The 59,254-nt window shown below is 36.2% G+C and overlaps 2 protein-coding genes across 2 annotated transcripts; both read right to left on the reverse strand.

Moving 5' to 3' along the window:
* Positions 1-8,082: 8,082 nt before the first annotated feature.
* On the reverse strand, positions 8,083-25,171 carry LOC149797125 (vitelline membrane outer layer protein 1-like). The gene is made up of 3 exons (XM_089960344.1): positions 24,937-25,171; positions 14,901-15,110; positions 8,083-8,370 (listed from the first exon to the last, which is right to left on the reverse strand). Exons 1-3 carry the CDS (start codon positions 25,117-25,119, stop codon positions 8,122-8,124), a joined length of 642 nt encoding a protein of 213 aa, XP_089816470.1. The 5' UTR covers positions 25,120-25,171; the 3' UTR covers positions 8,083-8,121.
* Positions 25,172-35,841: 10,670 nt separating this feature from the next.
* Positions 35,842-51,640, reverse strand: LOC149797126 (vitelline membrane outer layer protein 1-like). Its single transcript, XM_089960345.1, has 3 exons — positions 51,411-51,640; positions 50,129-50,332; positions 35,842-37,343 (listed from the first exon to the last, which is right to left on the reverse strand). The coding sequence occupies exons 1-3, from the start codon at positions 51,624-51,626 to the stop codon at positions 37,092-37,094; spliced, it is 672 nt and encodes a 223-aa protein (XP_089816471.1). The 5' UTR covers positions 51,627-51,640; the 3' UTR covers positions 35,842-37,091.
* Between the last annotated feature and the right edge of the window lie 7,614 nt (positions 51,641-59,254).

Below are 59,254 nucleotides of genomic sequence, written 5' to 3' on the forward strand. Positions count from 1 at the left end.
CTTGTGTGACCTTACCCCCTACTATAGAACTGGTTAGAACTTTACCCAAAACATGTTGTACAGACACTTGTGTTTATTCCAGGTTAATGGTTATCATGTGCCTTTTATCCTTATACTTAAGCCTTTGGCTTTTATGTATTTTTGTCTTTCGTATTCATGTTTGAAACATTCAATAAACGTGTTCTGAAAAAAACTATATAAACTCTTGTCTTGTTTGTTTTCGTGTCACAAGTGACAGTTCTCACACTATGGCTACCTCTGCTGTCTCTTCTCCCTCTTCCTCCACTGTCAAAGTCATCGACGAACACTTAGATCGTGCCAGTTGGGAGGCTTTGTATCTTCGCCATCCCTTTAACATGCTTATTGCTGGACCTAGCGGTTCAGGCAAAACCGAATTCGTCAAACGTTTGATCGAACATAAACATCATTTGATCGATCGACCACCTCAGTGGATCGTGTGGTGTTACAAAGAGTGGCAATCGGCGTACAGCCTCTTGCGAGAAAGTCAAGGCGATTCCATCGTGTTTGTGGAAGGCATTCCTAAAGAAGACGACGGCATCGTCTCTGACTCCCGTCAAACCCATTTGGTCATTTTTGACGACATGTTAGGAGAAGACGAAGAAGAAATTAAACTGTGGTTCACGCGCAAAGGGCATCACCGTAATGCCAGTGTCGTTTACATCACCCAAAATTTGTTTCAACAAAGTAAAGCCCATCGCACCATCAGTCTCAATGCGCATTACGTGGTCTTGTTTAAAAGCCCTCGAGATAAATCGCAAGTGCAAGTCTTAGCCAAACAGTTAGGAACGCCTTGGCTGACTCAGGCGTACGACGATGCCACTCAAACGCCTCACGCCTATTTACTCGTCGATTTGAAACCTACGACCCCGAGGATTTGCGATTTCGTACCCACTTGTTTCACCACTGGTGCCAAGACGGAGGGCCTGTCCTGTACACGTCTCCGTCCTCGACTTCATTTCACTCCACATAAAAAATCTATAAAAACCTCAGACCCTTTTTTGTCTGTCTCACTAACAGTGTGAACATGACGTCCCTTCAGTCGCATCTTCCCGTCAAATTGATTCGTGCCTCGTGTCTTAGAAGCTAGTCTCAAAGAAGTCTTACGATGGTTCACGGTGACGGCACGTCAAATACTCCAAGGAATCATTCAGATTCCTCATCAAACCAAATGCTTTTTCGATCGAAACAAAGTCGCTTTGGTCCAACTGGCCGATCCCCGCATCGACACTCAGACCAAAAAAACAAATCATTTTGAAACCTGGAGGGAGTGGTACTCTAGGAGGGGTCATCATTCGCTCACTCTTAAGATGGGATCCTAATGCCCCCAAAGTTATCCCCAAGAAAAAAGTCCAACGACGCCCCAAGAAGAAAAAGAAAAAGACCAGGTCCCCAAGAAGAACTTCTCCAGTGGCAGGACCCTCCTCTGACCAGAGACCACCCCGGAAAAAGAAAAGAAGCCCCCAGAAAAAGAAAAGTCCACAGAAGAAAACTAGTCGCAAGAGAGGCACTTCGGCCAGGACGCAACCTTACACTCGCAAACCACGACCTGCCACGGCGGTGACCGCATCTCCGGCAGCCTCACGTTCATCCACTTCTCCGTTGATGACACCAAGAACTGAAGAGTACTTGGAGACGTTGATCACACCAAGAACTTCTCCGTTGATGACCCCAAAAAGAACTTCCCCAGTGGCAGGACCCTCCAATTTAGTGGCAGTGGCTGCTGCTCACAAAGTACCTTCTCCCAAAATCAAAGTCCATGAAAGATCGGGTATGTTACAAAGTTTACTGGATTTGTCCAAGCAAGAACTGGCTCGATTTAGTCCGTTGCGTACCCCTCCACGACGTGTCATGCCTGTCCTCAAACTGATACGCCGTAAAGACAATCAGTGGCGACGCGTTCCAGTATAAAAAAGACCTGTGACCAAGTCGGGGGTATCAGTGTTTTTTGGTGCTCCTGAAGACTCAAAGATGTCACCCTCCAGAAAACCCCAAGGAAAGAAAAGAAAAGGACTACCACCACGTTTAGTCAAACATGGGGACATGTTATCTGTCCTGTCCAAAGCTTCTCCACCTCTACAAAAAAAAACTCATTCAATCGGCCTCCAAAGAGGTCATCGATACCGTGTGCGAATGTTGTTTGAACGTTTTGAAAGGCACGATCCCTTTGTCTAAACACCAGAAACAATGCTTAAGCAAACATCGTCACGTTCTTCGCCAAATGGTTCAAAAGAAAATTCCCATTCGTCAAAAGAAGAAGATGTTGGTCCAACGTGGAGGCATTTTGCCTCTCTTGTTAGGCCCCATACTGAAAGGAGTCTTGGGAACCATGTTGGGAGGACTGGTGGGAGCAAGATAAAAAGGCCCTCTGAAGTCCCAAGATCTCAGAATCGACCCCTGACAACCCTATGGAAGGACGAAAACAAGCTTTAGTGCCCTACAAACGATGGATGGAATACCATCGGTGGCAAGAATAACGCACCCCGCATTTACCTCCCAATTGCAATTTGAGCGAGATGTCCCAGTTACAACACGATTTGCAGTCCTTAATGGATCGCCAAGATTTGTCCGAAACAGAAAAATCGCAAAAGTACGGTCACCTCTTCCAACGACTGCAACTCTTTCACCAGAAAGCTTTAGACGAAACAGCTCTACCCACTCTGAAAGATTTTAAGACCTTGATGAAAAGTCCAGCACCATCACCAGTACCAGTACCAGTACCACCACTACCAGTGACCAAGACAGAAAAAGGAAAAGAAGAAGAAGAAGGGTTTCAAACTCCACCAGAAAAAGTACGCAAGTTAGCAACACCACCTACCTCCAGAATTGGATGGATTAAAAAGATGATGGCCACCCCTTCTTCATCACAAGTGAAAAAGAAAGTGAAGACAGAAGTGAAACAAGAACCGATATCCCCCGCTCAGATATCCTCCTCTTCAACACCTATTGCTGGTCGCACACGCAAAGCATTGCAATCCAAGAAAGTACCTCAAGAGAAAAAGAGTAGCATCTTCCAAGAGTGGGTGCCTTATTAACACACAAACACAAAAAAATGGAAAAAGTCTTAGCCAGCATTTGCTACGATCCCTCGCATCCTGTAGGTTACGCAGGAGTTCAAAAATTGTATCGTGCTGCCAAACCTCGATTGAAAAGTCTCCGTTTACCTCAAGTGCAACGATGGTTACAAGAACAAGCTACCTACACTTTACACAAACCCATTCGACGCAAGTTTGCCAGAAGTCGCACCCGAGTGGAAGGCATCGATCATCAATGGCAAGCCGATTTAGCCGATGTCTCTCATTTGGCCAGCTACAATCGTGGCTACAAATATTTGTTTTGTGTCATCGACGTCTTTTCCAAATTTGCCTGGGTCGTGCCCTTGACTTCCAAATCGAGCAGCGAGTTAGTGCGAGCCCTGCAACGAGTGTTGAAACAAAGTGGCCATCACCCTCTTCGATGGCAAACGGACAAAGGTACCGAATTTATGAACCAAACTTTCCAAAAAGAATTAAAGAAACGTGACATTCATTTTTTTACCACCGAGAATCCCGAAACCAAAGCCAGCATCGTGGAACGTTTTCATCGCACTTTGAAAGAACGCATGTGGAAATATTTTACGCATCACCACACTCTGAAGTACATCGACATCTTTCCGCACCTGGTGCAAGCGTACAACCAATCTTACCATCGAAGCATCGGACGTGCCCCGCAAGAAGTGACTCCCGAGAACGAAGTGTTGGTGTTTGAGCGCCTGTTTGGTACGTCCCCGACGAGGGCTGTCCCCAAGAAAAGTGGAGAGTTGGCCGTAGGAGATTGGGTGCGCATTGGCAAGACCAAACGCACTTTCGACAAAGGTTACTTACCTAACTGGACGACCGAATTGTTTCGTGTCACTGGACGAGTGCATGGCCGTCATCCTACCGTCTATAAATTGGAAGACATGAACGGAGAAGCCCTTTTCAGGGCTACCCAATACTCTAGAAAAGAAATAACCATCAATTTGCCAATGTGTGTGTGTGTGTGTGTGTGTGTGTGTGTGTGTGTGTGTGTGTGTGTGTGTGTGTGTGCGTGTGTGTGTGTGTGTAGGTAGAGTAGTGTGAATATAAACACTAACTCTTTTTTCATAGTGCGAGTGTATGTGTTTGTGTGTTTGTGTTTGTAACTGCTCACGTAAGTTTGTGTGAATGGTAGATTATGGGTTTCTTTATTGTTTCTTAGCGTATGAGGAGAGTATAGTTTGGGTTTTATTATATGAAATGAGAAAAGTGGGGATGTTTTCCTTCACGTCCGCGCGTTGTTTGGTCATGATCTAGGTAAGATAAATTTTATGTTTTAGGGGGATGTTTTCCTTCACGTCCGCGCTTTTCGTATAAGAACCCACAGTATTCGTCGTTCAAACCATTCTACAAAGAAGATGGCTTCGAACCACCTTGACAAAATGCAAAAATTACAAGACGTTTTAGACAATTTAGGAATAATGGAGCAGATGTTAGTGAGACTCAATGAAGACCACTATTCCTATAGTCCCCATCGACTAAAGATGGAAATTAATAACTTAAGAAAAGTAAAGGACATAATAAGTGGTGTCATGAAAGAGATAAAGGAGGAGAAGGAGGATGAAGAGGAAAGGATAAGAATACGAAAATGGAATGAAAAAATTGAAAAAGAAGAAGAAAATGAGAAGAGGAAGAAAGAAGAGGAGGAAGAGAAGAAGAAAGAAGAGGAGGAGAAAAAAAAAGAAGAAAAAGAGTGTAGGAGAGAAAATAAGAAGTTGGTGGAGTAAAAGAAGAAATTAGAAGCAGAAGAAAAACCAAAGGCCCTTTTCAGGGCCACCCATATTTCTCGAAAAGAGAATGACTTTTCAATTGCCTACCCCTTTTTTAAATTTAAATTTAAATTTAAATTTTAAAAAAATTTTTAAAAAAAATCCCATGTTCAATTCCCCTTGTCCCTAAAGTAGTTTTTTTTTTTCTAACATGTTCAATTCCCCTTTGTCCCTAGACAAACCCAAACTCTATTCCCATGTTCAATTCCCCTTGTCCCTAGGCAGACAGACAGTCCCTAGAATCGATATTTTTTTTTCCATTGTTCGAATGCCTTTGTCGCTAATCTCAATATTTCCTTTTTTTTCCTTTCTCCAATGTTAAATTCCATTGTCGCTAATCTTACCCAGGATTTTTTGCCCATGTTAAATTTCCATTGTCGCTAATCTTACCCAGGGGGTGTTTTTAATGCTAATTCCCATTGTCGCTAATCTCACCCCTTTCACTACTTGTGTGCGTGTGTGTAATTGTTCTACGTCTTGTCCTTGTCATTCTCATGTTTGTACCAATGAGAAAATAAAAATGGAAATTTAAGGACATGATATTTGATCCAACACGTGATACTTGATTTCTCGATGTACGACATCAAACTTTCAACTGCAACTTTCTTATTTAACCAATTTTTGTCCGCTACGGTGCCTCATAACAATAATAATAGCGTGTGAACTGTGCCAGCAAATGTTGAGGCCGCTGGGAGATATAAACCAATGTTCAAGAAATTGTATCTGAGGAGAACTTAAAAGCTATTGAAATAAATCAATATTCGGAGGCTACTAAACGAAACACAAAATAATGCATTGGCATTTTCAATGGTAATTGCTTTTATTATTTTAATTTTGTTTGCTTATATTAAAAACGTGTGTGGGTGTTGGTGTCATGATGTAAATATGACCACTTACACAAAAAACATATTTATGAGACCATTATTCAAAAGCTGAATACAAATTTTAAATGGTAAAACTACCATCTCCACCAATGTGACTTAACACCATTGGAAATATATATATACGTGTGTGTGTGTGTGTGTGTGTGTGTGTGTGTGTATAAAATCATGAGGGTGATTGTTTTGCTCATGTAAATTATTTTGGATCTGTAGTCATTAATTCCTTCCAGCACTCAACCAAACAAAACATGTGGCTGGTTTTGCAAGCAACTCTACATTTAACAAATGCACATTTAATTTCACATTAGATAACTGAAAGGGTCTTGTTAAGTATTAACGCTGATGAAAAAGATATAAATATTCCTGTATAGGACATACTATAATAAAAAAATAATGTTATTTTTTTATATGAAAAGAAATGTGCTGACACCACGGGTAGCCATTGCCTAAGATGTAAAGTATGAAGTTGCCGAATAAACGTAACTGTGACAGTAGTTACATTTCATTTGACATTAGATCACTGAACGAGTCTTCACAAGTATTAACGCTTTTGAGAATGATATAGAATGTTATTCCTGTATACAATTTATTTAATTGTTACCTTTATGTTAGTAAGGGATAGCATCATCTTGCTTATATTTCCAAGTTGTTCATTGATAAAATATATTATGATACAATGTTTGATTGGAAACTTAATCTAGCACACTTGTTCGTTCATTTTCAGCTCTTATTATATACGGTCATGGTCATGTGATGTAGCAGATGGGACTGACTAAAATTGAACAAGACTGTTGTAAAGAAACTGTATGTGTTGAAACCATTGCCTAAGATGTAAAGTAAGAAGTTTCTGAATAAACGTAACTGTGACAGCAGTAAATATGTTCATGTGATTCTGTACAGGCTATGTATTGTAATAAATATGGAGTATGCGCATTTCGTTATAGCGCCTCGTTTTAAATAATTCTTAGATTTGTGTGATTACTTGTGTGATTATTGGAATTCGACGCAATGGAAATATTCCTAGCCCGAAATTATTAGGCGCAAACGTCACGGAGTTAAGTGTTAGTGAGTTTCTATGATGCCATGGTTCACTAGTAGTGAATGCAGGCCAAAACCGAATGAATGTCCCTGTCGTAAGATAGTCCATATTAAACTATAACGGTGTATATTGGTGGTTTGGCTGCAGTGGCAGTATTTACGGTAGGAAACTGGTAAATTGCACTAGTGAATAAATAAGAAGGGACTTGGCAGATACCGTTTATGTCGCCGTGGGGGAAAAGGTGGTGCAGTTTTTATTGACGAAATGTGCCTGGAAAGCATACATTGACTGGCCTAAGATGGCGGAGTTAAAAAAGTTCCCAGTGTTAGGGGATACTCCTATATTTTCTAAGGCGTGAACGGTTGGCGGTACGGAAACATGATGAAGATAAACCATGCAGATGTGCGGTTGACAGATATTTGGCAGGTTGTTTTATATGTGGTCTTACATTAATTAGAATAAAATTTAGGTATAGAATGGACACGTCGGCTTTCTAATTTACAACGGAAGTTGTATGGAAGTCATTGGAAAGTTGGGGTAAACATATGACTTCTAGGGAGAATCGCGCCAGGGTTTGACAACCGCTCGGTCGAGTAAATACCCCTGTGCGTGTAACAGTCATACGGGGCGATGTGAAGCTACGAATGAAATGAAAGTACGCGCTACTTAAAGTGGAATGCATTTTTAATGGAATAAGTTGATTTGAGGAAAGAAAGGACGAAATGGGAATTATAAGGATTAAATGATCATGGTTGGGTATTTATCGATGTGTAAATTTTACCTAATTACTCGCAAAGTTAACATTAAGTCCTTCAGACTTTATTTACACTGTGAGTGATTACGTAAATTTTACACATCGATAAATACCCAACCATGATCGTTTAATCCTATAATATAATTAAATAGTTTACGGATATAATATTAAGTCACATGAAGAAATTTACAGATAAATATCATAAAAATAAGAAGGAGTTTTAAATATATTCTGAAAATGAAGGAGATCTCTGTTATTCAGGATATAAACACAGACCCTTCAATACATAAACTACATACCTAATATATAGCTAGACAGAACATTACCTCGTATCCGTGCCCATCAGATCAAATTATTATAAGTACATTTTTTTATTATTCAGACTCGAGAGCAATAGTAAATAATTTCCTTTTACATTTTAAATTTTTTTGGGGATTAGAATTACTTATATCATATTGGCTTCTTTGCAATTTCAAATTTATATTTTCAGTTACATTTTAAGTTTGGGAATTTTGTTCCGTATCTTAGATTTGCTGAATGACACTTTCTCTTTCCTGGCGCGTTATAGACCTTGTATTCAACTTTATTTCAAAAATCGAAGTCGTTAGTCACAACAATAAAATTGAACATCATTGAGCGCTGTGTCATCTCTGCCATGTTGGTCACCTTCGATCTTCACTCGCAATCCGCATATTGCGGTTTTCGATGGACAACTTTCACTCCAGTGTCCGTAGGTGCCGAACAGGCCTTGACCATTCCCCAAAGCCAGTTCATACTCAGAGGAACCGTTATCGTCTGTTAAGTTTCTGCACTTGAACTTCACATAATTAGCAGCCGTGTCATCACCGTCTTCCTATAATAATAATAATAATAATAATAATAATAATGCAACAAACGTAAGGTATGTGCTATTTGCATTTACGTTTCCTTTTAAGTTCTTCATTATAATTCGTGTGATTATCTGGAGTCAATGTTGGGAAGAGAGTTCTCAAAACAAGATGCATGCCAATTGCAAGGAGCAGACGTAATAATGTATCGAACTCAGGAAACTTTATGGTAGCATGGATTATTATCAAAATATGGATTCTACCTAGCTCCTTAAGGTAAGGAATTCTATGGATATTCTCGCGTATAATTGTTCGGTCATTCCAGATAGGTGTAACTCTGTGTATTTGGTTCTAGGGTTATGTTTTGTTGTATGTGACATGAATTTCCTATCTATGGCTTAGAAAAGCATACTGACAAGTCATACGAATACGAAGCAAGAAACACCATGCAAGTGTAAAATTACGGTCTTTTTGTTATGTAGGTCTTAGTTGATTAAGAGCAAATGTGTTGTGGTGTTAATGCGCTTAAGAAATCTTCAGCTGACAATGACTGTTGTTCTGAAGTCCTTGGAAACTGGACTAACATGGATCGCAATGCAGGCTGATGCAGGTGCTGTTTGATTGTTCGGTAGTAAGCTTGTTGTTTAAACATCTTGTGTTCTACCATAATAATGTCAACCCTAAAAAATATCAACAACAAACGGCATAATTCTTTCCCAAGATCAGCAGTAAAGGTAAGACCCCTGTTTATGTTCGTGCCGGCGGTACCTCCCGCCACCTGTACCCCCTCAATGCTGCTACTTGCAGGTGGAGGGGTAAAAAAGCTCGGAATATACACAATCTTATGTGTGTATACAAACATTACTACATCCTAGAGACCAATAGACATTTTTAAAACAAAGTGGATTTAGAGGTAAAACTAGTGAAGTCTACACAACACTCTCATTAGATCAAAGTGGCAATGATGATCTGATCAAAGAATGTGTTTGGAAGGCTTATGATATGGTACATGATGACTATAGTCAGAGGTTTAGAAATAGTATTAAAAAAATATATCACTCAGACTCGTCCTGAATTTGCACGGGGAAAAGAACGATTGTTTAATAGGTGGTGTACAGCCAAGAAGGTTGATGAAGATTATAATAACCTTAAACAGTAGCGATGTCAGAACAGACTTTTATGAGAAAGGGGCTGAACCCTTTACAGAAAGCAGATGTTACAGCTGATGATTCCTTAGCTCACAAGGTAGCATTCGTTAATAATTCTTCCTCTCATCAGTTCCCCTTATATAAAAAAAAAAACATTTCAGTCTCACGCGAGTACTTGCAAGTCTCAAACTGGCATGACTGTCAGGAATCAAATTTCTTATAAGGCGGATCAGAAATCCTTATCTCTTTCCAGATGCACGTATTGCATGCAGAATGGGTACTTTATTTCTGTTTATAATAAGTTGAAATTTAGGACACAGAATAAAGACAGAGCTGTTCCAGATGTTGTTGTTTCTAAGTAGTCATGGGCAGGGACATCTATCGAAAGAGAAACAGCTGATGGGCCTAGCAAACCGCAGTATGATTTTATTATTTATTGAAAACTACTAAAGATTCGTGCCGAATTCAGTGGCACTTGTTGGTGATTTTGCAAAAATTCATTTTATTAACATATTGAGAGACACAGGAGCTTCTCAGAGCCTTTTGTTGCCAATAAGTCTTCTTCTAGCTAAAATGTGTTCTAAAGCAGAAAGTAGAGTGCAGATGTGTTAATGTTCCACTCCATTATGCTAATTTGTCATAAGACTTAGTTTCAGAAACAGCGAATATAGGATCAGTTACTTCTTTGCCTATTTAGGGAGTTCATTTGTTTTAAGATAATGACTTGTGATTGACAATCCTTGCTTCGATCAAAGAGTGGCTCCCATTGAAGTTGAAATACCTGGCTTACATCCAGCTTGTGCAGATACTAGAGCTATGGCAAAGCATACTTTCGAGAATGTTGTTGATCATCATGTTAATCCTCTGGCTGACACTTTTATACGTCATTCATTTAAAGAGGTCACGTTTGTTAATAGTTTGGATCAGTCAAGAAGTTTAGATCAAAGTGATGATCTTTTGGCTAGATGTTCTCTTAATTCTAATCGGGATGAGAAAAAAATCACTAGTTGTTTCACAGAAGGAAGACCCAAAGTTCGCTGTTTTTCAAAGAGCTAGTGGCGGAACTGCTGCCACAAAAGTAGAAACTTGTTATGTTTTGAAAAATGGGGTCCATATTAAGAATGCCATCTGCTGATGAGTGGTCAGTAAGTTATCAAATTGTTGTTCCTAGGTTGATTCAAAAGTAAAATTTTAGTCTAGCCCATAACACATAATTGCCTGGTAATTTTGGAGTCAGAAAGACATATTTTAAGATCTTAAATCATTATATTGGCCGAAAATTAAAAGTGATGATCCTAAATATTGTAGATTTTGGCATGCTTGTCAAATGGTATAAAAACCTAATCCAATGATATCAAAGGCTCATATGCAACCTATTCCTGCATATGACGAACCATTTAGGTCAAACCTGAGTTAGCAATTCACATATGACCCTGTTAGGCAAGCAATACGTTTTACCACGATTATTTGTGTGTCCACTAGATTTCCAGATGTTATTCCTTTGAGGAATGCAAAACCAAAGATCTTAGTAGAAGCTTTGGTAATGTTTTTCATGAATTTCGGTCTTCAGGGAAATACAGGAAAGTTTAGGACTAAGGTGTACATTTGCTGATGTTTACCTTTAGGGAATCTTTTCGAGACCCTCTATATATATATTTTTTGTCCTCATAAAGTTAGGACGGAAAATAAGTGACTTAATATACATTAATACTTATGGGTGACGAAATAGGAATAATTTTGTAATGTTCATAAGTTAATATGATAGCAGTATATAGACTGAGATAGTTATGTCAATTATTCAGTTAATATAATAGTACCTCATCCACACACTGAGGATTTATATGAAGACGTGAACTTGAATTGGAATGACTTTGAAGTGACCACTCTTCGTAATTCGAAAATATTGGACAATCTGGAACAGAAACTTTCACATCTGCTGCAAGCTAAGATGAACTGATTAAAGAAGCGCTTGTTTCCAGATATTCCAATATGAACGAATACAATCTGCCACGACGTTGAAATTGTCGTTTCTCCACCTGTGACACAACATCCTTATATCATGAATCCTCTCAAATAAGACAATTAGGAGAAATAAATTCATTATTTGCTGCAGATCGATTTCATCAAATCAAGTAAAAGAAACTGAAGTTCGCGGTGTATTCTAGTGCCGACAACCAGATAAAACTTTCCGTGTTTGTACTGATTACAGCAAAATAAACAGTGTCACCTCTTAAAGTGTGTGTTAGGATGATATTATGATGGATAGACAAACAAGTCTTCTCAAGATTGATTTCACGAAGCACATATGCAAACACGGACATTATATATGTTACACAACGATATACCCAACTGTCGAAAACGAGCAGAGATTATGGATATTGTTCAGCGATTTTAATGGACTTGATACCCATAACGCTGTGAAATATAAATTTAACCTGATGCTCTGGTGTTTTTGCACACGAGCATCACCATCCACGCGGATTTGTTACGAACAATATTATTAATCCAAGAAGACTCTTTCACTCTTGACTTGATAATGTTTTTAAAATGATAGTTTTACGTGCAATTGTAACAGCCAAAACCAATCAAGCGATGACCTCGGAATTCACAAGTTATACATCAATATTGATGAGGGTCATCGTGGCGTTAATTTAAAACAACTGAATAAACCTAATTCGCCAACAATATGTGTGTGTGTGTAGCAAACCCCAACGAGCCTTTAGGTGCCGAACGACATTCTAAGCTGTTCAGATGCCACATCAGACTGTAACTCCTCATGGTATTATGTGTACGTAAGTGGTTTGATTATTACCAATCGATACAGTTGTCAGTTTACATGTGCAACTCTAGCTTAACTCGACTGTCACCTAATTAAAACAGAAAAAATCTCTTCGTCTCGAACGTGATTCAATAAATGTATACTGAGATTACAACCATCTTATCACTTTAGCTAGTACGCCCATTTAATATAGGTAAGTAAAAACACATGTATGTTAACCGCGCTATTGCAAAATGAATAAAATACCCCCTCTCGGAAACCAATACAAAAGGAACTCATGTTGTTTATTGATATTGTTTATTTAGCGATATCACGAATTTATTTTATATTGGTGGGGGACTTAGTTTTACCAAGGACAGGTCTATCTAACAAATCTTGATTCCTCCTTGAAAAACACACAGAATCAAACTTTGTTATACTCGATTTAAGTACCTTTACCTTGAGTCAAACTGAATGGGTGTAGTCATACAAGTGAGGTAAGTACTAAACGATGGAATTCCATTATTATTAGTTTTAGAGATCGATAGCATAACAGTGGGACTCTGGGAACGTAATATTACCACAAAGCTATAGAAAACTTTTATACACACATAAGGTTTTATACGTTCTTCTTTTTTACTCAGCCTTGTAAGGAGCATTAGTGAGTGATACCGTCGACGCAACGGTGGAATCATCGCCGCCTGCAAATGTAGGGGTGGGGGTTGGGTAACGCCGACGCAAGGAAAAGTGGACTTGTCCTTACTGGTGCTTTAATCATTGTACCTTCATCTATACGTGCCCCAACCCCAGAGTGGAATCAAACTCTAAAACCGGTTTGGACATCTGAATATCATTTAGTATTCACAACATTCAAATTTCAAAGCGGGACATACCATAATGGTCATATGTGGTCCATGTAATATATCATTGTGTTCAGAATGCGTACAAATAGAGTATGCCGCTATCCGTTACATCAATGGCTAAAACTAGCCATAACATTTGGGAGGAAATACACAACATGCCTATTGTAATCAAAGTTAAAACAACTGGGAATTTCTTGGTGGGTATTGTGCTTAAGAACCAGGGAAACTCTGATGTGTATAATGGCTGGATCTTTATCTTTCTCAAAGATCTGTTTTAGTGTATCAACTGAAGCCTTTTCAAATAATTATATTTTTGTTCGGAACATAAACAATATTAGCTTTTATGTAGAAAGATACTTCTGTTTAAATCATTACTTCAAACCATTTGCAAAAAACAAAACATATTTTAATATGCTGGTGTTAATGACATTATAAATATCATGACCATGGTTTCCAATTGAAGCACCTTTTAATAAAAGTACTGCATGTACTAAATTTGACTAAAACAATATTGCTGACATTGATTTACTTTGAAGGCTATTTTATCCCGGTGAGTAGAAACGTATATATTATTTTATCAAAGTTCAAACTTTATTCTAGAGAACGACATAAGAGTTATTTAGTTGTACGCATCTTGAGTAAACAATGTTCTATTACGTGGACAAAATATTGTGCTTGTCGTGCGTCTCATTTTTCTTTCAGCTACCATATATGTTTAGTTAATCAACATTATACATGCTTTCATACACCCAAGGATGGCCAAGATGACATAATATTCACGCTTCTTTGAAAGCTTTAATGCACTAAAACTGAAAATAAGACTTCGAAGAAGGTAGTTGTTGTTTTTGCCTTCATTTTTGTTTTATTTCGACATGTGTAATATCTAATTTATCCTTTCTCATCGTCTGTTATATGACATCACGTTCTTTATTTATGACATACGGTAGTGAGAGGCGTGTCTATAAAAATCGGGTTTCTCAAATATCCCAACAAAACCTTCATAAACCACTTATTTGCACTATTGAATTTACATGCATGATTCCGATAGTAGTCTACGAGAGCTGACGAAATGTCATGCGAAACACAATTTAAACTAGATCGCTTCAGCCATGTCACATTCGATTTACGGGAATTAGATAATGCAGCCATAACTTTATCAGTGACTAGGATAAATTCAATTAGAACACCTCATGTTTTATTATCATTATCTTATATTGCCTAAAAAATTTGGAAAATTCAGTCGCAGTCTTAAGTCCTCTAGGAAAAATACAACCACATCAAAACCATTATGTATGAAATTATTTCCGCAAGTTCAGCAAAAGAAACTTCTCTAGCGAATTCATGTTTGAAAAAGAATTGAAGGAATATATCATCTATAGATAACTCGTGTCAGACGATTCTCCCTTAATGAACGCTGTCATCGTGTCGTTCGATAAACAAGCTAACTGTCCACTAATTTTGTATTTTCGATGTCTTTTCCAATTACTGGTGGAAAGGTCTGAGAGTATTTTGATTGAGATAACAACATAATTTGAACAGGCGACTCATTCGGTATTTATCCTTATAACATCTTTAACTTTAGTGTTCAAAGTAATATTGAAACTTTCCTGGGTCACAAAGCTGGTCAGTTGATCGTATTGCTCTCTGTGTTTAACCAAATATTTACATGCTCCACATTCTGTTAAGCCAAATTTGTAAAACTAAAAAGAAGAATGTGAGATTTGTTGTTAACAGCCGTTCCTTCCCTGCTGAAACTTTAACAAAGGTGGAACAATTGAAATACTCACCTGGTATGGTTCAGCCTGTAGAGCGAAGGAAGTCAAAAAAGAAAAGGTATGATTCATTCCATGACTACACTCAGTCCATTGAAGCCAAGTGCCCCAAGGACCTTCCCCTGACTCTATTACTCCAGCATCGCTGCCCTTGTGGAGAAATCTACACCTCAAGAGAATGGCATTGAGAGACGTATCGTCATGACCGTGTTGATCATCCTCGATCTAAAAATAAAAATATTAGAAATACTTCATATGCAGTTCCATTCCTGTCCACTCTATTCTATTCTATTTATTTTCATTCCGTTTTTTATATTCTGTTCTGTTTCATGCTATCAAATAAAACGTTTAATCAACTGCCTCTTTACGGATTGCTTATCTATGAGCACTTCTTGAAATATTGGCTGATCTTCGATTGGATGTTATGTTTTTATTTATGGGTTCATGATCTTCGATTGGATGTTATGTTTTTATTTATGGGTTCATGATCTTCAATTGGATGTTATGTTTTTATTTATGGGTTCATGATCTTCGATTGGATGTTATGTTTTTATTTATGTGTTCATGATCTTCGATTGGATGTTATGTTTTTATTTATGAGTTCATGATCTTCGATTGGATGTTATGTTTTTATTTATGGGTTCATAATCTTCGATTGGATGTTATGTTTTTATCTATGGGTTCATGATCTTCGATTAGATGTTATGTTTTTATTTATGTGTTCATGATCTTCGATTGGATGTTATGTTTTTATTTATGGGTTCATGATCTTCGATTGGATGTTATGTTTTTATTTATGGGTTCATGATCTTGGATTGGATGTTATGTTTTTATTTATGGGTTCATTTCTAATCCAGTCAAACATCTTTTAAAAAAACACTTTTATAAACAACAATATGTGAGCAGAGTACATATGTATAGAATTATTGTGTAAGGAAATATAATGGTCGAAACAAATTATATCTTGAGACAATAACGAGTGTTTTGTATACTAAATTATATATTGGATAATAATGTATGGATAAGATAGAATAAAACTTAAACAAAATGTAACAAAAATTAATGAATGCAATAAAAATTATGAAATTACTTAGGAAACTTGAAAATTTACAGTGATATAATACCTCACTGGATGGCTAACAAATATCATATGGATCAAGATTGTGAAAACGTCACAAAATTCTGAATAAATTTTGAAAAGAAATTGAAACACCGTACAAAGTCAGGCGAACACCTCCATTTGTAAAGTGTCTGCAAAATGCTCTTTCAAAGGAAAGATTGTAATAAATATATATTTTCCGTAGTGAAACTAAGAAAGATTGTATATTTGTGTTTGAAATTGTCCGATTGTACAGGAGTAGGAGTCTAGTGAGGGCAATTATTTTAAAACCTCAGCAGCGTCATCTTTCGGAAAGATTTGGATTCTTCCTGTGTAATAAAACTTTGGAAGAAAGAAAAGGTTTCCAAATGTAAAGCATCTGACAATAATGATCATATCAAATAATCAAGCTGTTTGGTTTAAATGCATAAACATAAACATATACATAAACGCAGTTTAAAATTGAAAGGTCCCACTTCTTAATTAAGTCCCCACAGTCGCTCCTATTTCGTTACTTTGTCTGGAAAATGCAGTGAAGTCATAGGTTCGACAAATTCCGACAATGGCTAACAACACACTGGTGACAAGGAAATCGAGAGAAAACGTCAGTCCACATTAAGCGTGTTGGAACAGAAAACTTGCACAAAGTACGTGCATTAACTCAAGATAAGACTCGTGTGAATATTGCTGATCATCTTGGGCGTTGGCGTACTCTGAAGTGGAAACTTCAGCTGAAGAGAAACCCAGTTATGGCGATGTTTTTTAATATTTTACAAATAAAATAATACGAATAAATGCTTGACGTTGTAATGCATACTCTCAAATGCAGATTGGGAATAGGAAATGATCCTCTTAGAATACGATCTGCTTATTGACTAACTTGTGTGTGTTTGAGTGTGTGTGTGAGAGAGAGAAAGAGAGAGAGAGAGAGAGAGACTTGGATTTCAACGTAGCTTTAACAATTTTTCAGTCATATCGCTACCATGACTGCAGTGTGACAGTTCATAGTGATATCTAACACTGGAACATCATGCCACAGACAGAAACGTTCTGTCGGCTCATAAGTTCCAAAACTTTGGGATTATAATTTTGATACATGTCCAAAAATATCGTCAAAACTAGGTTGAAAAGACATTTTGTACTCAAGCAATCATACCTATATATGCCCATTAGGCAGGATTCAGTTCATATGAAAATCTTGGCTAAGTATTTGGTTTATATCTTTCTTTTTGCTTTTTATTCTCAAATTCTTGGATGGATGGAAAACATGCCAGTATGACAATCCGTTAGCAATGCCCTTAATATTCATCTATCTCTATAATCCCTTTAACCGACATGTAAAACCGATGTCACGCAAAAATGTTGTTGACGCAGTATCAGGAAGGGGGAGCTTGAAAGTTTCGTATGGAAAGTGATATGGAACTTTCCGACACTGTGCAAGTTCAGCATATGACAGTAACAAAACTTATTGGCATTCTAAGTTCAGATGTTCAAGTCGCACTAATTTTACTACAGTGTGTTTAGTTTGAAATTAATAGTTACGGCTGAGCGATTTTCTTTTTCTACTGATATCTGCTGACAAGCATGGTTCCCGTTTTTTTTAATCGACCAGATAAAAGCAACCACATTTTTGATATCCGTGAAATATATTCCCAATCTCACGGTGTCTGCCAAATGTAATCAATTATGAGAATATATGCTTGCATGAATTTTCTTTCATCCAACATGCATTTTCTTCTGCTTTGTTGCCTTCTATTTCCAAATATATTTCAAATGCACACATAAGTGCACACACAAATTCACTTTCAGCTGTCTTATATATATATATATATATAGTCGTCCTTTAAACCTACCTACCTACATAGATAAACATACATACATACAAACATACATACATCCATACACACACATCGATACATGCATACATACATATTTACATACATACATACATACATACACACACATCAATACATGCATACATACATATTTACATACATACATACAGACAGACAGACACAACTTGGTCTCTTAATATATGTAAATGTATGCATACTACTCTCTTTCTTAAATTTTAATGATTCTTTTATGGCTTAATTTAAATTTATATTTATTTTAAAATATCAATTCTTGAAGTTCTAGCTTAAGTATGTTCTCCAACTGCTTCGTGACTAGAGGAGGCATATAACTATGAGTCTGAAAATTTCCCATTTTCCCCTCTTAAGTGTGTTCTTCTGTGACAAAAAGAGAGAACCCTACGAGGTAAGCAAGCATCTGTTATATAAATGAAGGAAGGGAAGACATGGAAAACTTGATGCCAACATGCATATTTAGAGTTAAGATCGGTCCTACAACAAAGATATATCTATGACGTACTTAGACTGAAGTGGGGTCATTTCACGTCAATATAAAAACATCTGAAATACATATAGTTCAACCCCAGAATTCCAGTAATAAGATAAATAAACAGATCATAGATCCATAGTCTATGTATATCGTTGTACAAATGACTCAATCAAACAGCGTAGATGACTCCTGTGATGGCATGGCTGGGTCTTCGCTGTTGGAACTGGTTACGAGTTGTATGTCAACATATACGGTCGATAGACTCTTTAAAACGTCCAGGCCATATCACTTACACCACTAGCACATCAAACACATTACAAGATATTAGACACGATAAATGGTTGATGGCGACAGGTGTGCTGGTATTTACATGCTGATACAATTACTAATTCGGAAAATTGCCCTTAATGTTTCAAAATTAACAACTAAACATTCTTTCAAAACTAAGTAAAACCCAAACTGGAATATTGTTAAACCATTTTGGACTCAAGCTATAAAACAAACGCCAAACATATAAATGCCGCACGTTGGGTTGGGAGTGATTATTCACAGAACTCCGATGTGACCGAGATTCTGGGTAACCTTATCTGGCTTACTCAAACGTTACCGAGATGTAGGATAGCCTTGGTTGGCATACTCAAGTGTAACGAGATGAAGGGTAGCCTCGGTTGGCATACTCCAGTGTGACGAGATGCAGGGTAGCCTTGACTGGCTTACTCGGTGTGAAGAGATGCAGGGTAGCCTTGGCTGTCATACTCAAGTGTGGCGAGATGCAAGGTAGCCTTGGCCGGCACACTCAAGTGTGACGAGATGCAGAATAGCCTTGGCTGGCATACTCAAGTGTGCAAGATGTAGAGTAGCTGTGGCTGGTATAATTCAGTTTGACGAGATGCAGGGTAGCCTTGGCTGGCATACTCAAGTGTGACGAGATGCAGAATAGCCTTGGCTGGCGTACTCTAGTGTGACTAGATGCAGGGTAGCATTGGCTGGCTTAATCCAGTGTGACGAGATGCAGGATAGCGTTGGCTAACTTACTCCAGTGTGACGAGATGCAGGGTAGCCTTGGCTGGCATACTCAAGTGTGACGAGATACAGGGTAGCCTTGGCTGGCATACTCAAGTTTAACGAGATGCAGGATAGCCTTGGCTGGCTTACTCCCGTGTGACGAGATGCAGGGTAGCCTTGGCTGGCATACTCAAGTGTGACGAGATGCAGAATAGCCTTGGCTGGCATACTCAAGTGTGACGAGATGTAGGGTAGCATTGGCTGGCTTACTCGGTGTGACGAGATGCAGAATAGCCTTGGCTGGCGTACTCTAGTGTGACTAGATGCAGGGTAGCATTGGCTGGCTTAATCCAGTGTGACGAGATGCAGGATAGCGTTGGCTAACTTACTCCAGTGTGACGAGATGCAGGGTAGCCTTGGCTGGTTTACTCAAATGTGACCGATATGCAGGGTAGCCTTGGCTGGCTTACTCCCGTGTGACGAGATGCAGGGCAGCCTTGGCTGGCATACTCAAGTGTGACGAGATGCAGAATAGCCTTGGCTGGCATACTCAAGTGTGACGAGATGTAGGGTAGCATTGGCTGGCTTACTCGGTGTGACGAGATGCAGGGTAGCCTTGGCTGGCACACTCAAGTTTGACGAGATGCAGGGTAGCCTTAGCTGACATACTCAAGTGTGACGAGATGCAGGGTAGCCTTGGCTGGCTTACTCAAGTGTGAGGAGATGCAGGGTAGTCTTGCCTGGCTCACTCCAGTGGGACGAGATGCAGGGTAGCCTTGGCTGGATTAGGTGGTGTGACGAGATGCAGGGAAGCCTTGGCTGGTTTATTCCAGTGGTGGCGCTCTACAGTTTCGTATTTTGCATGGGTTAGGATTTTAAAGAAAAAGAATTTCCCCGGCTTTCCTCATTGGTTATACTGGCTATTTATAAAAGACCTTGTATATCTTAGGTATAATTCAAAGAATCTTTAATTCCCTTTGTTTTGATGTATGATTGATGGGTGTAATATGGGTTATAGAGTATACAGCTTGGCCTTACTCCAGATGTGCACCTTTCAAAAAAGTGCTAGCTCTACTTGGTAATTTTCACTTCCTGAACTTCAGAGGTAAATTGTATAAGAAATGAGCCGATAACTTTTTTTTTACATTTTATATATTTGGTAATTTTATCATTGCCCTTTCAGAAGCTGGTATTTTCTAGTCTGGCAAAATTCCTTTTCCCTATTTTAGTAGCTGCTATGGATAGTGTACTTTAAACAAATTGAAGCTGATTTTTTTTTAGGACAAGGGAGCATTCATTTTAGTTAGCAGAGTGTTTAAATCATGTACAGTTTCCAAAAGTACAATAGCCATAAAAATATAATCCACATTACATTAATGTAGCATAGAGGTATGCCACCATTCTCTCCACTGTGCATGTTTTAAATGCAAACAGCTTCACCTTACATACGTCACTCTCTCAAAAGTACATAATAACTGGTGGTAACCAGCGTGACGAGATGCAGGGTTGCCTCGGCTGGCACATTCAAGTGTGATCGATATGAAGGGTGGCATTAGCTGGTTTACTAAAATGTGACCGATATGCAGGGTAGCCTTGGCTGGCTTACTCAAATGTGAACGAGATGCAGGACAGCCTTGGCTGGCTAACTCCCGTGTTACGAAATGCAGGGTAACCTTGACTGGATTAGGCGGTGTGACGAGGAGCAGGGAAGCCTTGGCTGGCTTACTCCAGTGTGACGAGATGCAAGGTAGCTTTGGCTGGCACACTCAAGTGTGACCGATATACAGGGTAGCTTTGGCACGCTTACTCAAATGTGAACGAGATGCAGGGTAGCCTCGGCTGGCATACTCATGTGTGACAGATATACTGGGTAGCATTAGCTGGTTTACTCAAATGTGAATGAGATGCAGGGTAGCCTTGGCTGGTTTACTCAAATGTGACCGACATGCTGGATAGCCTTGGCAGGCTTACTCAGATGTGAACGAGATGCAGGTAGCCTTGGCTGGCTTACTCAAATGTGAACGAGATGCAGGGTAGCCTTGGCTAGTTTACTCAGATGTGACCGTGATGCAGGGTAGCCTTGGCAGACTTACTCAGATGTGACCGATATGTAGGGCAGCCTTGGCTGGTTTACTCAAATGTGACCGATATGCAGGGTAGCCTTTGCAGGCTTACTCAAATGTGAACGAGATGCATGATAGCCTTGGCTGGATTACTTTCGTGTGACGAGATGCAGGGTAGCCTTGGCTGGCATATTCAAGTGTGACCGATATGCAGGGTAGTCTTTGCAGGCTTACTCAAATGTGAACGTGATGCAGGGTGGCCTTGGCTGGCATACTCAAGTTTGACGAGATGCACGGTAGCCTTAGCTGACATACTCAAGTGTGACGAGATGCAGGGTAGCCTTGGCTGGCTTAATCAAGTGTGAGGAGATGCAGGGTAGCCTTGCCTGGCTCACTCCAGTGGGACGAGATGCAGGGTAGCCTTGGCTGGATTAGGTGGTGTGACGAGATGCAGGGAAGCCTTGGCTGGCTTATTCCAGTGGTGGCGCTCTACAGTTTCGTATTTTGCATGGGTTAGGATTTTAAAGAAAAAGAATTTCCCCGGCTTTCCTCATTGGTTATACTGGCTATTTAAAAAAGACCTTGTATATCTTAGGTATAATTCAAAGAACCTTTAATTCCCTTTATTTTGATGTATGATTGATGGGTGTAATATGGGTTATAGAGTATACAGCTTGGCCTTACTCCAGATGTGCACCTTTCAAAAAAGTGCTAGCTCTACTTGGTTATTTTCACTTCCTGAACTTCAGAGGTAAATTATATAAGAAAAGAGCTGATAACTTTTTTTACATTTTATATATTTGGTAATTTTATCATTGCCCTTTCAGAAGCTGGTATTGTCTAGTCTGGCAAAATTCATTTCCCCTATTTTAATAGCTGCTATGGGTAGTGTACTTTAAACAAATTGAAGCTGATTTTTTTCAGTACAAGGGAGCATTCATTTTCGTTAGCAGTGTGTTTAAATCATGTACAGTTTCCAAAAGTACAATAGCCATAAAATTATAATCCACATTACCTTAATGTAGCATAGAGGTATGCCACCATTCTCTCCACTGTGCATGTTTTAAATGCAAACAGCTTCACCTTACATACGTCACTCTCTCAAAAGTACATAATAACTGGTGGTAACCAGCGTGACGAGATGCAGGGTGGCCTTGGCTGGCTTTTTCTTGAACAAAGACGATCTGGTTCTAATTTACAAAGATGTATGCGATCGTTTGGCAATCCCACTACCGTAGTACATCTAATCAAGTAAAAGACATTTGACATACTTGCAACCATTACATGCCTTTTAGACAAATCCATACTACTAAAGGAATCTAAAAGTAAGCTTTTTTCCATTTTGCAAGTTTTAATGGAATTCCCGTTCTTTACATATTGTAAGGTGACCAGATCTGGCGTGTTTTAGTTGTGCAATTGGAAATATTTACGACATCAAACAATAATTGCATAGTATAGTATCTATCATCATCACATACCATTTCAATATGTTAAGAGTTTTAAAACATTTCATGCTCTTAAACATGTCACAAAATGTACTCATCACTTTAGTTTACTAAGAAGCCCAAATGGGCAACTTGCTAAATATTTACTACAGAGGGCAAAGCAGACTCACGTAATATGATAACTTAGGAAAAGAAGATTTTGTTTTTAGTTTATGCCAAAGTAATACCAGAATCGAAGTTTAGAAAATTAAACTCACAACACCAACACCCCATTTTCGTAAATTCCCCTCACTTTCGTAGCATGATCATATAAATACACGTGACTAAAAATAGCGATAGGATTGGGTTGACATAATCTGACACATTAAATTACAATTTCGTCATTTTGTAAACTATTTGGCCCTATCTGAAAACAGTGCAAGTCCGATTCATCAATGCATCACAACAGGTTTTTATCGTTGCTGTCAAGAGGAAGTAGGAGAAAATAACTTCAGCGATAAGCAAACGGCGTCTTGTCTGATTTCATTATCGAAGATTAATTTCCATGTCTGAAATGAAAGGCAGTTTCTATTTATTTGTTCTAGCTCACAAGGTACTTTTTTTTGTTGTTGCAGGTACAATTTTTGTAGGCACACAATATCAAGCGTCGCATGCCATGGATAGTAAATCTTACATTTCCACATGTGAAAATATAAGGATATATTTTATCACATGTGAAAGGTATAGGAATGAAGAACTGAAAAAATATGAGCTATTTCGCCAATATGTCACACTTAAGTATATCATAAGACATATATATATAAATTTATTTATTAATAAATAGAGATAAACAGTTTTAGTAACATTTATATTATGCATAATGCACAATTATTAGAAGTATAGAAAATATATAAACAGAAAAGGGAAAGTCAAGAAGAAAATAAAGAAATAACATTAACAAATAAAAATAAAAATAAAATTATATAAATACATAAAATATATATACTAATATAATTTGTTCAGCTATTAAGTAGGTTATTAGAACTTAATTTATATAATAAAAATATGTATAAAAAATATGGTGTTCATAACGCTTGCTATGAAGTATTTTATAAATAATTAATTATGTTTACAGAAAATTAATTTACAACTGCAATTTCATTTTTAAAGTGTTAGTAAACTTATTTTTATGTTATTAGATTCTACTTTTACCAATTAAATTTTTTTTTGCAAAGTAGAATAATCATATTTAATTGTACACAAGGAACATAATTCAGAAAAAAGAAAAATAATATAATTTTTTTTTTCTTTTTTTTTTTTTCTTTTTTTTTTCACTTAATGTCATATAGTGTTTTTGAATTTAGACCTTTTGGATATACCGTATTAAGACGGTGAATCCAATAGGTTTCCATTAGTATACGTTCCATTTCAGGATCAGTTTTAACAATAAGTTGGAAGGAGAAATCTTGCAATGAATGGGAATTTTTGTTAAAATGTGCGGCAACATGAGATGAAAATGATTGATCGATATAATTTTGTATATCTGATCTGTGTTGGTTCATACGTTTAGATATTTGTTGACTGGTTTGTCCAACATATTGGATGCCATATTTTTTGCATGTTATCAAATAAATAACATTTGATGTTGCACAATTAATATCACAACGCATATTAAAAGTTTCTTTCGTATTATTACTATTGAAAGAAGTATTTTCATTAATAAATGAACAGTGTGAACATCTAGGTCTATTACATTTAGTTGATGATCCTATTTTATATGATGGTTTTTCTAATTTAGAATTAGTTAGGAAATCTTTAAGATTTTTAGTTCTTTTATATGCAACTCAGAAAAAATTGGAAACAAGTATCTTTCAAGATTCAAATGAACTGGCTTATAGCATTTTTGTTACACATAACGACTCTATTGATGCTTTATTGGTTGGGAGATTTCAAAAGATGTCTGACTATTGATTGATTTAATGAAAAATATTGAAATAAGTCTCGTAGTATTTTATATCTGACAATTCTAAAAGAACAAAGCGTATTTTGCGAATAAGAAAACACTGGCGAATGCTAGCAAATAATCAGTCGGATAAATTGTATAATGATATTCTTACCTTCATTGTATATCCGGTCGCATAGGCCCCTTCAGCACAAAATTGGGGTGGATGCCACTCTCCCCACCAGCCGCCATTATCAGCGATTAACACTTTTCTGATATTTCGTTCTTCGTTTGGAAAAAGTAGGAACGCCTCGACAACGAGTCCTATGCAAAACAGGTATACATATACCAGCTCCATTACTGGTGTTCTTTCTTGTCTTATACTGTTATCCCCTGCTAGATTCCACACACAGTTTATTAATGTTGACCCACGTGAGATTCCACACTCAGTTCATCACATCAAGGTCACGTTTGAGGACCCAAGGAGTGTTTGATACCGATTAGTTAACCATGCTTTTAGGTATCGGACAAACAACATTATTTTACAGCCAGAAAACCAGTCTATATAGAATACTAACTGTCTGAAAATGCCCCCGTTCGTTAGTAAATGTATTTACTATATTTCTATTATAAATTTAAAAACTCAGGCTTTTGCATTATATAATTATAGTTGATAAGAAAATATTGGTTCCCATTTTGATATTCCTACTGACAAAACAGCATATGAACATTTGGTGCGAGTCTACATTATCAGGCGCAGTCCAATGGGGTCCTGTTTAACGTTGCAAAACTCAGTTTTGTACATTTTGACATTTTCGCAGTCCGTAAATTTCTCCTAGGATCTACGTCATGTGGAATATAGTAATTTAAAGAGCGTTTTTCTGTTGAACTACACTACTTATACCGTAATTAGATTGTACATGAGAACATTTTCATATCCAAGAAAGCAGGAAATTTGAACCGCACCAGTTGCTTTATATTTGTCGATGATTTATAGCTAGAAAGGCCTCATTTGTGAGACAAAGATTCATTGAAAACACAATTCCAGGCAGAAATAGTACATACTTTGATTAAATAGCTATGTATACGTATTGCGAATTGTCTTAAATGACTACTGTGAACAAGTATCAAGTCTATATCCTTGGGTAAAACGAGTACCTGTGTTAAAACGAACCTTATAATTCATTTTCATTTAGAAGACATACCAATCAATGTATACATACAAAATAAGATAAAATGTCAAAGGCAGAGAACTAGAATAAATATTACATAAAAAATATGAGAGAGATATGTAACGTCATAATTATATCTATATAAAATAAACGCAGCGGACTAATGCTAGATTTATTAATTGGTTCATGATTGATTTCTTTGCTTCGCCTTATATGAGCTCTAATTGAAATAGTGAAAAGCAAACCTATATTACAGGAAACACATTTCTATAAAAACAAATTATCATTCCGATTCTATGTTGTAAATATTAGTTGCACATTTTATGTAAAGTTACATTATACAAAATTGCAACTAACACTATACAATTTATGTCGACTTCCAGGCAATTCAGTCCACTCACGTAAAGGAATATCCTACTATGTACGTGCTGAAGGACGTGTTCATCAGATAAATTATCGCGACAAGTATCATGAAGAATATCCACTGTTTTGAGAATACGATATTAAGTCTGAATATATTCCAATGGAGGTTATCTAGTGTAGTAAAGATGTTTACAAAAATTCCCAAAATAATTGAAAAATATCCCAATTTAGGATTCATTGGATAAAGGATCTATAAACCATAAAGGCCTTTATCATATTTAAGTTATAAAAATTCAATTAAAAATTGTTTATCTTTATTACTCTTCTTCTAAAATGTGGTACTAAAACATAATATGTTACAAATGCACTTTCAAGTTAAACATAGCTTGTATCATTAAAGTATCGCTGTTTGTCAATTGATTTTCTATTAAATCTGCATTTCGTCGTACAAAAGACATGATAAAACAATGACACAAAATAGTGTACGGATGTAAGGAAACAAAACAAAAGCAGTTTAGAATGTTAGGTAGTTACGGAGAATTTGTATTCATAACCAAGCCATTTTGTTTAAAAAGCATTTTATTTTATTAAAAACTACTTAATAATTTGTCCAATCAGCAAATAACTATCTAACAGAAACAGGAAATGAGTTTGTTGGATCTAGTGAATGGACACATTTGTACAAAGAGTTTAGTGGATCTAGTGAATGGACACATTTGTACAATGAGTTTAGTGGATCTAGTGAATGGACACATTTGTACAATGAGTTTAGTGGATCTAGTGAATGGACACATTTGTACAATGAGTTTAGTGAATCTAGTGAATGGACACATTTGTACAAAGAGTTTAGTGGTTCTAGTGAATGGACACATTTGTACAAAGAGTTTAGTGGATCTAGTGAATGGACACATTTGTACATTGAGTTTAGTGGATCTAGTGAATGGACACATTTGTACAAAGAGTTTAGTAGTTCTAGTGAATGGACACATTTGTGCAAAAAGTTTAGTGGATCTAGTGAATGGACACATTTGTGCAATGAGTTTAGTGGATCTAGTGAATGGACACATTTGTACAAAGAGTTTAGTGGTTCTAGTGAATGGACACATTTGTACAAAGTTTCGCTGAAATGTTATGCATCGGACACGAACATACCTATACTGACATTTGAACCACGTATATGACCTTGACCTAAGATATTGGTACATACTTGACACGTAATCAGGTAGCGATGCACGTATGTTTAATGTCTTATCTAAATTTCTGAACCCACTAGCACGTTGTACATGGGCCACGAAATGTTGGATGGAACGACAGACGGAAATTCTCACATAACTCTGCAAGCATAAAATGTCATCTTCCAATAATAGATGCCACTTGACAAGCTCAGAATTATTATTGTTGCGTATTTGAATTAATGGATTATCAAGACTGTATGGTAATAGGTTTGGGTGTTTATCGAAAACTGCATTTAGTAACGTATAGATTTAATATACCATTCTCTCTCTCTTAAGTCTTTAGTCATTTGATTAAAAAAAATAAATAATTTATATCACTGCAGCAAAACAAAAAAATAAAACATTAAATTGTTTACTCTTTTATTTCAAATACTGATCATAAGATACAAGCAGTGGATTCGATATGGTAATATCGAAAATCTAATATCAAACCCACTGCTAACTTCACAGACATGGATTGCACTATTTGTATTGAAAGTCGATATCACGCAGCGTGTCGAGCATGAGCACTACTTATTCATAGATGTTATAGACTCCTTATACAATATCTGCACCGTGGCAAATGGGCCTTACACAGCACAAATATTTTCATACTGTTCAAAGTGACCGAATTTGAATGTTTTATATATATATATAACTTTGTCTCAAAGATACATTCTAATCATAAATCAAAACTCGATGAAATAGTATTTTATCGCGAAATATCATTTGCTTCCAAGTTGGATGTCCTTGTTGATTGTTGGAATGTATTTATTGATGGTCACTCTCAGATCGAAAGAGAGTGAAAAATACAGGTGTCATTCTGGCCTCCAGTTGCGGAGGTGTCACTCCAGCGATGAGTGTTGTTACATCGCTAAGGAACGGAGAGGTACTGGGTTTGAGCTGCATGGGTAGGTCAGAGTCTGTACTTAGCAATGGCGTATTGCTTTATTATCAAGATCAGATAATACTCAATATACAGAATTACACATAAATAAATACTAGATTTACACATGAGAAGTACACATGAAACATAAATTTACTGTATAAAGTACAGTAAATATACGTTTTATGTGTACTTCTCGTGTAAATCTAGTGTAAACCTTTCAAACTTCATACGATTCTAAAAATCTGTCCTTTTGAGTTTAATGTAAATAACTAAATATTAAATGAAGTAAAGACAGACAGACAAACTATACTAACAATATAGAAAGTATTAAATATCTTAACTAATACTTATTTCGTTTTGTCAAACGGACAATCTATTAAATGTTTTATCTTAAATGCCGAAATATCATATTTGTAGCTTCTGCTGTATTACTAAATCGATTACTATTGAACGATAAGTTGGCAGCAGATCATTAAAACAGTGATTCCATGCTACAATTATAACACATATAATTCGTGGTAAATTCAAGCCATTCATGGACATAATTCATAATTAACATCAGAGAATACAAAAATAATGAATGAAAGATTACAGCATGTTTCCAGACAGAACAAAATTGCTTTATATAAACGATAGAAAGCCTATTAGGCCTATAAACATAATGAAATAAACTGAGATCTTAATAAAGTTTTGAACCATAATTGTTCTTACCTGCATGAGGAGCTCTCTGAAACCCCAATGACGTAAAACTTAATCGAACTCTATGTGATGCGTATATTCATTCGTCTTTCGGAGCGCACATCTGTGTCCCTGAAAGGACAAATTTGTTACATCGACTTTCATTCCCACGGATGGTTAGTCACTTAGATAAATATCACACCATATGACTACAAACATTTTGACCTCTCTCGTTTGTATACATTTTCAGCCTACATATGGTGTGAATGCAGCTACTGGTATTTTCAATTTTCTAACATTGTAATATATTATTGCCACGTATGATGTAAATGTAGTTGCTGAGATGCGATTTTTCCTGAGCTAAATTGTCGTTTACCTAGTGTGACGTTCAGCAGGAATACCCAATATTTCTCATTTTATTGAGAAAAAAAATTTAAGATAGCAATATAATTTGCACGCTATAAAAATCCCTTGAAAATTCAATCGTATCAGAGCGATGGCGCTTAGTTGTATTTATTATTTCACAGAATCAATGAAGCATAGAAAAGGTTGCCCTGGAACACTTCAGGCTATTGACAAGATTTCTGATAAGTCACGAAGGCTATCGTGTTGGCGATACGACTGTTTATGAGGGAGAGTAGGATAAATCAGCATATCCGTTGGATTACTAGTCCAACGCTTTTGCTAAATGAGTTAACGCTGTTACCAAAAGAGCTATCGCTGCTCCGAGAAAAGGTAAGAATATAAAAGCGAGAAAAAACCAAATAGCAGGATTTTTTAGAAGATAAACAATAGACCCGTTCATTCTAAAATACAATGATTTCATTATTCTAGGTACACATGAAGCAAACGGTCTTATAATAGATTACAAATAATCTAGCTGCGTGCAGTTTTAGGCAATGTGCGTCATTAAAATAATTTATTTTTATTTTTAAGTTCATTTTTTGTCCAATACAGAATTTTCTTGCTACAATCAAAATATAAAGGTGATGAAGCGAAGATCATTTCACAAGATTCTCTTCTACATGCTGAATTTGATAGCGCAAGTTTGGAACACACATATCGTCTGCCTTGGGAATAAGCCTTTATTGATGTACACATTGTCTCACCTCTAAGGATTCAGGAATTTTAATATACCAGGTAGACACATGACATATCGTGAAGCGGAGTGCCAAGCAAAGAGTGACTTACTTTGTGACCAAGATCTAAACGGGTTGTGACCGTTTGTGATTTTCAAAAATAGATGAAATCAGCCAGACATAGATTTGGTTATCACCAGGCATGTTGTGTCAAAATTGTCTTCGATACGATATGTATCACATCATTTGTATCAATCAATAAATAGTTTTGTACGATATCCTAAATCTCAAGTGCTCTTTTGTCTATCTTTCTTGTAAATGTTCACTAAACGTTGATCAGATACTTTACAATAATAACTCCGCATAAATTGTGATCATGCGTGACGAACGTCACAAAAGTATGGATAATGTAAGGTAGGCAACCCTTGTAGTTGAATTAACAAGATTAATATAGCACTTTCGCTACATAATTGAAGCCTAGTATGGCAGTCGGTGAAAATTATTGCCTTGAGGAATCTTCAAGTAGACGAAGTACGTTGCAAAAACGAAACCTTTCTGATTTAAATATTCTGAGCTTTTTAGGTAATTCCCACAAGGTATTCATGATCCACAACATAGCGCAGAATGTGACAAAAGTTTTCATCGATCCTTGTTAATGATATTACATATTTGTTGCCGTTTTCTGCCCTTTTTCTGTGAATCCATGTTTGTCTCCAGCAACAGTGTAATTTCACCTGTAGGAGCCATCTTGTTTGCTCTGTGAGCTATGCATATGGATCCAGGTTCCACTAACACCTTTCTATATTTGACACCACATCCTCCTCCACAATCCATCGTTATTAAAACAGTGCCTACATAAACATGATGGTGCAACGAAGTTCATACAAGAATTTCAGTCATATGTATTGATATGAAGATCATTCCCCAAGAGCAGTAGAATCGTTCAATTTACATTTGGAGGGCCATGTCCTAGTTACAATATGTTGTCCCATTGATACTAAAGAATCATTGCACCGTATGAACACAGCATTTGATATAGATTATTATATTTCAATAAACGACTAAAAATAACTTATAGCCTAAGAAGCCGCATTTCAGCAAATATGCAACTTTTTTCTGAATTTTATCTTCAACCTAATAATAAATAACTTTCTTAATTTTTGATATGACAAATACTGATATTGTCTGACTGTAAAATACAATGAAACTGTAACAAAAATCGGTACATGAGGAAACATTTTGGAGGGCTGGCAGGGGGCAGTGTGCATAAATTTTGCTCCCATTAATTTAAATCAACTTGAGAATAAAGTCATTTGTCTCCATGAATGCTAAATTCAACTTACTTTTAATGCTGTTTGGTCAACATTCAACAGAAATAGAAACCTCAGTGAGAATAATATCTGAACCATATTTTGAAACATGGGACCAGTCAAGTAACCTACGTAATAGATGTTGTCCGATATGACATGTCACCCTCCGTCGTTAGGCTATACGCTTGCATTTTCTCAGCAATACCTAACACACGTATGTTTCACTCAGAATGGATGTTCTTAATACAAGTGAGTTGACAAAAGATGAGTTCTGTCTTTCGTTTTTGGCGATGGTGATTTAGATAAGAACTTCCTTGAGCTGACATGAGTTTGATAAGAAATGTTTGTTAGAATATGTCGAAATTTATCGTTTTTGTCAACCTGCAGAAAAGTAGTTTAACCTCTCTAACGCATCTTTATAAATATATCGCAGTGTATATTTGATCGACTGTGAAAAAAGTTATTGTAGTTTTATATTGCCTGAAAAATGATAGGATCGGAATATTTATAGGAAATATTGACAGAACGGAAATAAGTTTCACCTTAAAAAAAGTTGAGAAATAGTCACATGCCTGGATTTCATGGTCCGGCGTTGAAGGGTTGAACATAATTTGACCTTCACCGAGGGTAAGGTGCACCACACACAATAAATGATACCTACGATAATTGCCATTCAAAATTTGTTGTGTATTTCGTGAGAGTTTTATTACACATACACACAGATGCACACATAGAATCTTATATGGAAGTAGAATTGTCCTTCATATATTCCTTTATATTTAGCATTTTTGTGACACTTTCAGTAATCACACACACACACACACACACACACACACAGAGTCTGATTATACGGACATAGATTTGACCGTCAGATATTCCTTTATATGTAGCGTTTTTGTAACATTTTCATTAATCACACACACACAGTCTATGTTATCAGGACACATAATTGTCCTCAAGACACGCCTTTATATGTAGCCTTTTTGACATTTTCATTAATCATACACACACACACACACACACACTATGTCAATATTATTAGGACAGAGAAAAAACAATGCGTATTTACAAGGAAATTGACATTTTTATTTCTCAAATAAAAGTCTAAGAAAATAATTAATTTTAACTGTATATGTTAACTTAAAATTATTATCTAGAAAAAAAGTCTGGTACAATAAAAGCATAATTCACTTGTTTCTGAATTTTAACTTGCTGCTAAAAGCCCTGCGCTATGATTTCCCATAATTACTCCACTTTTACTTTATAATTTCTTTTCATAATGTTAATTTTACCAAACAAAATATACGTGGGGATAACAATCATTGACACATAATTAAAGAAAAAAAAAGATTTTCAGTGTAAAGTTAATGACATCCAAAGCTGACAGGACATGCGCCATGACCCTGATAAGATTCAGTGTCTGCTATGCTTTTAAAATCATGTCCTAATAGTCAACTATTTCAGGTTGGACCTTCTTTTTTTAACCTGTTTTATTTCTTCTTTCACGTCAATCTATTTTTATATGAAAATGAATATTTTGAAATGAAAATAAAAACAAACAGGGTCGATATTTCGGTGCAACAAATAGGGTCGATATTTGGGTTCAATGTTAGTGTTAAACTGGACTGTAAAACTGCAACTCAAATGCATTTGTAGAAAAGTCTGCTATGACAATGATTCCTGAGTGTTAAGTGTAAATTGTACCTAAATTAATTTACTGTTCTCCTTTTATCCCCAAGTTTTGGTGCAGGTTATTTGTTTTTACCTTCCAGGTGTCTCCCTGTCCGTCTGTAAGTAACCACTACTTCTCCTAATCTACCGAATTCAAATTCACCAAACTTGGTAAAATAGATAGCCCATTTCGTGACCATATCAGAGACAGGTATCATATTAAGGGCCATAGCTGTTAAATATTTAAATATAAAAAATCAGTGAAACTGCGCACAATTTTTATTTCTCTAACTTTTTTCAACCAAATCTCGTGCATGCTTTTATAGGTGGTAGACAGGCAATATATGTATGGATTGTGAGTCACAACTTCAAGGTCACAGCCGTAAGCGCATAAGGGTGTATGGAGGGAGGCTAATGAATAACGTGCAGGAATGTGTGGAAGGAGGCTAATGAATAATTTGAGGATCTGCCATGAATCACAAAAGTACCTCAAGATTCATGTGCTCACAGCAAAACCTTTACTTCTGAATTTATTTATTTATTTATTTATTTATTTATTTATTTATTTATATGAATGGCAAACTCTGGCATTTACTGACCATACAATGCATCTTATTTTCTTGTGTGTCATCAATCAACAAGCAACAAAAATTAGTATGAGAAGAAACATTGGAGGGGGGTGAGTTGTATCAAGGAAGATATCACACATTTAATCAACCTCTCATCTGGAAATGAAATCAATTGACTACTATAATGTTAAGATGAAGACATAGCCGACAACGTAGAAGACCATGTTGATGATGAAGCCATATGACCTGTAATAATATTTGTCAATTTTGTGATAATTGTTTCATCTGCATGTTACTAGTTCTGATACTAGAATAGATACCTAATGATAATATTGTTGTAAAAATGATAAAATCGTTATAAGAAAACAATGATAATATCGTTATTATCGTCATTTCTTTTTTACTATGAGTATGAATATATTGCTAATTTCCCCATGAAATTATTTTTTGTTCATTTTTTTGTTGTTTTGTGATTGTGTTGGGAGTTATATTTTCTTAAATTACATATGATCCAATCAGAATATACATATATTGCTTTAGATTGAAATAGAAACCTCAGAAAAAAGAACAGCTTGAACTAGAGTTTGAAACATGGGACTAGTCAAGTAACCAATATATCAGATGACGTCATATATATAGACGTCATCCTCTGTCGTTAGGTTGTGTGTCACTCTCATTTACTCAGTAATACCTAACAGACGTGTTTTCCACTCAAAGTGAAAATGTTCATAAAACTGAGAAGACAAATTAAGAATTACGTCTTCCCTTGTTGAAGATGGTGTTTTATTTAAGAGCTTTCTTGGACTGACGTAAGTTTGATCAGATTTTGTTTCAATATGTCGAAATTATCATTTTTGTTAATCTTCCTGACTCCACTAATTCCATAGCGTCTTTGGATAATTTAAAGGTAAAGTATGGTCAGGACTATTATGGGATTTTGGGCAATATCTAGAACTGAGCTTTACTTATGGGGGGGGTGTATTAAATTATTTTGATACGGAACTATTATTTTATGTTATTTGATTAATGTATGTTGATAGTTTCCATTTATTGTGAATTGATGGATCTTGGTTAACATTTTGTAGTACTTTTTATTGACTTATGTAAACCACATATATCAAGTACACAGCTTTTATTTTGGAACTAATATAAATCTGTGTCAGGAACATATCCTGTGCAAAAGTGCTAAATTTACGCCGTTGATCTCACTGCATGAGTATATATACACATATGTTCGTTTTGTATTTGCATTTTTCTGAAGATTCCGTTACTGATACAGATATGTTATTTTCAGCATATTAAACACCGCTAGAGTATAATGCGCATGCCGATCAGGGTCTGTGTTGTTTGTTCTACTGTTTATTCCTACCAAACTGCACAGACCCGGATCTGCCGGCGCATTATGCATTGGACTCGACCTTTAAGCGAGTAGATCCGGTATAAAGTTGTCTGTATGAAAATACGCTTCACATGTTGCATTTTTTTTACCTTATTTACGATGTGGAAATGAAAGAAAACATGACAATGTGGTTATTGTAGACCTTCCCAGGTTTTTATTTTTCTTAAAAACTACCCTTAAAACCAGTGGTGGTCGAAAGCGCTTGGAGTTGCTTTTTAACTTGCGTGATGAGGAATAGCAAGTACCTAAAGATACTCCACAGTCTGTACAGAGTCCTTGATGTAATATGATTGTGAATAAAGGGTATATCAAATTTGTCCACGGACCACAGGATTTCCTTGCCATTACATGACGGGAACGGCAGGTACCAGAAGGATGTCCACAGTCTGTATGACTGCTTTGCTGTTACATGTAGGGATATAGTTCGAAAACTGCCAGATTCAAATAGTCCTATCCAGTTTTCTTGAAGTTATGCCATGCGGTTGGGCCGATGAGGTGTAAAAGCCCACCGATGATATTACGTAATACAACGTATTGCACACACAAGATTTTCTTGTTTTGTGTGTGTGTGTGTGTGTGTGTGTGTGAGAGAGAGAGAGAGAGAGAGAGCACATAGATTTGGCAAACCAATAGTATTCACATGTGAGAAAATGAAATCCGCAATTAGTGTAGCTCACAAGCGACATTGGTAGGAGTAGAATGATGAAACATTGGTTGAGGTACAATAAAACTCAAATAAAGGTTTCTTTTTTAATCGTTTGAGTTTCAATGTCACAAACGTAAGAATTAAGAATATAAAACTTTAAATAAGTAACAGATATTACAACCAAACCAACAAATACTCATTCCGCACTTTAAAAAGATATTCCAGAAAAGTTATTATAAAGAAGGGCTTTGCGTAAATAAACAGTCAAGACGTGTGTGTTAACTAGCTCATGTTAGCACGCACCGTTTAACATAAAAGTGTTTCATCCCCACCTCAACGTTTCAAAAGAGACTACTTATCATTATTGCCAGCCTCTATGTTTCTATGTATGTGTGTATGTGCTTGTGTGTTTGTATGAAAAACAAAGCCACCCATTAGAACGAAAAAAAAAAACTATTTCCTGTTCTTCAGTCTGTTAGTTTGTAATCGTACGGTTACTGGATTGTATGTAAGCGTGTTAGTGATTCTAGAATAGCACATCCACTTTCCACTCATCTGTTTGTTCGTAAGTGTGAGTGTTGGACGGTAGACACGTGTGTTAGTATCACATAACTATCATTTTCCTCTCTCCAATCTTCTTTGTAATTGTGGGTGTTGGATGGTAAAGGCTGGTGTTGGACTGTAATTACATTTGTTAGTGACTATTACATACATTACCCTTTCCCTCGTTCGATTTGTTTGAAATGGTGCTTTTAAATGGTAAATATTTTTTTGTGAACATTAATTATTCCCTAGTCCTTTTTGTTTATTAAGGTGAGAGGATTGTAATTGTGTGTGTGTGTGTGTCTGTGACCATCACATAACTCCACTTTGCACTTCCTTTTCGTTTGTAAGGGTGGGTGTTGGATGATAACATTGAGTGTGAGATTCCATCTATTTGTGTTAGCCATGATAAGATAACTCACCTCTCTGTCATACGTTATTTTGCTCATGTGTATGTGTTTGCCGTTAACATCGTATATGTGTCTGTAAGAACATGGTTTTGCGCAGGCGCACATTGGTTCGTAACTCTACTCCATACTTTATAGTCCTTTACACGTGAGTTTTTATCTGTTGGTGTGAATGGCAGTCAGTAAGGACGACAATAGGTCCTTAAGGTATACTTTGATCATGTAGACTGTTAGAAATCCTTCCTCGTTCATTTGCCTATAATTATTGTGCGATACTGTAAACGGTGAAAACAAATCTTTTTTTTTTTTGAGTGTTAAGAATGTATTGATTATCTGCCTTGAGTGATACAGCAAAGAGAAGTTGAAATAGTACAATAGTAATCATTTAAATTAAACTGCCCAATCTTGGCAGCAATAAAACTGAACATCATCTAATGCCGTGTCATCTCCGTTACCCTGATCGCCTTCTATTTTGGTCCTTAGTCCGCAAATAAACGATCCAGGTCGACAGCTCTCACTCCACGTTCCATAGTAACCGAACGGTCCTTCATCACCGCTGTTAAGAATGTTGTCCTTAGATCCAGTACGAGTCGATCTGCATGCAAACTTTATAGAGTTGACACCTGTATCATCTCCTCCACCCTTTAATAATAATAATAATAATAGTAATAATAATAATAATAATAATAAATTAATGAATAGTTTCAATATTTAGTGTACTTGAGCAGTGTGTCTGGTGCAATTCGTAAGAGGGAAGCTGCAATGCATAACAGTAATTCGGCGCCAGTAGTTAGCAAAGAATATCTCATTTAAGCGGAAACGTCATTGCTCCAAATTATGCCTTGTTCACTAATATATGCACGTACATACACATAGTTTGATGAATGCCTATATACATGAACTAACGACTAATGCAAATTAATGAAATAACAGTTCAACCGAACAGGTAAATTAAAATGACCTGCTCTTGGTAGGACTCCCTAAAATACGGCGTGTAGTTTTTGAAGAATTTAACATTAATGATGTGATGGCAATTGACTTGCTGGATTAATCCGGATCGCTCATTCCGTCTTATTTGGACACGGACTTTTCTATATGTGGGCATAGCTACAGTTAAATAAGAAAATTTGATATAATCTGAACAAACTCATAAGATACTGGAAATGTTAAGCTACTATAAATTCCAATTAAAACTGGTTTTATCGTTCCCTGACCACACTGAGAATATTAAAATCAATATTAAAGAAGCACTAGACCAGCACTACTTGTCTGGCCTTATGGCCAAAAGTAATCAAAACTACTAGACCATGCAAATTGAGTATAATTAGCAAATGACACAACTGTATGTGAAATCAACAATGTCAGTATCAACGGATAATATGTATTTATTTACAAGCATTAATAACACAATAGTGTTGTATTACAATGTAAATGTTATTTCAAATTTGAAACGAAAAATATATATCTTAATATTATAAAGTATGTCAGTTTAAATGTTACTTTTCAAAACGATTGCATGGACATAAACATTATGAACACTTCTAGCAAGATTATAGTTAAAACAGCACAGTATGACGAAATAATCAATTGCGTATTTGATGCGAATCAGTAAAAAAAATTGTATTCGGATAAATTTCATTTCGATGCCACAACTGGGCATGGTCATTTTACAACGATTCAACATACACAGAGACATGATTTATGGAAAATAAAGTTACATTTAAAACAACGCGTGCAATAGTTCTTGATAATAAACCGTAACAATGGCAAAGGTATACATAAATCTCAAATAATTCATACTTTGAAATGATTGAAAAAACGTTACAAAATATTGCAAAAGAAAGTATGCATTGTAGCTCAGTGTTTTAGAGACATCATAATACAACATAAAACATAAAGAATCTTCTTGATGACGTTATACAGTTTTAGATGAAGTAAGAAAGCTTTACACTCGCATAAAAAAGAACAGACACTGAATTGTATCAGAATATGTTATTTCAAACCTTAGAACGATATTAGAATAAAGGTGTCTATAGGGAAAACTAAACAAGTACGTGGATGTATATTGCTTTACAAATTTCTCATTGTTCCAGATCCGGAGTACCCGGATAGAATTACCCTTTGTATAGATTTAAGAGACGAAATTTCATTTTTAAATGAGATGCAAATAGTCTATCGTGCAATTAATTTTAAATGCTATAAAATGAAAGGGGATATTACATTTTAAGTCTGGAGCACCGGTCCAGTGTCCTCCATCCCGTTTGTGGAATAAAACATGCACGCTTTAAGTGCTTCATATAAATATAATTTCCAAATACAAAATGAGCCGATAATCTTAGACTTTATCTTGACTGTAACATTTATCGGTAGAAGTCAACCAACGCGTTGCTTACTTTCACATATTACAAAAAGAATATACAAGTACCTCTGAAACACGCACAGAAAACGATTTATTTCCACCGTAAAAGAATCTCGTGCATACTATCTCGAAGAGAAATATATATATATATATATATATATATATATATATATATATATATATATATATATATATATATATGCAATTGAATTAGCTGATAAAACATAATCTTTTCACCCAGGAAGTGATATAGAATGTTAGAATTTCTTCGTCCTAAATATGTAGAAACGGAAGCAGCTTGACTGAATACTGGGGAAGTAATATAAAAAGTGTAGCATTTATAACAAGCAAGTATATGTTCAAACTGTTAGATCATAATTTGCCTGACATACTATTTAATAATCACAAAGTGAAACGACGAAAAAGATCTAATACTCCGAATTAAATGAATGACAAATTGCGAGAGGAGGTTTGATGGCTCAGACACATTTGCAACCAGGGATAATTTTGCTCTATAGGTTTCCACTCATCCAAATGCATCAACTCACCCCCAAAACAAGATAATATAATAAAAATAATAAAAAAATGAGAAAAACCGAGATGAATCTTTATAATTTCTACCAACCTTCAAAAGGGTATAAAAATTAACACTCCATGTATATGCATTGCACTTGTGATAGGTGTTAATGTGTAAGTCTCTTCCGCGTTTTTGCAGGTGACCACTTCGGTGGCCTAGGATGCGGGAGGTTGTGGGTTCGATCCCCGGCCGAGTCATACCAAAGACTTACAAAGATGGTACTAACAGCTGCCTCGCTTGGCGCTCAGCATTAAGAGGTTTGTGTTAGGACTGGTTGGCCTGGTGTCAGGATAATGTTACTGGGTGGGACATCATGCTACATGTCTGCTGCATGAGGTACCAATGCCTGACATCACTATAAACTGCCACACTGAAGACATCGTAGCTATATGACTCAGAACTTGTTAAAGCTACGTTAAAAATCCAAATCACACACACACACTTTATGCGGGTAATTGTGCATTAATCAATCTCTGCTTTGCAATATATTAAATAATAGCGATATCAAAATAACACAACCACGAAGATAAATGGCCCAATCGAACACATCTTTACATCACATATACTTCAAGCAACATTAAACCCAAACAAACTTTATACGAGGCAATTTCAAAATGACGTTAAAACAACATGATTATTGTGGGTAGTTTTTTCATCTCTTTTGAGACGAATGTAAAAGAAGTATTAACTATATAATGGTAAACAATTTGGGTAGAATGAGGTTTAAAGACGTCAATGTATTCTGTAGAAGATATGATGTCTTCATGATTGTACAAGGCATTACTAATGATAAGTTGAAAACGTCACTACCAGAGACGGGTAATGCCTAAGATACTTGTATGGAATCTATACAGACCTTTGTGTATGGAAAAGATTAGAATAACAAATTGTTTTTCTGATAATACAGGGCATTGACCAGTGTAACATTGCTCTCTTAATACGATTTCATGTATAACATGACGCTTGTTAACGCCATCGAAGTGATAGAAGGTGGCGACGAAGACATGCTCATAATTACTTAAGGAAAGCACTTCAAAGTCACTCGCAAGTCAAAGCGTTGCATTGACAATGACCTTTTGTCCACGGTCCTGAAAAACCACGCACAATGACTATGGCATTCTGCGTTTACTCATACTTGCTATTGCAGCTAATGCAGCAGCCACAAAAACCTCAACGCTCAGCGCGGTAGCAGGGCCAGTGATCTTGCTCGGAAGGGATAGTTGACACTCCAAACGGATGCATTGACCTTGCGGAACGTGAGAAGACAAGAAAAGAAACGGGCGAAGCTTTTTTATTCGCTTCGGACTCTCTCCAACTTTAACTTTCAGTGCATGGCTCAGCCGTTAAACACTCTTCTGGCGGGTAACTACAATGGCGTTGAGGACATGAAGCCGGCATCATCGATCTCAATACTTCAGAAAGCACTGGGATGCGTTTGGAGTGACTCCATCCCAACATCGACCTTGCTCCGCTTCCTGATCTAATTACGAACCTACGCAGAGTTCAGGGGCTCGCAACCTTCAGGCATACTCCACGCTCCAGGTTCAAAAAAGACTGATGGGCAAATTTGTGGCTACCTACATGCTGTGGTGTTATTGGATCTTGTTGCGTTATCCGGTATTACGCGCTGTTATTCTGACAGGCTTCAGTTTCGTATCCGACATGTCAGTGGATATATTTGATGGTTCAGACCACTTATATAGTGTTCCTTACGAATAGTATCGATGGGGTGTACCGCAAAACTTTCAAAATGTTGGTGGGTTTACCTCTACATCAACAAAGACACTATTACCCCCTCAGATGTTAGATTTTACTTCATCGGCATCCATATAAAAAGCAGCTATGAGACGTGGGCGACAAATTCGATCGGCGTCAATTTATTCCTGCGGACACACACTGGCAGCAGTGTACATGCAGAAGTTGACACATCGCATACAAACCTTACAATTAGTTTCGCATCTAAGTTTTCCACTCGAGACTACATCCGGTAGGAGGGTCTCAACGTAAATGCATAAGTGTCCGGGCATTCAGTCACCTAACCATCTTGGCCGTCTACAATTTGTTCTAGCCAAAGATAACACTAAGCCATTGGTGAGCAGTCAGACATATACAAACTAAAATCATTCGACTCGAGATCCTTCTAAAAAGATGTATTGGTTCCGTTTTGAGTGGAAAACGAATAGACATTGAACGAAGGGTCCACCCAGATAACCCCAAGCCAAAACGCCACGGTCAGCTGGTGGTAATTTCACTTGTGATACATTCTGGACAATAACCCGTGTCCACAACCGTCGGATCATCGAAAAAGATAGAACTCTCTACCTCGTCACAGTGGTAGGCCAAACACACAGCAAATCGCAAAAGCTGAAGACAGAAGACGTGATGCATGTTACTCTTGGTGAGCGTGTTTGAGGACGTGTTGCAGACAGTATTATTACCGGGTGCTTAGAGATGAAATAAAATGACCGATTCACATCTCCGTCTTGCCTATGCGCCAAAGAGACAGGTTCGAAGTGCATGTCTGCAACCCCCAAGCCCAACCAATTAAAGTTTCATATGACGCTCCTAAGAGAGGTATTATAATGATTCACTCCCGCAATTCCAAACATTCGAAGTTAGAGATCCACACGTCTTTCACCTCAAATCAATCTGCGAAATTTACTGGCGGAGTCGACACCAAGCCGTGTGTGTTGCATTGGAGTGGCCAGGCTTGTTTTATTGGCCGCTATCATCGCATTCCAATCGCTACGGAACTCAAAGTATGTGATGTGGTCTGAACCGTTGATTAAAAATTCTTAAAGCATAACGACATCTGGTTCTTGCAGATGCGAAGTTAAATACCATCATTTACGTGTCAAATTTCTGAAAGATAGTGGATTATCAGAGGACAAGTTCAAGGTATTTTCATCGGGAACCACAAATGCACAGCATGCAACAACCAGATTCAGTCAAACACAAAAATGCGCTCAGTGTTATAAACAAGGTGGCAGAAAAATGAATATCGCGCGGGAAAGCCGAAACTTCGTGTTAACCGTCGGGTCAGAAACCATGTGTACATACTAATAAATACAATCAGACATTAGGTCCATTCTCAGAGGGCCAACAAAATAAGATGTAGAGTGCCCGGTTTCACTTTCTGCTTTGTGTGGCTTTGTATTTTTATTCGAACAGTTTTCGTACAGCTTAATATACGCACTGGGGATGCAAGAGGAGCTATGACAACACATGTACTCAGCGCGACAGTGCCCAATGAAAATACGCCCAGCCTTCGCTACCTCGTCAGTCGATGAAGACCTGGCGCAACCGCAACATGTTAATAGAGCAACTTCCTTCAGCAGGTACAATTCGTTTGATTGAAGATATGGGATGCCCGCAAACAGCTATGTTGATGGTTGTTATAACTTCTGCAATACATTACTACTCCAGAATAAACGCCGCAGCCTCATCAACAGCACATTATACAAAACAACGGCATCCTTAAGTGCCACTGTTATTCTTCTGTACGATCTGAATCTAGCAGCTGGTCACATGCCATCAGTAAGACAAATAGCATTTTCTTAGTTATCCATGTCACTGGCACGGCTCCAGGCACAAAACAACAAGCTTTGCAACTATTAATGCAGACTTCGGCCGAAACGCTTCGATCGTAAAACACCCCATGCACATTTACCTTAGTTGCTATATGACATATATAAATTGCAGTTTCATTTTTCGGCATAATTATCTTTTCTAATTCTTACACAAACTGTTATCGGTTTTATACCTGACCCTAGAGATGTTCTGTTATAACACCCATTTGCTCCATGCTTCTCATTGATGTTTTAGAAGCATTCACATCGTCATCTGGCCATTTGCCTCTTTCATCTCGTAACTGTTCATTTGTATTGATAACTGATATATTGTTTATTTAAATTTTATTGAATTAGCGGCCATATCGGTTCTAACCATAGGTATATTAGAGGCTAAATAACTCTTAAAGAAGACCAGAAACAAAACAACTTTTCCTTTTATGTACGTAATTCTTTACAAATTTTAATTAGATTCTAATGTTTATTAATTAAATATCGCAGGCAGATAGTGATAATATTGCGCGGAAGATACCACGATTCCGTAACTTGCCGAGTTTTTCCGAGTTTTGATGAGACGACAAATCACGTGGTCCTGTTACGCAGTACTAGCCAGTCCTCGAATACAAACAGAAACATCGCGAGCGAGACAGACAGGTTAAGTGATGGTGCCCAATGTAGAAATTAAAAATTTACCACAATGCAATAAATTCCTTTAAGAAGAATGAAGTTCAATCGTATTATATGTAAATGACATATTCATTACCTACCTCACACACACACACACACACACACACACCAGCTAAGGACTAACATCTTGAAAATATACATCCAACACTGAAACACTGAGATAATACTGAATTCTGGGCGAAGAGACTAGCGCGGGGACCGACCTGTGTCTGAAACAATATCCATTGCCGGAGAGGTGTAAAAGGCATTGAGAACGGTTTTCATCGGTCGTAACTTATGCATTAGTCTTTCACGACAACAACAACAACAACAACAACCCCCGCCTCCCCACAAATAAATTACAAATTAAGAAGCTTCCTTCTTAGGATTCAATCACAGTGTATTTTACATGCAGGCGTACTGACAAATCTGATAGTATATACATGTCTGGTATAAATAGTTTATGTACTACTGGTCAGTGCTGAAAGACATTTTTTAGGCACAGGCACGGGCCCTGAAGTGGTGACTTAAATAAATTCACTAGCCCTGACTGAAATTCCATAAGCCCGGACAGTTCACGCCTGTCAGCTTTCAAGCCGGGAGAAAAACCTCTCGATTTTTTTTTTTTTTTTTTTTTTTTGGTTGGGGAGGGGGTGGGGATTTCCATACCTAATCGTGATATCTCCCGATTTTTCGCAGAGAACTCCCGAGTATTACATTATGTCTGTCAATCTTCATTTCTCAGAAGAAGAAAAAAACATACGTAAATGGATATAAGGAATGCAATCGACAGGTGTCATATTCTATTTTATCACCTATGAATACTGAAGTGACGAAATAATTAATATCACACGACAGTTTTATTCTTCAGTAAATATAATGTTAAGATTAAACATTATTCACGTAATTTCAGATTTTTTTTTATACCACTAAACAGTACTGCAGATTTGAACTGTTAAAATGAAATCCTAGGCATCGCAAGTTACAACAAAACAGGGCATCGTATGTGGCACCGGTGCGGACAAAAGCTGGTCCAATCAGAATGCAAGGCAGTTGTTGAAATTTTAATGTCATATGTCGAGAGTTTCAGTTTAACATGTTGAATCATTTTGATTGTGCTGAAAGTTACGTTTTGTATGTTGAGTTTTCATATTGTCTCTGTTGAATTATGCAGCGGTGACTGAACATTTTATTGTGCTTGTCAGAATTGCTTTTTATTATGGTGAAATGATGTGTCAGTGTTAAAATTAACATTACACAAAGTCCACTTACAATTCAAAATAATATAAAGTATTAAGAAACATCATTCGTGTAATCTTTTATGAGACGCCATTACATTTCATGCATTTACAGCTTGAAAGTTACCATTTACATGTCGAGAATTACTATAAATTTCTTCGCTAGACGTCGCTCTCGTGAACGGACCGCGTTATTTTTAAACAAGGAGGCAGTTTATCGTTGCTGTGAAATTCAACAGATGAAATCTGATTTCTTGCCGTATGAAATGGAACTTTCATCACAAACAGTTACATAGAACGTGTGAAATATGGATTCTTGACATATGATATTGAAATTTCATCAACCGCTGTAAAATTCAAAACATACACTGTAAAACGTCGACATAAGAAATAAAACTTTAAACCACCACTCTGTAATTCAACATATGAAATATAAATCTCGATCTTGAAAATGGAACTTTTTAAGGACATGCAATTTGATCCAACACGTGATATTGGATTTCTCGACATACGATATCGAAATTTCAACTGCAACTTTCTTATTGGACCAGCTTTTGGAGAAAACTAGATCTCAGTTTCACCTTGGACAGTGGTCGTTTGATTTAGATTGTGCCGTGTTAAGGCATATATGTCAACATCTTGAAAATACATTTATTCATTTCACCAGCGCGATCAAAGTTTCACCAGGCAAACAATTTTTGTTTCTACAAACCCGACGGTCACCTCACTTTGAATACAGGATGGGCCCGAACTAAAATCAGAGGGGCCCCGGGTATCGGGCTCTCAGATATTTTGGCACTGCTGGTGTAGATAAAAGATCTGTGAATTGATTGTTGTATTTTGTGGTCACTTACTCGGCCTTCTACCTATTTTCGTATCACACACGAGTAACACCTTTCCCAGGATTTAAAATAGCCAACGGTATGTCTGAAACAATGCCAACTTTTAGTCTAGGCCTAGCATTTGCGTATGCTAGAGCTGGCATTTTTTCAGGATCCCTCTCGTAACATTCTTTAGAGAAATGTAACGAGCAGAGTGTTGTGTGTTGCTTTGAAATCGACTCGCTTGTAACAATGCTTCCATGCTTTCTTTATGCCTTTATCTTTTAAAAGAGAAAAAAAAAATGTTGTCCACGGGCTTTTCTTATTGTGCTATTACACCCGTAAGCAACGTAAAACGGCATTGTCTTTTACTCTGGCAATTCCCAGTTGGGATGCTGGAGTCGCTACTATGACGTCACATCCCGAAAGTAACCAAATAGGCGCGGAAATTTTGCATACGAGGTCACGGAAATTCAGTTCTAGAAGATATGCCAATATTTAAATACTGGCATTACGGTCGCAGATGATACTTGAGAATAAGGTTTTCTTCTATAGCGATTTTATTATTATTCTATATTTTGTCGTCTTCAGCAGGTTAAATACTTTTGTAAAAGGTTATGTTGTAATGATAATGTACGTACAGTCTTGTCTCTGAATTTTTATAATATTGTTTTTGTGTACAAACGATCTCTAGAGCTTCGAAGAAACCAGTCATTTTAATAATACGCTTTTAACCTTGAATAATGTCATCACCTATAAATCAATGATTTTAAAATGATAGTTTAGACGTTTAGATAACATTTTATTTATGTCAAAATTAACATTTTTAAGATTGAATAGTATCATTTATCATCATCGCGTTTTTTATTCTTTATTTTCTTTTAGTACGGTTTCCTAATCACATATCTGGCCACCAAAAAAAAACAGTTGACATCCATTAATATTATTACTATTATCGATATCGTAGATTAGCGGTTTACCTTTAATCAATATCACCTTTATATAAAAGTATGTTGCTTTTCTTTATATCCATGAACATTTGTAACAGAAATAGTAAAAATTGTATGATAATTATTTCATCAATTATGATAAAGTCGCATGTTGTTACGTTTTATTGCACAGTGATAATGCTTTTCGTTAATAATACCAAGAGACTAGCAGATTAATACAGACGATATCGAAGCAGTTTAAAGATCTCGAGACCAGTAGTTATGCATTAGACGATCTTGAAAAGTAAATACGAAAATTCGAGGCGGAATAAGTTCCGTATCATTAATATTGCAGTCCCCTCTGCTGGCCCAACGGAGTTTAACACAGATACTGTGGTCGTTATGTTTTTCAGAGAAAAACTTGGAGTTTATGTGCCAAATAGAAAGCTCTTCCATTATGGCACAATTGATAGGAAGTCGCCGAGAACAGAAATAATTGTGACGTTTGTGTCATATCGTACACGAGCTTGTATTCTATCGAAGAAAATGAAACTGAAAAACAGTGAAAACGTAACCTTCATTACTGAAGATTTAAACAAGACAAGATATAACCAAATAAAAAACTGAGAGAACTTAAGAAGAAAAAATAGATTATATTCTTATTGGACAAGGGATTGGAATATCTCATTCCGGAAAGAAGAAAGAGGTGATCCATTTCATGTGAAGTCGGAGTAGATTCCCCAGTATCTTCCTCATTCACAGTAATTGATTTAAGACTGTAATCACCAATTTGTAATTTGAGCACACGGGGGAAATATTTTCAACAATTGTTACACTTTGCAAACTTTGTGAACTTCTTACACATAGCCGAATCTGCACGCGAGTCCAATCGTGTTTAACTTGCATCACTGACTTTGATCGGATCTTAGCTTTGTTAACAAATTCGCCGACTCGTGTTTGTGCGCAAGTATATATGTATGTGTATATGTGTGTGTGTGTGTGTGCAAATATATATGTATGTGTGTGTGTTTGTGTGCAAGTATATCCGTATGTGTATATGTACGTACAATAATATGTGTATGTGTATATGTATGTACACGTATGTTTTATGTACGTATATGCGTATATATGTGTATGTGTGTGAATGCTAGTGTCTATGAGCAGACCTGAATGCACGTATGCATAATTCAATTTGATTGCGTTCTATAACATAATATTTTGTTTATGCTACCACATTCTATTTATTGTATACCCACACCATTGGTTATATTATACGGAAATATTATTGGTTTTGTGTGTTCATCTGTATCATTAATGTTATATTGATCATAATCGTTTTTTGTCTCTTCTAATTATCACATTTTATCCACACATCAGTGTAGTTCAAAACTTGGCATAATTCGATGTTCATAACGTATGCAGTGTACGCTGCTAATCCTTCCATAAAAATTGGTTTATTATTATGCCGATCAAAGTAGTCCCCTACTGGACTAATATTCAACTCTTTTTCTATTTCACTGATTGATCGGTTGTAGCAAAACATAGTTGTTGGCTTTATTAACCTGTAGGAAAATTCATAGTCAGTTTTATTGTATAACTGATACCGATCCTCATTAATAAAAATAACATTGTCATCAAGAGCAATTGTGTCAGTTGCACTTGAGTGAATATACGAAATTTTAATTTGCAGTGACATCGACACGAAACTGCCCTTTTGAAGTTTTAAATCCGGTACGCATCTGATGTCATTTGTTATATCAATCAATACTTGTGTGTGATCATTTTGCTGATCGTAGATTAATGGTCTTACACTTTGCCCTTAATTCATTTCTGTTGCTTTTCGAATATTGTTTTACCAGTAGGAATATCACCTCACATTGTGATTTCGGTATCCTATTATAATAGCTATAATCATGTTTGTCCCATATAGTATTGAAATTATTAAGCTGTGGTCCATTTGTTAAGGATTCCTAGTGACAAGATAACAGTATAACAGTAACCACCAGGTACAGTTGATCGTTTGTTTTTGCAATACAGATAAAAGACTTGCATGTATAATATTTTGTTTTTATAGTTCCACATGCATCGTAATACTCTGGGACTTTGTTTCATCTAAATCTAAATTATTGGTAACAGTTTTAGTTTTGCATTTTAGACCATGTGATTCCATTTATATAATTATAATATATTGTTTATGACGATATAAATTTTCCTTGCATTCTTCCATATATGGAGCATATGCCGTTTATAAGTCTTTTATTATTTTTTTTGTATGTCTAATAATATCACTTTATGTATCTGTTGATTTTTTCATTATAGACAATATAATTCAATTTGCTATATAATTATATTAATTAAATTTGCATGTTTTGTGTTATTCATTCATTTAAAATGTTTGGTTATTAGTTATCATCTAAAATTATAGTTAACTGGTACTTCCCTTGGTATATATATATATATATATATATATATATATATATATATATATATATATATATATATATATATATTATATTGTACATACTCAATAATTTCCACATATAAAAAAACTATTAGCATGTTTAATCTATGATGAGTAATAATTATTTTAGTTCCAGCTGCCATTCATATAATTTCTGACAATATCAGATGTAGGTAAACCAATCTCCATAAAAAATGGCTTCCATATCAGTAATATTGCTTTTATCCAATTTTATTTTAAGAGAGAGTGTATCTTTACTAAAGCTATCAAAGTGTATCTCATTTATATACTCAATTTCTTTTTAAGAGAGCGTATCCTTACTAAAGCTATCAAAGTGTATCTCATTTATGTACCCAATTTATTTTTAAGAGAGAGTGTATCCTTACTAAAGCTATCAAAGTGTATCTCATTTATGTACCCAATTTCTTTTTCAGATTGGATATTACTATTACGGAATTATCACGATTTAATCCCTGTTCAGGGCAAAAGACCTTTATCTTTACGATCTCGACCTGGTCTTGATCCTGGAAGTGTTAAACCTCTCCCACCAAACATCCCCACAAAAATCCACGAGTAAAAAGTCTACCAGCAACACCCGCAAGTAAAAGAAAAGGATTTATTCTTTTAAGTTTCTTCTATTTTGCGTCTGAAAAATTTCATACATACAGATTGACACTTTGTTTTCATAATTGTTTTTATATGTATCTTCTTTTACCTAAGATGCTGTTATCGGGGTCCGGGCTAATACAAATCAACAAAACAAGACAGAAGCAAAATGCGTATCGAAAAACTAAAGTTTCAACTCACCTGATCAGGTTCCACTTTCAGAGCAAAGGAAGTCAATAAATTTAGCTCTCCTTCTATGAATGGACAAAGGTGAAGTGGATGCCAATTTCCCCAAGGACCCTGCCCAGATGTCACTTCACCCGCAAAAGAACCATCCTCAAATATACACCTCAGTTTTATTGAATTTAGAGCTGTATCGTCACCTCTGCTTTGGTCTGATTCGATCTGTGATAGAGCAAAACGTAAAGTTCAGGCATTAAACTTCAAGATTTGTTAAAACTCTTATCCGATAGAGAATTATTTTAATAAATTCTTAAAAAAAAAACGTAACTAGCTCCGCCAAGTCCACACAAAATATATCACGATTCATGGTCAAAATTCTTTCATTGCTCCGTGTCAGGGCTGTGACTATTTTAATGTAGGAAGGTATTGCAGCCATTTTTATGCAGACGTACCCTAAATCCGTATTATGAATGATAGCTGATCAGCCAAAATGACACAGAAAACGGAGAAATAAATCATTGTCTCATTGGATAAAGGCTGGGCATGAGAGGTTTTTCTTACTGCAGTTTAAGTTTTCTAAGAAGTAGTCAATGTCAGACCGGTACAGAATTAAATACCTTTTCCTCGTTCATGTTCAAACAGCTTATGCGCTGGCGAACGTATTTTCGTCAATCTACTATGTTTTCTAAACTTCAAAGCAGGCCAATGTATCATAATTCTTTATGCAATTACAGGATTTGCATGTGAGAATTTAGGTGATTACTGTAATCGCGTGTCAAGAAATACAGTTGAATGGACGCGTAGCGGATGAAATTTGCGATATCACAAACGTGTTTATATAATTTATGGCTAAATGAAACAATAGAAAAAATGAACGTTTATGGTCATTGGTTCTAACAGAATAGTTAATGCTTCAAAAACTGCAAACGTTCAATTTTTCAGTATATTCAAGTACTGGAACCGTTTACCTTTGAGCTTAGTTAAACTGAACAGTAAATACATTTTACATACACTTACTTTAACATAGTTAGTAGTTACATCTACCGTTTGTCAGTACTAGAGTAGCGACAAATACTTGAAAATCACATGAAAAGTTATGGCACAAAGTTAAAATGACGTCCCATCTTTGAGTTATCTGTCTCTAACCTGAAAGAAAGTATTTTATTTAATTATTTAATGAAAGTTCGCGACGTACATTAGGATACATGTTTTCTAAATTTATGCAAAAATATGAAGGAAACGTATACTCCGTTGGTCGCGTACGATGTTCGCAAGATATATTGGAAATGGCATGTCCTACCTTCATGCTGTAGCCATTTGCAAACGACCCTTTGGGACAAAATTCAGGGCGCTGCCAAGCTCCAAACCATTCACCATTGCGAACAATCAGAACTTGAATGGCATCTGATTCTGTCCTATGCTGTTGCAAAATAAATGCCTCAACGGGAAGTGTTATAAATAATAATAAATTAATCTGCAGAGTCATTATCATGCTCTTGGCGGGTCTGGCAACCATGCCCTCCTAACTTAGACAGGTACCATAATCTATGTCGGAAAGATTGTGAAATGACTTAGGGTTGAATGTCGTGGCTTAAATGACCTTATTCGTCATGTCTTGCTGATATCAGTGTTGAAGACTTACCTATTATGTTCGTATACATGTATGATTATACATGCATGCATTTAGCACTCACCCCTGTCTTGCAATGAGATCTTGATGGCATATGCAATGCACACAAAAACTTAAATCAGTCTGCAGAAAATGTCATTTGTAAACCCTTCTGGATTCTAAGTCTTAACAAATTACCCTTTGCAAGATCTCACAATAATGAAGTAATTTTTCTGATAGTTTGCACTACGACGAAGCTCAATAACCTTTTCGGTAAAGCTTGGAAATTATTTTTATTTTAAACAGAAAGAATTCATACTGAACGAGACATCTGAAGTGTAAAGAAATAAATTACAGTTAACAAAGGTTATAAATTAGGGCAACACAAGGTTGTAACATAATTTGCATGTTACTTTGAAAATACCTAGCACATTTATCGTGATCTATCTGTAAGTCCTTCTGACTCTCTCACTCAATTTTATATTGAAGATGAATATTTGGCTATTTTATATATATATATATATATATATATATATATATATATATATATATATATATATATATATATATATATATATATATATGGCACTGGTTGTTTCAGCCCACAGAATAAAACCTTCATGCCAGTACATACAGAGACTGGGAAATAATAAGTTTAGTAAATCAAATTGTGCTTCGTTGTTAAAGAAATAGCAACAATGATCAATAAAAGAGTAGATGATTATAACAATATCATGTCAAGATGAGAATGTGTAGAAAATGATATGATCGTGTGTAATGCTTTACATTTTGCTTAAGGTTACATGTTTACCTCAAATACCGCCATCTCTCTCTCAGATTTCTAGTAAAACAAATTTTATCCTAATTAGGTAGTACATGTAAGGGTTTCGATTGGTTGATTTCTTAAGTTTGCTTTACTCGTTATTGAATCTGATTTGACCAATTCATTGAGGAAAGAGAATTAGATAAGTCTCCCAAAAGAAGTATAATACTTATTCTTGATAAGGAATAACATATGAGTTGGAAGTCTTTCTCTGTTTATACGATATGTTTGCTTGTAAATTCTTTCACTTGTATCTATGTTAGTGTCAGTTAGTGTTTCTGCAAGTTGCCCATGTTTATTCTTTATTGTCAAAGTGTTAGAATTTGGTAAGTCTTAAGTAACTCATTTGGATTATCTTCATTTCGGTATGTGTTCAATGAGAGACAATCGAACGTTCAATTTGACAAGGACACCTAAAATACTTTTATAAGTGTTCTAATGTACCGATGCAGATTCTAAAGGAACATTGTCCAATGTGTGTACCACTATATTCTCTGCTATATATGGAATTATTTTAATAGTGGTTTTTGTGTTTTGATTGTAAGTTCATGGATGTGGTTGTCTCCTTTTGCATTTGTTCATTTAAACATACCTTGCAAATATGTTTACTTACATGAAGAATGTTTATGTACTGCATTTTTGGCATCTAACAATAAGCTTTTGTATGATGATTTTTATACGAAATAGCTTTCCAGACTCAGAATTATTTTCGATACACTTTACTGTGACTTGGTCTTACAGTTGCATTAAATATTAGAACTTTTGTTGCAACGTGTTATGCACTTTAAATTGTGTGCTTAATTTGTGTCCATCATCAAGCCTGTTGTCACTCAGCCCATTCAAGGTTACTGGCACATCAGAGTATTCAATTCGAAACACTATTATTTTGGACTTTTGATAGAACATTTTTGATCATTTTGAATTTAATACACAAATCTGTAAGTTCCTCTTAAATTTTCATTTTACAACTTAATTAAATTATTTGCTAAGTTTCACATAACTTGTTGGTTGTGCTTCCGTCTGTTATTTTTGTGTGTGCTTAGTTTAAAACCATAATATCGTTCACTCAGTATATTTGCAGTAATATCGTCAGTCTATATTTATTTGTGATGTAAATTTTCTGTTTGCTTATTATTTTCAAAGTTATTACTGATCCACAATACCAATTTGCTTAATAACACAACAGCTTAAGTATATTATTCTCTTTTGGACACATATACTTCAGGGCTCTCATTTGTTGATGTCCACTCAAGACAAAATTTATAAACATGCCCAAGATTCTGGAAACCATAAACAGCATGTGCTTGTGTCATCTCGACCACAAATATTCATATGCATTTAGTAGAATATCATGTTGGCTTGGTACCAGCATGATTTGTTTGAATTCGTCTGTTCTAGGATAACTAGTGTGCAAAATGCAAACTTAGCAAGCTAATGTATGTGAATTCCGCTATGTTGATTTGATTATTTTATTGAAACCACATGTCCCGAATGTAGGCAATTGCTATTATTTAAATTCGAGGTGTGGGAGTCGAATTATTTTAGATCTAAGCAGAATATGCACTATGTGGGTACCTATATTAATTATACCCTTTAAATGCAAACAATACTAGGTAGAACAAATATTTACCTGAAAGAACGAAATCGTATATATGATACTATTTTGAACAATACTTTCAAGGATTAATAATTGCTATCGGTTTATATCAGTTAAACATGTAGTTACAGCACAGCACATGTAGGTACAATTTTATATATTGCGAGATTGCTGTTTATTTTATTTAAATTGATGGAACTAAGCCAAGGAAAGGTTACGTTTATTTATATGGATGGGTTATTATTATATATTATTATGGAAATATATAAACATTTGGGTTTGCAAAATTTATCTCTGGAGAGCAACGTCATTGGTCAGCTTTATTGTCCCAAGAACATTGCAAATAAACCCTCTGTGATTTTGTATAAGCCGAACTTCAATATCCTTTGTTTCGAATGCAGTTATTATGGACTTGATCTTGCAAGCATTCACATAGTACCTAAATATCCTCAATCATATTCTACAAGAAGTTCTGTTTTTGGTTTGTTTACCTTTACTTGTACATATTGTTTCATTGATTTATTATAGTCTTGCTCCAATAGAAAATATAAATTAAACTGCAATATATATTAAACTGCAATATATAGGTACTGAATTGCATGCGTGCGAACTACATTTCATGTATATAGTCGTAGAGAAGTATATTTTATCTTCAGTTTAAAGTGCAGCTATGAAAAGGTGAATCAGAAGAGAAAACTATAACAGGTACCTAATGAAATATATGACGAGGACGTTGTCACTGTTGCTGTGGATATCTCTGTTGTGTCATTTACTTTTGGTGTATGTCTGTAGATAGCATATGTTTACAGGTTTTGATATTAATCGTAATAGTGAATTTGTGAATACGTTTGGGGGTGATTTCCAACTGGATTATTGAGACAGGTGCGTTCTCTGAGGACGTGGATTATTATACCATAAGTCGCGTAGGAAGTATAGCGACATGGATCGAGTAGGAAAATATTGCTATGTTGAGCCGTAAGGGTGTATATAAGGCCGAGAGGTGATCATTCTTATTTTCTGCGTTCTTGTTTTGTTATTAGTCTGCAGATGTGTTTAATATTGTGTTAAGATATAATCTAAGAGGAAACCATTTATTTGTATTATTCACTGGAATTACAGAGTGCTTATTGACTCTGGACTAAAATATCATTCTGGGATTATTGTGAATTTATTCAAAGGAGTTCTGGACAATGCTACATCAAGACTGTTAGCATATCAGCACATTCGAAGACTTGGAATTCATTCGGAAAACTCGTTTATTTTAGAGTTATATGCAACTTTTTAGGATTATTTCAGAGACGTATTTGGAGATCATTTTCGTTCATACGATATATTGAAAGATGGCCCGCCATTTTAGATCGGGTTCATTTTCTATTGAAAAATTTCAATAAAAAAAACAGTCGCGATAAAAAAAAACAATTATGATTTTCAGCGAGAAAGAGAGTGGGTTATGTTAAGTTTCACAACTGGGTCTAGTACATTTTCATCTGATTCTCAAAAAAGGATTGAAACGTTTATAACTGTTAGCCAATCAGAATACATGCATTTTCTCCAATTATTTTACCCGTTGGTATTGTATGGACCAATCAAAAGTAGAGCTTATTATTTCCATAAAATTCAATATTCTGGGTTATTTCTTCTACTACCAATACTTGGCTTGATTTCATTTAATTTTATATGGGATATAAAAATCAACTCAATATACAAAAGTCCTTTATAAATTGTGTACAATACAAGGGATTTATCTATTGCAAAAAATAAAATCGTGTGCATAGTAAAAACAAGCCTTTTTAAATAATTAACATGTTTGAAATTCTTTTGATCCAAGTCTAATATGTAAAACAGTCCATATATACATTTAAAAACAAGGCTTCTACAAAGATATACATTTTACTGAGCAAAATATACGCACAAAAAGAATGCAAGATTAGACGTTGTGGATGCAGCTGTAGGTGAAATGCATCGGGCCCAAGAGAATTTGTAAGAGTTAAATTTGACAATCACAGTGGAGGGCGGAAAATTTCACCGCGAATTTTAAAGTAATGGACATTAAACATGTATGTGACTTTAAATATGGTACAAGTCTAAATTCTAAGTAAGGCATTGCATGTTTAAATAATAACAAAATAGACGATTTCAAAGCATCAAATGTGTCTGAACTGTTGCCGCAAGCAAACGATGATTTAAACGACGATGTAATTAATGGAGTGACCATTTCATGTGACTTTCATGTTTACAAAAGATGTTCACAAACAGTGATAATGCGGCATTACAAATGAAGATAAAAATGAATTCCTTTAAAACATTGACCACCCACCTACATAAACACACACACACACACACACACACACACACAGACACACACACAAACACACCATTGTCCTAATTACCTGCTTTCTGTGGAAATAGGTGTCCAAGCCAGCCCCTAAAAATTCTTTCCTTTCTCCTGACCCCAGGTGATTCTTGATGACAACACCATTCCACCAGCATACATATGGTCTGCTTTGAATGCTCTCAGTAACTTTGGCGAGTATTTATTTTCCCAGCATGTCGAACCACCAAATGAGGTCTGGCAAAACTCAGACAGATTTGCTATTTTCTGTTCATGTTTATGTAATCGTCAATAGTTCCTAACAAATAGATATCAGGAATCCCACACTTAGTGAAACAGTAATATCTGAAATATATTTGACAGATTTGGGACTGTGTATTATGCAGTTAAATTCGACTCATAAGCGAGTATATACTGTAAAATCTCTGTTAACGGTCATACTCAACATATTAGTCTCATTTCGGTTAAATTACATGTAACATAGTAAATTTATATGTAAGATTAAATTGACTTTGGATATTGCTGCATACTTCAATAGTGTTCATTATGCAAACTACGTGTACAGAAGTCGTTTCTTCGTGGAATGCTTGAGCTACTTCAACCAGGTCCTTCTTGCTTGATTTATCACATGACGTTACACCGGAACGCTTACTACCTAAGAGTGAACCTTCTTCTGGTGCTTCAAGATTGTTTTACTAAATGACATGTAACTCCACACCCTTACTTAAGACAAAATTTCTTTTTTTGGGGGGGAGGGGCATCAGACAGATGCCACCCCACCCCCCACTTGCCGAAAAAAATAAAAGGTGTTTTATGTGTGATTGTATCCCCAATATGTGTGTTTGTTTGTTTATTTTTATTATAAATAGAATTTTGATCAAACATTTATTTAAAGTTAAATTTTTGATGGGGTATTTCTAGTCCCTAGTGTTTTCTATAGGGTTGTTCATCCGAGCCTGGTTTCATTCACCTAGCTCGCAATCCTTTCCCCTAAAAGTTTTCAGTGACCTTTGCTAGAGGTCCCCTATGTCCTGTGTTTGCTATGTGTATTTTGCTATATTGTGTGTAAGGACAGCCTCTATAACAAATTTTATTGCCTTTGGTTTGTCTAATTATTCCTCTTTATTTCAGAGGCTTGTTTTGATTTTTAATTTTATTTTCAATTTAGAATTTTGGCGAGTGAACGTGCGCTGATTTGTTATTCAAAAGAAAACATATTGTTTTATTTGGGTGTTCATATTGTGTCTTTCCTCGCATTTAGCTAGCATTATTTTAAATGAGACAGACTGTATCCGAGTGAGGGTCCACATTTCCTTTATTTTGTTATGTTTCTCCTGACTCGGTTTAGGCCTTCTCTTTTTATTATTTATCCTAATTAACTAAAGAAGGTCCGAAAGAATTCATAATTGGTTAGTTCCTAAGTTATATGGGTAACCTTTTATTAGTCCCCGTGTTTGTGTTATGTTTGTCCATTTCCTTCATGTGGGTTTTTCTGATACTCGTTCGCAGACGTGTTCACTGCACGTGGCGCCTTGTGACCTAGCCCTGCGACGTATGTTCATCTTACTTCACGCACATGAAGGTTCCCTATGCCCTCCTTAGAAGAAAGAAAAAAGAGAGAAAACGGCTTTAAGCACGAGTGGGGGATGAGGTGAGGGCTCCAGCTTAAGACAAAAGTGCAAAGTGAGTGTGTTCCAACCTGGTAATCGACCAATAAGGGAAGTAACTCTGTCTGGCATAGTTGATACTAAGGTGTTGACTGCCAATCTCAGTGCATCATAAAATGGATCAAAAGTCAGATTTATATAGTCACCGTGGGCCGTACCTCGAGAAATGAACTTCATCTACACCAATACGACAGAGGGAGATGACAAGTGCCACGTTACTTCATGGAGCGGCTAAGATGATAACCACAGGTTTTAAATCATAACTTCAGCCCAGATGAATGGCGGGGTGATGGAATTTGTGGCGAAAGGGATATTATAACATTGTACGAACATTTAGGTTAGCTTCGTTTTTCTGCTGACATACACTGAAATATACTTATTAAATACAATGTAAAGGGGTCTCCTAGACTACCTTAGGTTGGGGTGGGGTGCTCCCAGTATTATCTTTAATTATTACAGAAGACCCACCCTGGCTCGTTTTTGTTAGAAATTGAAGTAGTGATAGAGATGCAAAGCTCCTAGCCCCCAGTCAGCGATGCCGACAGTTAAATTACTGAATACACAAAAGGTGAAATTAAAATAAACAACAAATTTAATGTCATTCAATTACAGATAGTCCTTCCTGAAATGAAATTCAATATTCAAAACCGTATCACTCGTCTTTCACTCGACGAAGTGACGGCCTATTTCATCATCTGATTTAATGTGATAGATATTCCTCCTGTCCTGTGTTTCAACTCATCTGTAGTATTTCTTGACTGGTACCCAGTACCCCTTCAGTCCAACAACCAGTTCAGTCCTTCACCCTTCCACTTCCGTTCTCTCCTTTTCTTGTCTCCCAGAGACTCGGGACCAACTGTACCAGGGTATTTCCCTTCTCCGTCTCCTACAGCTCCTCCGGTCCCTAAAAGCTTCCTTTCCGAAGCTCCTTTGTAATTCCCAGAATAACAATGTTTCCCGCCAATTTCGAATGACGTCGGAGTAGCTTAGAACTTCCTTATGTAATTCCCGCAAGATGGTTTAGCGACTACTGATGTTTAGTTTCAAAACACTAGATTTAAACTTGCAATTCCAGTGGTGGCCACGCCTTGCTCAATTCCGAGTGGATGTCGATTC

Source organism: Sinohyriopsis cumingii, chromosome 6, assembly GCF_028554795.1.
Source record: "Sinohyriopsis cumingii isolate HCF-2022 chromosome 6, ASM2855479v2, whole genome shotgun sequence".
NCBI classification, from domain to species: Eukaryota; Metazoa; Mollusca; class Bivalvia; order Unionida; family Unionidae; genus Sinohyriopsis; species Sinohyriopsis cumingii.

Bases quoted from the DNA above. Each gene is read 5' to 3' on its own strand.
- LOC149797125 (XM_089960344.1), bottom strand. From the start codon at position 25,119: ATGGAGCTGGTATATGTATACCTGTTTTGCATAGGACTCGTTGTCGAG. The intron at 15,111-24,936 runs GTAAGAATATCA...TTTTATTTTTAG, and splicing joins CGACCGGATATACAATGAAG to ATCGAGGATGATCAACACGG. The intron at 8,371-14,900 runs GTGAGTATTTCA...TTATTATTATAG, and splicing joins TACAGGCTGAACCATACCAG to GAAGACGGTGATGACACGGC.
- LOC149797126 (XM_089960345.1), bottom strand. From the start codon at position 51,626: ATGGTTGCCAGACCCGCCAAGAGCATGATAATGACTCTGCAGATTAAT. The intron at 50,333-51,410 runs GTAGGACATGCC...GCTCTATCACAG, and splicing joins CAAATGGCTACAGCATGAAG to ATCGAATCAGACCAAAGCAG. The intron at 37,344-50,128 runs GTGAGTTGAAAC...TTATTATTAAAG, and splicing joins TGAAAGTGGAACCTGATCAG to GGTGGAGGAGATGATACAGG.